General features: G+C 36.7%; 4 protein-coding genes across 8 annotated transcripts; all 4 read left to right on the top strand.

Moving 5' to 3' along the window:
- The first annotated feature begins 4,818 nt into the window (after positions 1-4,818).
- LOC124960000 (olfactory receptor 226) lies at positions 4,819-5,814 on the top strand. The gene has a single exon (XM_047518520.1). The coding sequence runs from the start codon at positions 4,831-4,833 to the stop codon at positions 5,812-5,814; it is 984 nt and encodes a 327-aa protein (XP_047374476.1). The 5' UTR covers positions 4,819-4,830.
- Positions 5,815-14,405: 8,591 nt separating this feature from the next.
- On the top strand, positions 14,406-15,350 carry LOC124959510 (olfactory receptor 6-like). Its single transcript, XM_047517937.1, has one exon. The coding sequence runs from the start codon at positions 14,406-14,408 to the stop codon at positions 15,348-15,350; it is 945 nt and encodes a 314-aa protein (XP_047373893.1).
- A 6,209-nt stretch (positions 15,351-21,559) lies between these two features.
- LOC124960141 (olfactory receptor 6-like) lies at positions 21,560-29,831 on the top strand. 5 transcript variants are annotated; one of them, XR_007104041.1, is made up of 4 exons: positions 21,560-21,682; positions 22,378-22,500; positions 23,749-28,649; positions 28,782-29,831. XR_007104041.1 is itself a non-coding variant. In XM_047518707.1 (4 exons), exon 4 carries the CDS (start codon positions 24,149-24,151, stop codon positions 25,091-25,093), a length of 945 nt encoding a protein of 314 aa, XP_047374663.1. In that variant the 5' UTR covers positions 21,560-21,682; positions 22,378-22,500; positions 23,749-23,886; positions 24,089-24,148; the 3' UTR covers positions 25,094-29,831. The 5 variants fall into 5 exon arrangements, 3 of the variants coding, with proteins under 3 accessions (XP_047374663.1, XP_047374662.1, XP_047374664.1); XR_007104040.1 differs by having other exon boundaries at positions 23,749-26,140; positions 27,529-29,831; XM_047518707.1 differs by having other exon boundaries at positions 23,749-23,886; positions 24,089-29,831.
- A 13,894-nt stretch (positions 29,832-43,725) lies between these two features.
- On the top strand, positions 43,726-44,652 carry LOC124958361 (olfactory receptor 6). Its single transcript, XM_047516345.1, has one exon. The coding sequence runs from the start codon at positions 43,726-43,728 to the stop codon at positions 44,650-44,652; it is 927 nt and encodes a 308-aa protein (XP_047372301.1).
- Positions 44,653-72,089: the final 27,437 nt, after the last annotated feature.

Here is a 72,089-nt window from a genome sequence, read left to right on the forward strand (position 1 = left end):
AAACTGACCATTTGATTAACATATATCTCAGCACTTGCACTCTGTGTATTTATCCCTGAAAAGTGAAAACAAACGTTCACATGAAAACTATATACAAAGTTTATAGTAGCTTTATTTACAATAGCCTCAAATGAAAAACAATCCACATATTGTTCAACTGGTGCATATTTAGACAAACTGATGTATATCCACAGTATGAGATGCTACTCAATAGTTAAGAGAAGTCAAATATTGATACAATCATTTTTAATTTTCTTTGTGATTCTACAGAAAATTCTGGTGGAAGCAAAAACCAAAATACTGAAAAAATGTCAATTCCAAAAGATTATATAAAGTATGATTCCATTTGTAGCATCCCTGAAATGGCAAAATGCAAAAGTAGAGATCAGATTAGTGGTTACCAGAGGTAAAGGAAAGGAAAAGGGTAGGAGAGAAATGGAGAGCCCCCATCATAGTCCACGCACTCTATGTTACAGCATTTACTCCTCAGTGACTCTCTGAGGCACGTTAATCTCACATAGATTAGGAGTCTAAGGCTCAAAGAAGTTAAGTAAATTGTCCCAAATTATTTTATTGAGTCAGGATATAAACCCAGATTGTCCTGACCCAAAGTTTCTGGGCTCCTTTCAGAAAAGGGGAATGAAGTATGACATGACAGAAGGAAATGAGGCCTGCCAAGGAACTAGAACGCAAAGGGGGACGTTGTGAGGTGGTAGGGAATTTTGTAATGCCACGTAACTCTCCTAATAAACTCCTATTTTCTGAGTTTCCCAAACGTTTCACTTGTATATCTTTTTGATTTCTTGGACTCCTGCCTTGGAGCCATTCCAAAGCATCAGAAGGAGGGGGAGAAAACGAGAGCCAAAGGAAGGAGGTGCAAGATAAAGGAATCCTCCTTCATTTGGCAGAGCTCTCTGACATAGAAGGAACAGAAGGTGGAGTCTCTGTATCTTTTTTTGTCCTGATTCTTCAACCGTCTTTTACATACACCCCCTAAGTCCTCTCCTAATCAGTCTAGCCATCTCATCTAAAAGAGTGAGTAGGTTCTATTATCTGCTGATTTCTCTTCAAGTGGTCGATTATCCCATGTTTTCTTTATTTTGCTCAATACTCCCATTTCCTATTCCTTCCTACACCTAACAAAAGTATGAACTCCTATTAAGATTGTCCACCTCTTGTCCATTCTGTTGGTACTCAGACCAATATCACTTTCTTCATCTTTTTCCTCATATTCTTTATTCATATTCTGCCTGTCCTCCCTATGTCCTTTATGATCTTCCATTCCTAGTCCATTCTTTCCATATTTCCATATCTTCAGCTAATATTCTCATTGAATCTACAGTCTATACTGCAAGTTCATCTCACCCTAAAATCATAACTTTATCTAGACAGTCCAATCTTTCTGCACTTAATCTAACTTCATCCTGATTTTTCTGGTACCTGAAGATTTACCATCAATGTGACTTTCCAAACTGTCAAACTTTTTGGTAATCTATTGAAATCCTCCACTTGTGATCATTTCCACTCAAATCATTTTTGCATTCTGCCTTCATTATAGTTCATTCCTATTACCTGCAGCTCATCTCTTCTGCCCATATTATACCTTTGTCCACTTTTCCATTCATCTGTGCCTCCATATAGCCATTATAGTGTCATTGCTTATTAAAGAAGACCTTCTAACAGGAAAGTACTGTCAGAAGAAGAGACAGATACACCAGTGAATGAGCTATGTCTGCAGAATATGGATAGTTTGGGAGGGGTGATTATGAAGGAACTAAAACAAGAAAGATAAATATGAATTCCTGGGAGCAGGGTGGGTTTTGTTGACAGGGAGAGGTATATGTGCCAAGTCACAGAGTGAGAAAACGTTATGGCATATTTGAAAAAGGAAAGTGGGCAATGACTGCTGTGGAACAGTTGAAGGAAACACATTTTGATGCCTTTTTGGAGGATTTCATATATGTTTGCCAACACTGGATGCTTTCACAGTCACCCCAGAAACAAGTGGAGGATAGAAAGAGGAGAGCTTTGATCTGGAATAAAAAAGACAACATTAGAAAACTGCTGAAATCATTAAGTTAAGAAATAGCAAGGACCTGGCATAAGGGACTAGAGAGAAGGCAGTAGAAATAGGACAGGAAAGGGGCAGACATGAGGGATAGTTAAAGAGACAGTTTAGATTTAGATTACTGTGGGTAGAATGTGGGGTGGGAGGAGGATGGGTATGAAAGATCTAGGAAACTTCCAGATCTCTGGCAGAGGTGACTACATGGAAACAAATGCCATTCATTGTGATAGAGGAATAATAGGTTTGGGAAGGACTTCTCTAGAATTCATTTTATTTGAGAAACTCTAGTGACTTCTGGGAAATTATGTCCACTCCTTGCTATACCAGTAACAACCTATGGGGCCACTTTAACCACATAGCTCCTCTTTTATGTCTTTCTGAGCAATGGCAGCAGTGATACAGCAAGTGAAATGGTACGCAAGCTTTCACAGTATTTAATGGGAGCAGTAATGAGAAGAATGTGAAGGCGAAAAGAAAAGAAGAGTGACTGATAAGGGGATGCCACGTGAGCCAAGACTTGAAGGCCAGCAGGAGTCGGCCATGCTCATGAAACCTCAACATGAGCAGAGTTAGGTGGTGATAATGTATGTTTAGAGCTTCAAGGTTTACAAGACAATGTAGACTGCGGCAAGAAGCAAAATTTTGGTGAAAGCAAGGGCAGATCATGAACAAGACCTACCCGTAGGTCTTGTTAAACAGTTCAAACATTATTGTGTAGGTAATGGGGCACTGTGGATGGGTTTTAAGCAGAGAAGTAGAGGAGCTGTGTAGGGTGAGATCACAGGCAGAGATACCAATTAGGAGTTCACATGTAAAAGGCTTATTATTTTCAAGTTTGCAGAGCATCAAATATTAAGATAGTTTTCCATTATTCTTTTCTATTTAAGGATAAGCATGCAGGTCTGAGGCCAAGAGAGTCAAAAGCAGAACGATTGGCATACGAGTTAGTTACTGAGGAGAAAGGACTAAGACTAAGGTCAAAAAGGACAAATGCAAGTTGAAGTTTCCCACTTAAAAAGCTAGTGCATGATGGAGAGATAGGCATGGCAGTATAAAGTTTGATGTGTTAGAATATGAAAATACATTCCTACTACTAGATTATGAACTTCTTAAAGACTATTAACACTTTATGTACTACAAACTCTTAGCTTATGCATTATTTAGAACATAGTTGCTCCATTTAAATTTTGAAACAAACAAAATTATGGGCAAAGATGGTAAGAATGGAGGTGATGGGTAATGCAAGTCAGAGATATAGGCATTTTATAGTTGCATTAGAGTGCCCTAGTACTGAGAGATATGTCAAGGGCTCAAGTAATGACGGCAGAGTATAAAGAGAAGAGAATTTCAGGTATAAAATTATTAGCAGGTTAAAGTTTGCTTTGTGAGCACATTTTGCCTCTGGTACCTTTATAGGAGCTAAGTATAGAGGTCCTCATAGGTCTAAGAGTAAAAAGAAAGACAATTTCTGGGAAGAAATAGCCCAGAGACATTCAGCTGACTCTAGCCCATTCTCCTTTCTAATCTGTGTACTCCTCTCAATTTATGCCTGTACAGGATGTGGGGTGAAAATAGTCCTTTATTCAAATCAACTATCATGTGGAATTGCTAGCTTCTATTCACATCAGGCCCAGGAGAAAACTTGAGGTTTCAAAAGGAAAAACTTTTATCTTTGATATCAAGGTAAACAGAGAGTGCTCCACCAAATGTAAACTGGTTGATGCTAAAAGAAGGTACTCTACTCTCACTCCAAGCGAGTTATCACGACTTTTACAACTGATGGGATTGTCAGTTCTTCTGTCATCTGGCATCCATTTCCTAGTTTGATTTTCCAGTGGGTCCCATATCCTCCCCTTAAGTACTGAGCTTTGTGAGACTTTCATCCTACAGTTGTAATCTTTGGTGTTCTGTGTTGGTCTCTTTTATTTGCAGATGGAAACTGCTTCTCTAGCTGAACCCCAACAATTCTCTCCTCTATATGTGACTCTAGGAAATATCTTAATGATATATATCTAGGAACTATCATCCTTCATATCACCTGAATATTTCAGAAGCTCCAAGGTCCCGACTTCCTGGTTCCACTTCTTACCGTTTATGTGATCCAGAGCAAATCTCTTAATCTCTCTGTATTTCAGTTTCTTTAGGTGGTAAGTGAGGCAATTACTCAGAGTAACTGACAGATTTTTCTGAAGATCAAGTGAACTAACGCTGCAGACATTTTGGAACAGTGCCTGCAATAACGATGCATAGCAAATGCTCAATTGTGTTATATGGTATTGTTCCTCCATTGTGTAATTTATTTCCTCAAAATAGAGTCACAATCCAACTCATGAGAATCCAGTTCTCACTTTGGGTAACTGAGACTCAACATTTTTGGTTTTATTTTATTTTATTTTGCTTGTGAAAATTCATTACTACTGTATTTTCATTATCAAAATTGGTGATCTTGATCTTTCCTTCTTGCTTTTGTATAGGGCCAAAGAGAGACCTTGGGATCAACTAGTGTCATTTTGCTTGGTGTTTCTCCATACAGGCTTCCTGAAGTGCCAGAACCAACTCCTATTCGGTCTCCAATACAAAACCTATTTAGTTTTGTCCATGTTTGCATTATCTTATTTCTCAGTTCAATGATTAATTATATGCACTATATACACTGCATCCTGTCAACATAAACCCACCAAGAGAAAAGTTAGATTCTTGAGGCTGCCTCCTGAAGACACTCTATTTTCATCTCCTGACGAGCACTGGACAAAACTGACGAAATGGAGTGGAGAAACCACAGTGGGAGAGTAAGTGAGTTTGTGTTGCTGGGCTTCCCGGCTCCTGTGCCTCTGCGGGTACTGTTGTTCTCCCTTTCTCTGCTGGCCTATGTGTTAGTGCTATCTGAAAACACCCTCATCATTGTGGCAATTAGGAACCATTCCACCCTTCACAAACCCATGTATTTTTTTCTGGCTAATATGTCCTTCCTAGAGATCTGGTATGTCACGGTCACTATTCCGAAGATGCTTGCTGGCTTCATTGGGTTCAAGCAGAATCATGGACAGATAATCTCCTTTGAGGGTTGCATGACCCAGCTTTACTTTTTCCTAGGCTTGGGCTGCACTGAGTGTGTCCTTCTTGCTGTTATGGCTTATGATCGCTATGTGGCCATCTGTCATCCTCTCCACTACCCTGTCATTGTGAGTGGCCGACTGTGTGTGCAGCTAGCTGCTGGCTCCTGGGCTGGAGGTTTTGGCATCTCCATGGTTAAAGTGTTTCTCATTTCTCGACTTTCTTACTGTGGCCCCAACATCATCAACCACTTCTTCTGTGATGTTTCCCCATTGCTCAACCTTTCATGCACTGACATGTCTACAGCAGAACTTACGGACTTTGTTCTGGCCATTTTTATCCTGCTGGGGCCACTCTCTGTCACTGGAGCTTCCTACATGGCCATTACTGGTGCTGTGATGCGCATCCCCTCAGCGGCTGGACGCCATAAAGCCTTTTCCACCTGTGCCTCTCACCTCACTGTTGTGGTCATCTTCTATGCAGCCAGTATCTTCATCTATGCCCGGCCTAAGGCTCTCTCAGCTTTTGACACCAACAAGCTGGTCTCTGTACTCTATGCTGTCATTGTACCGTTGCTCAATCCCATCATTTACTGCTTGCGTAACCAAGAGGTCAAGAGAGCCCTACGTCGAACTCTTCACCTGTACCAGGGACAGGATGCCAATCTGAGGAAATCTGGCAGAGATGGTTAGAGCAGAAGTGTGGAGTCTGGTGAAACTGGGGTTGATGTCTTCTGTGAAGTCCTATGGAGTTCCTGGGGCCAAAATCAGGAGCTAGCATTTCAAAGGCATCTCCCAGGAATCTCTGCAGGGAATATGTCCTGTGATTAGTCCAGGAGGAGGAAGAGGAATGGGTTACAACTGGAAGCTAGTAAATTTCTAGAGGAGCCAACAGGTTAGAGGTTGCCCTGGTTTTGTGTCCACTTTTGTAATCTACATAGACCCAATTCTATCCAAGAAGTACAGGCTTCATTATGGAAAAACAACAGACTTCATGATGAGCTCTTGTCTAGCCAGAACCCACTGACTGTAACCTGTGAGGTAACAGAGGTACTGGAGGTGACTAATCAAAGCAATGAGATAAGAAACAGACTTCTTAGGTTGACAACATATCATTGCCTGGACCACAGGGGTCTCTAGTTTCATTTCTAATTTACCAAGGTCAGTATCTACATTAATCTAGTGACTGAAAGCAATTGTTTCTTTAATCTTCTGTCTCCCTAATTAAGCTACAAGCATCATAGAGACAGGACCACATTTGCTTACATGCCATTTTAGTATGTTGGTCCCCAACAGTACCTAATATATAATGGCTATGAATAAATATAATAAATAAACACAGCTTGGAGTCCTGGAGGAAAGAAACACTAAACTACAGATGAGGTTGTTTGGCAGGTGTAAGAACTAAACCCATCACACTTTACTAGGATATGGGAAGCTACAAATTGATTCATTCTTGCTGGAAGGAAATTTGAATATGTATTACAAACTAAAAATATTGAAACTATTATGATTCAAAAAGATTTGTGTAGAATATTCTTATTTATAATGACAATAACATGGAAATATACTTAACTTTCACAAACAGGGCATTATTTAAGTGAATTATAGTCCATACATTAAATGGAATATTATGAAGAAATGAAAATAACACAATCTAAATAGAATTAATGACAGAAAGAATATTCTAATATTCTTCATATGTGAAAAGGTTAGGCTACACAACAGTATCAAAAGAATCAGCCTTGGAGTGGTGGCTCAGTGGTAAAGCACTTGCCTAGTATGTGTGAGGCACTGGGTTCAATTCTTAGCACCACATATAAATAAATAAAATAAAGTCCATTGACAGCTTAAAAAAAGGAAAATATTAAAAAAAGAATCAGCCTTATTTATTTGTTTAAACCTGAATAGAAAGAATTTTAACAAAATATTAGCTACAGCTATGCAATGGACTTCTTACTCATAAATTGCATCCTGTGGCAAAGCATTGTTCTCAACATATTTATTTAAATAAACATTTCTTAGTCAATAAGATCTATAATTTTATTTATATGTACAGAGAGATAGTTGGAAGATATATCAGTATCATTTTCAGAAATTTGGCTCCCTACCGTTTTGTCCAAGATCCAGAACACTGAAGACAATGAAGTTTCTTGTATCTTCAACTGTGGCATCTGATTATTGCTACTGTGTCTTTTTTTAGTAGTCTGCTACTTAATAAAGTTTGTGAAAGGCTACAAGCAAGGATATTGGGCATTGTTTGCTAGTCTATACTTAACTACAAATTTTAATATAATAAATATATCCATGCTAAATCTTTGCATAACTTTGTCTTATTTTTAAAAATTTTTAAATTTGTTCTAATTAGTTATACATAACAGAATGTACTTTGATACATCATATATAAATGGAGTATCATTTCTCATTCTTCTTGTTGTATATGATGTGGAATCCCACCAGTGGTACAGTTATATATATACATAGGGTAATAATATCTGATTCATTCTATTATCCTTCCTACCCTCATCCCCCTTCCCTTCACTCCCTTCTACCTAAGTGTCTTATTACAGTAAGTGTAAAGATGACTGGATATAAAGTTTATCAAAAGTCTACTCCAAAATTTTCAACCCCTGAGCAAGTTTCTGAAGGGGACAGTGATCTGGGAGGGGGTGTGTCCTTCTCTGGGTATTACTATTATAGGTTAACTGTAGTTAATAGGAAGTACAAAGGAGATATTGAATTTCTTCCTTGTACTTTACTTTCTAAGCCTTTTTAAATAAAATGCATTACTCTTTCAAGTTAAAAGTACCTCTGTACAATGGAATAATACTTGGTTTTAAAGAAGAATGACATTATGGCATTTGTGGGTAAATGAATGTAGTTGGAGAATATCATGCTAAGTGAGATAAGCCAAACCCAAAAAAACAAAGGCCGAATGTTTTCTCTGATATGCGGATGGTGGGGAGCTAGGGAAGAATAGAGTTACCTTATGTTAGGTAGAGGGGAGTGAAGGGAGGGGAAGGGGTATGGGAGAAGGAATGATAGTAGAGTAAAACAGATATTATTACCTCATGTACTATATGACTGCATGACTGATGTGATCTTACAATATGTACAATCAGAAAAAGGAGGAATTACACTCCATTTATGTATGGTCTATCAAAATGTATAAATGCATTCTACTGTCATGTACAACTAATTAGAAAAAATTTTAAAAATAATATAAAAATTAAAAAAAGCCCTCTATTTTTTACTTCAAGTCCAAACACTCAGTTATAGAAACAATACTTATCACTGTGTCCTGAACACAACCATCTTATGATAAAAAATGAATGAGTGGAGGTTTGTTTCTGTGTGAACTATGACTAGATTGAGCCTTCTACTGACTTGGACTGAATTTCAATAGTTGTATGACCTTCACAGATTGCACTGATTTTAAGGTCATAAAACCTGAGGTTTTTCAAAATGAAGCATTAATATCTGATAAAGTTTTCTCCATTCTCCATTGATTTAACTCATTTCTCCCTTTAATGTAGATGTGAGAATTTGTTTTATCCCTGTTCCATTAGTCTCAGACTATCTTTATAATCTGCCAATCTTTCATACTGTTGCATAGATGATGTGACTTTGGGGGAAGTCACTATTCTCTTGCATCAGTACAGGAGGTAGAAGTACTGGATCTAGCTGAGTCATTCAGACAGGAGTGCTATTCATCGTGACCCAAGGCAGCTAACATCTACAAGGAAAGTGAGGATCAATACAGATGATTTTTGTGCTCAAAATGTCGAGGGGAGCTGAGAATGTGGCTCAGTGGTAGTACACTTGCCTAACAAGCACAAGGCCCCAGGTTCAATCCCTAGTAACTCCTGCCCTGCTCCCTGCAAAAAAGTCAGATGGTTGCCACCAATGTTGAATAAAAGTCTGCCTTTCAAATTTCTTCACAGCATGTTCTGATTTTCCTTTTGGTCTTTATTTTAAACCCTTGTTCACTGCAAACTTTGTACACATGGATTTTTTATTTCTATTAACAGTATTTATTTTATATTAACAATCTAATATCTTAATATTTGCCAACATTTAATATTGTTAGACAATATCCTCAAAACCGTTCTGGATGAGGAATATTTTAAATATAACAATCATCCTACAGTTCTAAAAACCCTATTTCCTCTATTAAAAACCCATGCAGTTATGAAATAGAAGTAAAAATGGTAACTGAAGGGACACTCGCAAAGTGTGCACCATGTGCTCAGAACAGGGGAAGCAGCAGCCCCCCTGTCTGTAGAACTGACCACAGCCTAGGAGCTGTCAGGGTCTCTCCTACAAATTGTGCCTCAAGTAACCATAAACTCTAGAATTGATTGCAAGAAATTTTGCAAGAACAAAGACTCAACTGATGAATTTTGCGTCTTGGTCTGTAGTCAAAGGCAGTTGAATAGAGCTGAAGCAAAAGCCTGAGAAAATGAGGAATTTTAGGGAAGCTTTGTCCAACTCTTGAGGATCTGACCACCGACTAATGACTAGTTGTAACTTGGTAGGGAGAGTGAATCTAGCCCTTCCCTCCTCCTCCTTCTCCTCCTATCATACTCTTGGTCTAACACCACAAGGTGAGTTGACACTGATTATAAGAAGGCTGGGTTTGCTGGTCATCATGAAATGAGACTATGAAACATGAAGGTCAGGGAAGGCAATCTTGCCCTAAGTAATGATTCTAAGAGAAAATAAAGACACCTGTCTTTTGGGCTCTCATCATCCATATCTCCTGTAATTGACCTAACGCTTGTCCGCACCTAAGAGTGCTTTCTGAAAGAGCTGATATACTTGGCTAGAGGAATAAATGAATAAAGCGGTTATGTTTAGGTTAAAACTCTCTCTCATGAATTAACTAAATTAAAACAATATTGATGAATAAATGTCATAAGAATTAAAATTTCAGGTAAAATTTTTAAAAAATATCTTCACAAAAGAGGAGTGTTGACTGTACATATTACTGTAACCATAAAGAAAAGCACAGCATAACTTCATTTTATGGAAACCCCTAAAAATAATCAAACTTCTATTAAGTTATTAAATCTAAAAAGACTAGTAATGCTTTTTAATATTTATTTTATTTTTGAATAATAGTAGATTTACAGAAAAATTATGAAGGTGATAAAAAGAAGTCTCATATATTCATCAATCTTTCTTTCCTTTAATATAATTCTCTTTCATTCCATGTATAATTGTCAAACCTAAGAAATGAAAACTGACATATCAATATTTAAACTTCACCATTTTATTCATTTTTGAATTTTTCCATTAAAATTCTTTTTATTTTTTTATTCATTTTTCTTTTTTAAATTCTTTAATTTTATTTGTTCTAATTAGTTGTACATGACAGTAGAATGCATTTATACATTTTGATAAATTATAAATAAATGTAGCACCACCTCCCACCTTCCCAATAAAATTCCTTTTATGTTTCAGGATCCAATGCAATATACTATATTCCACATAGAAATCTTGCCAATTTAGTCTTCTCTGCTCTGATATTTGACCATTTTTACTTCTATTTGACGGCAGTCGCTGACACCATGGTTTAAATAAACCTAACAGTCTGGACGGAGAAACTGAGGAAATGGTAAAGACTCGTCATGGATTATAGACCTTTGCAGTTACTGAGGCTTAGCTATGAGCTGAGGGAATGCTTTGCTCCAGAGGCATCACAGTAAACTGTGATGTGAGTTGCCTGTGCTGCCTTGCCTCATGCTGTGTGCTGGAGCTTGCCCTTCCCCCAGTCCTTTGTCTCAGACTTGTTGTCAGACAGAATCACTTGGGGATACTTGGTTTGTTTACATTAGCACAATGTATAGCTTACCTATAGGTTGGTTCTGTTATGTTTTAACAAGCATCTTAACCTGATTAGATAATGTGCCTATATATGTCTTGTACAATCATAAGTAAAATTAGATCTGTGCCTTCCAAGCCTGGTCTCCTATGTCTGTGTTTACTGGGAAACATCGTGGTCATCACCCTCAGTGGGGCCTCCGTTTCAAATAACAACAACAACCTTTCTCCAATCCTCCTTCCCCAGCCTCTGATAATCACTGTTCTACGCTTGCTTAGCTTCTATGAGGTTAACTTTTTCTAGTTTCCACATATGAGTAAGATCATAGTATGTATATTTGAGTAAAAATAGAAGAAAGGATTTTGAATGTTTATTACAAGGAAATGATAAATATTTGAGGATTATATATAAGTATATATATTTTCTCTTTTTTGGACATTATGTGATACATATGTGTATAAAAACATCACATGGTACCCCATAATATGTACACTTATTATGTGTCAATTAAAGATATAAAAATAATAGAAAAACAAATCATTGGTATTATCTTAAAAGATGGACACATGAATGTATCTGTTATCTTATTAATCCAATTAGGTTATTATACTGATTTTTAAATAATTTGGTATTAAATCATCTTGTAGAAGAGAAAATGATCACACTATACCCACAGATAGAGGTAAACATGGTCCAGGTATAAACAGGAATTTATAGGTAGATGGAGATTCAGTTCTCCTGTCCAAGTCCCCTGGACATAGACTTAGTAGTACATGCAGAATTTCTCTAGAGCCAGAAAAGACCAAGTGTAAGTGAGTCTCCTGGGAGAAGACATGGGCAAAAGGTAGGTGAGTGCTAATATATTCTCCTGTCTCTGCTTCTGTCTTCCTGTGTTAGTACTGTGGTGCCAACTATGCAGTCTAAGTAAAGACTTCAGAAAAGATAAAAGTGTGCAGAAGAGTCAATTTTTCCATGATAACTGCAAATATTTGAAGAATTTTCCACTCAAAAAGAGAGGAAAGATGGACTATGGTGAATGGTTAAAGTACTAGGTGAGACTGGGTAATCTCTAAAGAAAGCTCCACAGAAAATGAAGACAAACTTGAGAAATGTCAGCAGGCACTGTTCTTGGGCAGAAGGATATTGGGGTAAATTAATAGGAAAATGAAAATTCAGTGCACAGTGCATGTTTACCCAAGTTTGGGGAAATTTGGGCAGGTGAAGGATTATTATGTGCTAGACAGGGCACAAAGGATACTTTCTTATTTTGGGAGAAACCTATTAGTTGCATTGTCTCTTGAGAACAAACACAAGATTGGAAAAAAATAGTTTTATAGCACAATGAAATGATTGTTTTCCTCAGATAGCATATAGATCTCAAGGCTCAGTGCTTTTGGTTTTGAAAATAAGAGAATAAGGAAAATAAAGAGAATTTTGTAGCTCCACATTCTTCAAAATAAAGCCTGCTAAAAGGCACATTTGTGGCAAAGAGAATAGAGGAGATCATGAAGCAACAGGCATTTGCTTAAGTATATTAAAGCAGTATATTAGAACGAAGATAAGGAAGAAGGTATAAGGGATCTGCAACTCAGAGTTCTTCAAAGATGTTATAATGTTGTTCTCCAGGAAATTGGAATTGCCTTAATCTCTAGAGTAAAACAGAAAAAGTAAGTAAAAGTAAATGAATGGCTGTGTGTTTATATGAGCACATGTGATTGAAAACATAAGTGCATATGATTGAATGAGCATGCATGAGTGTAGTAATAAAAATAAAATAATAGCTAACACAGAGAACCAGGTCCTATGTTATTTCCATGCATCATCACATTTAATTCTCACAACAAATCATCTAGGCAGGTAGTACTACTAGTGTTACCTCTCTACAGAAGAGAACATTCAAGTACACATTTATTAAATCCTCTATTCAGGATAATATTATCAGTTGCTTTGCTGTAGACTGAAGTCAGTTCTTTTAAATTTTATGAAAGGTGGATGTGTGGGAGAGCGTGTGACTGATGATAAAATGTAGAATGTTGTATATGTCCTGAAGAGGAGGGGTCTCCACAGTAGTGCTGCTTCCTATGGGTTTAGAATATGGGAAAACTCCCTACTCTGTTCTCAGAGCTAGTTTCTTTTTCCTAGACATATGCCTTCTGCCAGGGGAGACCTGGAGATCCCTCTCCTCTGTCCCTGACTCATTTCCTGTGGATTCCAAAATTATAATGGATTCATTGATTCACTTGTTAATCCACTTTCAGTCATTATCCATGTGTTTTCCATTTATTGTCCTAGACATTTTGGTCACAGTCATGAAGGGCAGCATCTTGAGTTTTGAAAGATTGTAGTGTAGTAGACAAAAATTTCAGTGCAGGAGGGGAGAGTGCATTGAGAAGCAAATGCTGATGAGTCACTTGACCCAGTTTTTGTACATGACTTCTAAATATAATTGTGGACCTTGAATCACCAGGTAAAGATTAGAAAAGGATGTAATAGGAAGAGGGAATAATATGTGCAAAGCCACAGGAGCAAGAGAGTTCATAATATACCTGGAGAGCAAAAGAAGTTCAAGTATGTGTGGAGCATGGAATATTATTTAGAGGGTCACAAGAAATGAGACTGGAGAAGTAGGTAGGGATCAAACGATGAGGTACTTCCTATGTGTGGTAATTAAAATGTCATATTTCATTCACTGATGTGAAGGAAATATTAAAGGTAAGGAATTATTTAAAACTTTTATTTATTTTCATTAACTTTTTTGATAAAAATTTCTTTTTAAAAAATTCTTTTCATATTTGTATATATATAGGGTAATAATGTCTGTCTCACAATCTACTGTCCTTCCCCTCCCCATGTACCCCACCCCTCTCCTCACTCCCCTCTGTACAATCCAAAATTTGAGTTAAGGAATTTTTGAATATCTATTATTATTTTAAAATTTCCATGTACTATACTCTGAACAAATTAGGCTGGCTCAAAATATGTCAGTTAACAAGTCACTCAAATACTAAACTTCTAAAACTTTATCTGACCCTATTTTGTCTTCTGACTCCTTTTAGAAGGAATATGTTTTGTGCACTGAGTTTCTAATTGATTGAAGTCCTTGAACCAATGAGAGACAGACAGACAGATGGACACTGGATCCATGATCATTGAAAAGGAGTTATGAATGAGATAGATGGTGATATTCAACTCATTATCTTCAGGTGAGTGAGAGTTGTAGTGGAAGACAATTTTTAATCCAGGAAGAGTTTCATAAGAAAAAGAAAGGGGAAAAGTTGATGGAAATTTGTGTTTCATATCTGAAGAAGAGTCCCTATTAACAGAAATTATTTTGTGAGTCTCATTCATAGGAAGACAGAACTGCTAACTTATTTTTGTCTTTCATCTGATGCCATAGACATCTTCATTTTCATGGTGTTACTATAGAAGACTCCAGTATCTCCAAGTGCTGCCAGTCATGCAGCAGATGAACATCACTCTGGTCAGTGAGTTCATCCTGGTGGGCTTCCCCACTGCCCCATGGATACAGCTCCTGCTTTTCTTCCTCTTCCTCCTGGTCTACTTGTTGGTGGTAGCAGAGAATCTTGTTATCATGCTCACTGTTTGGGTTACAGTCTCCCTTCATAAGCCCATGTACTATTTCCTGAGTAGCTTATCTTTCCTGGAGGTCTGGTATGTCTCCGTCACAGTCCCCAAGATGCTGGATGGATTCCTCCTGCAGAGACGGCGCATCTCCTTCACAGGTTGCATGACTCAGCTCTACTTCTTTATCTCTCTAGCCTGCACAGAGTGTGTGCTTCTAGCAGCCATGGCCTATGACCGCTATGTGGCCATCTGCCACCCTCTGCGATATCCGGTCATCATGACCACAGGTTATTGTGTGCAGCTGGTGGTCTTCTCCTATATGACTGGCTTCATGATCACCGTGATCAAAGTCTATTTCATTTCACATGTCACCTTCTGTGGCTCCAATGTCATGAACCACTTTTTCTGTGATATCTCACCAATCCTCAAACTGGCATGCAAAGACATGTCCACAGCTGAGTTAGTGGACTTTGCTTTGGCAATTGTCATTTTAATTTTCCCTCTCACCATCACGGTCCTTTCTTATGTCTACATTGTGTCCACCATCTTGCATATGTCCTCTACGCAGGGAAGGATGAAGGCCTTCTCCACCTGTGCATCCCACCTCACTGTAGTCATAATTTATTACACGGCCATGATTTTCATGTATGCCAGGCCAAGAGCTATTGCATCATTTAATTCCAACAAACTAATCTCAGCTGTGTATGCAGTCCTCACACCCATGCTAAATCCTTTCATCTACTGTCTAAGGAACCAGGAAGTCAAGAATGCTATAAAGAAGACCTTGTGGGGAGGCCAATGCCTCCTACTCAGCTGATCTCTGCTGCCCTGAGGAGGAGACAGTGTTTCATGCAGGATGTTGTTTCCATGACATTTGTCATGGTCCTGTTTATTACTAGCACTCTTCCACAACCTGGATTCTTAAAAAATTTATAGCATGGAAAAATTTTAAAGGAGGGACACTTACTATGTATTGTTTTAACCATTAATCATGCTTTTACCATCTTATACCATAGATAACTTAGGTACTTTAAAACAATATGATAATATAACATATTCAATTTTAATACATATTCTTACATACATAATAATATACTTAATGTAGGTTTGAAATATGCATGGTGTTAAAATATAGCTCCTGTTCTCAAAAATATTTACTCCTTCTCACTAACTGAATAAACAGTTCTCCTATTAGATTTTTCAGTTTCTTCACAGCACAGTTTTAATTATCTTTTTGTCTTTAACTTCATATCTTGCTCATGATAAACCTGTACAGATAAATATTAGGTCATGGTTATAATCGCTTTTTTAAAGTTTGACCAAGGACCTAAAGGACAGGTGTCTTGTTTTCACTTAGAATCAATTCTCAAGGCAAGGTTGCTCTCCCTGATTGTCATGTTCCATAGTTTCCTTTTATGAAGACCAGCAGTCCCAGTCTCCCCAGAATCTGTTCAACTCACCACACAATTGTAGACAAAGCGTATGAGAGGAGGAAGGGGAGGAGGGAAGCTTTCTGGGATTCCTCATTTTCTCAGGCTTTTCTTCAGCTCCTTTCAACCACATTTGGTTATTGCCTGAGACACAAGTGCAGTTCTTGGGTCTTAATTCTTGCAACACTTCTAGCAACTAATGCTACAGTTTACGGTTACTTGAGGCACAATTTGTAGCAGAGACTCTGGGGGCTCCCTAGGCTGTGGTCAACTCTACAGTCAGAGGGACCGCTGCTTCCCTGTTCTGAGCCCACAGTGCACATTTTGGGAGTGTCCCTTCAGAGGCAGCATGCTTCCTGGAGTCCAAGGCAGTGGCTGTGACCTAGTCACTGCAGAGGCCTCCTTTTTCTGTCCTCTCACCTTTGCTCTCATTACTCCACATGCTTTCCTGTGCTCGTCTTTACACTGAGAGTCTTCTCATCTCACTCCTATTGATCACATCCTAGTCATGGTTTGTACTCTAGCACAGGTAATATTCCATATTGGTGTAGTTAGTGAAAAACAGTTTTAGAATTCTTTGTTGTTGTTGATGCTTGTCTTTAAGAATTTTTCATGTCTCTTCATAAGCGTAACCTCGCCACAGTTTTCTTTTTATTGCCCAGCTTTACTGAGACATGGTTGACAAAATTCATATTTATTTAACTTAATAAGTACCAAATTTTCAATTCTGTTACTATTTCAATGGTATTGACCCAGATGCATTAAAATAGGTTGAAAATCATAATCTAGAGCTTGTACATCCTTTATATGTATTTTTCCTTTTATGTATCCAAAGCTCTAATCATTCATGTATTACTTCTCAAAAGATCTAAAAACACAACATTTAATTCAAAGTTACCATAAGTGGTATGTTTGTTGCACAATTTAAATCTTTATATTTGTTCCACATTTGGAACTTGGGGACAAAATGGGTTTAGTTATACAAGATGATGGTTTCACAAATGTATACATTGTGAAATGATTACCACAATCAGGCTAGTTAACTTACCCATCCCTTTGTAGAGTTACCCTTCTGTGTATGCACGTTGAGAACACTTGGTACTGACTCAGATGGCAAATGACAAGTACACTATGCATTACTATTAACTGTAGTAACCATGCTGTACAGAAGATCCTCAGAAATTATTTGTGTTGAAACTGAAAATTTGTACCATTTGACCAATATCTCTAGCTCTTCCCAGCTATCCCCAGCCTCTGTCATCCACTATTCTTCTTTCTGTTACTATGAGTGCAACTTTTTAAACTTTTGCAGGTAAGTGACATCAGATCATATTTTTATTTGCTTCTGCCTTATTTCGGTTAGCATAATGTTCTCTTGTTGACCCAGGTCATCACAAATGGCAGGAGTTCCTCCTTTGTAAAGAGCAAACACGATTTTGTGATGCAGATAAACCTCATTTTCTTTATCCATTAATCTGCTGACAGGTGCTTATTTCATTGATTTTTTTTTCCCCGTTGGTTTTCTAGTTTCTATTTTCTTTATGTCTGTCTGATCTGTTTTTAGTTCCTTGCTTCTACTTTAGGTTTAGTTACTTTGCTTTTCTTTCTAGTTCCTTGAGAGATAGAGACAGGTAACTTCTTTGTGTTCTTTCTCTTTTTTCATGATATAGGCATTTATTGCTATAAATGTCTCTCTTGGAACTGCCTTTGCTGCATCTTTTAACTTTTGGTATGCTATATTTCCATTTTTGCTTGTCTGAAGATATCTTTTATTTTCTTCAGAATATCTTTATTTACCCATGGGGTGTTCAATATCATGCTAAGTGAAATAAGCCAATCCCCAAAAACCAAAGGCTGAACGTTTTCCCTGATAAGTGGAGAATGATACACAATGGGGGTGGGGGTGTGGGGAGTGAGAGAAGAATGGGGGAACTTTAGATTATGTAGAAGGAAATGAGAGGGATAAGGGGGTATGAAAAATGGTGGAATGAGACAGACACCATTATCCTATGTGCATGTATGATTACACAAATGGTATGAATCTACATTGTGGACAAGCATAGAAGTGAAATGATGTACCCCATTTGTGTACAATGAATCAAAATGCAGTCTATAAAAAATAAATACATAATTAAAAAAAACCCACAGTGTTTAAATCCATTAATTGTGAGTTTTCTACTTTCTTCCTGGGATGATTTCTAGTTTCCTGGTCAAAAAAGAGGTTCAATATGAGTTGTATCTCAAGTTTGTTAAGACTTGTTTTGTGTTTTTCAGGGGGAAATAAAAAAAGTCTTTATCTCTCTCCCATCTCTGAAAGATAACTTTGTTGTGTGAAGTATTCTTGGTTGTCCATTTTTCTTTCAGCACTTTGGACATATCATCCCGTCTCTCCAGGTTTGTAAGGCCAGTCTCTGCTGAGAAGTCCATCAATCGCCTGATGGGAGTTTCCTTCACATGACAAGCCTCTTTTCTCTTGCTGCTTTCAAATTTCTTTCTTCACCTTTGATTTGTGAGCGCTTGTTTATGCCTTTTCTGTTAAGGTTGCTCTTACTTAATACTATAAATTGGATAAACAAATAACAGAAAATAACTTTTCATATTTCTGAAAAGGATCCAAGTCTGCAGATTCAGTGTCTGGTGAGGGCCTTCTTTCTGGTGAACTCATGGTTCTTCTTGCTGTATCCTTACATGGCACAAGGGATGAAGCAGCTCTCTGTGGCCTCTTTTCTGTGTGTGTGTTTGTGTGTGTGTGGGTGTGGTACTGGGGATTGAACCCAGGGACGCTTTACCGCTGAGCTACATGCCCAGGCCTTTTTTCTTTTTTATCTTGAGATAGTCTTGCTACGTTGCTTAGGACCTCACTAAGTTGCTGAGGCTGGTCTCGAATTTTTGATCTTCCTGCCTCAGCATCTGCAGCCAGTGGGATTATAGATGTACACCATCATGCCTGGATTCTGTGGTGCCTTTGATAAGAACATTAATACCATTAATGCAAGAAGGCTGCATCTTAATGATTAAATTACCCTCCAAAGGCCCCACATCCTAATAAGTTTACACTGGTGATTAGTTTTCAACATCAATTTGAAAGAGGGAACATAAACATTCAGAGTATGGAAGATCGTTATATGTCTCATTGAAGTATCTTTGGGAAGATCCTATTTAGGGGCCTTTGAGCTTCCTGTACTTGGATGTTCATATCTCTCCCAGATTTGGATGTTCATATCTCCCCCCAGATTTAGGAACTTTTTTTTTTTTTTTAACAATGATTTCTTTAAATAAAATTTCTGTCCATTCCTTTCTCTCTTCTTAAACTATCACAATGTTTTTCCCTCTGCATAGTGTTCCATAAATCCTATAGACATTCTTCATCCTTTTTTGTTCTTTTCTTTCCCCCGCTGACTGAATAATTTTAAGTGACCTGTATTCAAATTTGCTGATTTCTTCTACATGATCAAGACTGCTATTAGAATCCTGTATTCCATTTTTCATTTCAGACATTATATTATTCATCTCCAAAATTTCTGTTTGGTTCTTTTTTATATTTCTATCTGTTTCTTGAACCTCTCATTTTTTCTTATTATTTTCCTGATTTTATTAAACTACTTATCTGTATTCTCTTTTAGCTTACTGAACATCTTTAGAACAATTATTGTGAATTTTTTGTCAGGCAGTTTATGAGTCTCCTTTTTTGGGGTGGTTACTGAACATTTGTTGAATTCCTCTGATGGTTTAATATTTCCCTAATTTTAGTGATCCGCAAAGATTTTCAAAGTTGTTTGCACATTTGAAGAGTAGCTACCTCTTCCTGACTTTGTGGACTGGCTATGGTTAGGAAATACTTTACCTACTGGAGGAAGTACAATGATACATGCTATGGGTCTGTGTCTAGTGGCACAAGGCACCCATGTTAGTATGCATGTATGTAATAGCTCTGGGTTCAATGGAATGCAGTTTCTTGTTGGCATAGGAAGCTGATATCTGCAACATCAACAATTGCATGGTCCCTGCAAGGGCCCACAGTGACTGTGAAGGCTGCTGGGATACTTAGAGTATGTCTTTGTCCAGCATCAAGGACTGGGACTGTGGGAAGGACCAGGACTGACCAGAGGCACATGCATGGAGTGCATACATACATCCAGTTATAGGGGCTGGGGATAATAGTGTGCCTGTATATGGCTGTAGAGGCCAGCTTCAGGTGCCTCTGTGGTGGTTGGGACTGGCACAGGGGCAAGAACTATAGATAAGAATTATTTACCATAACATTCCATGCAGGTATAATTTTATCAAAATGGACTCTACTATCATGTATAACTAAAAAGAATCTCCTGCCCAAATTCACTTACCACGATACTGCCTCCAAATATTTCCTTTCCACAAGTCTGGAATGATATCTTTTTAATGAAACATTTTCTAGGTTCCTTAGTCAAAAAGGATTTTTCTCTCCTTGGAGTTCTCAGAGCACTTTGTTTAATATGTCTTATGATACATGTCACCTAATTGTATGATTTACTTTTTATTTATTTATTTTTTATTTTAGGGCAGAGCTCAGGACCTATATATTTTTATTCCAGGAATCATATAGCACAGTACTCTGTACACAGGGAGAGAACAGTAAAAGCAGGGAGTATATTGTATATAAAGCATGAAAAAATAAGTACATTTCTATTATCTTGAATCCACTTAGATTTATTATTCTGGTTTCTGAGTAATTTGATATTATATCAGCTTGCATATACTGATAAGTGAAAGGACCACACCACATTCAGAGGCATAAATAAACGGTATTCATTATTAAAGAGAAATTGATAGGTAGCCAGAGATTCAGCTTCCCAGGTGCCCTGGACATAGTCTTGGCAATACACATCAGGTTTCCCTAGAGCCAAGACAAGCTGAGTATGAACTGGCTCTGGGGAGAACACATGGGGAAAAAAGGCAGGTTAGGCAGGTGCTGAATATATTATCCTGCCCGGTTCCTGTCTTCTTGCTTTGCAGCTGCAATATCTACCATGCAGTCTAAGCAAGGATGCTGCATGGTTCTCTAGGGAGTATGATAATCTGCAGACCAGTTTTCTTTCCCATGATCAGTATAAATGTCTGAAGAATCTTCCATTCTCAGAATATTAGGACAGAGAGAATTTGGTCAATGGATGGAGATACCAAGAAAGATTGACTGATTCCTGAAGAAAACCCCCAAAATGATGAGGAAGGACTTGGGGAAATGGATGCAGGTACCATTCTTGAGCATCAGAAAGGGTATTTAGGGGAATAACATGGGAAATGAAGATTCAGTACATCCATACTCAAAATTGGGAGATTTGGGAAGATCTGAATCTTTTGGGTGTTAGGGGCATGAGGGACATTGTTATGGTTTGGATGTGAGGTGTCCCCCAAAAGCTCATGTGTGAGACAATGCAAGAAGGTTCAGAGGAGAAATGATTGGGTTGTAAGAGTCTTAACCCAATCGGTGCTTTAATCTCCTAATAGGGATTAACTGAGTGATAACGGAAATGGTAGGGTGTGACTGGAGGAGGTTGGATTGGGTGTGGCTTTGGGGTATATATTTTGTATCTTGAGAGTGGATACTCTGTCTTTATCTCTCTGCCTCTTGATCACCATGTGAGCTTCTTCCTTCTGCCGCACTCTCCTGACATGATGTTCAGCCTCACCTTGACTCCTGAGGAATGGAGCCAGCCTTCTATGGACTAAGACCTCTGAAACTGTGAGCCCTCAAATAAACTTTTTATCCTCTATAATTGTGCTGGTCAGATTCTTTTAGTTGCAGCAGCAAAATAACTGATTAAAACAGATATGTTTCTTGTTATAGAAGACATCAGTCAATGTTTATTAAAGGGTTAGGACGAATGCATTAAGGACTGCAAAAAAAGAAGTCCTAGATCATAATGAAAAATTTCTTTTCTGGGATGCCACAGAGATCTCTGAGCTTAATGCTTTTGCTTCTTCAACAAGGACAGTAGAAAGAGTTGATTTTGCTTTTCTACATGCTTTAAACTAAAGAATATTAAAGATACTTTTTTTTGAAGGAAATGGGTGTGCTTGAATAATAAAAATATTTCATTCAAGAGTTAATTAGGAAGAAGGCATAAGAGATCTGCAACTTGGAAATTTTTACAGATGCTGTAATCCTATTCTCTAACAAATTTGGGTCACTTTGTCCCCCAGAATATAACAGGAAAAGTGCAAAAAGGGAATGAATGACTGTGTTTATGAGTACACAAGAGTGAAAACATACAGTCAAGTAAACATGAATAAATATAGTTTAACATAATAACAGCTAAAGCTTATAGAGAATAACTATGAATTAAGTCCTATGTTAAATGATCTCCATGCACCATCACATTGAATTCTTACAAGACAGTGCAGTAAGACATTATTGTAATTGTTCCCATTTTATAGGAGAGGAATGGAAATACATCTTTTTAAGTAATCTGCTCAGTATGATATAGCAACTACGTGATGTAAATAATACTGAAGCCTTGTTCTGACTCTGAAGTCAGTGCTCTAAACTTCTGTGCAGAGGTGGGTATAAGGTCAATTGTGGCTGAGGAGGGAGTTGTGCATTATTAACACACAATCTAATGAGTAATAATCTCTGTATTGGTGATGACTTCTAATGGGGTTAGGTAATGGGAAAAACTAATCACTCTCTGATACCAGGCAAGTTTCTTTTTTCCATCAAATGCTTTTGGCTAGAGATTAAAAAACTAGGCCAGGGCTCCTTATTATCAATTTCCTCAGTAGTGTATTAGTCACTTTCCTCAGAAAGTGTAGATTGGAGGTTGAGATTAAAGGGCAATCTTCTCCTACCCAGCAAAAAGTGCTGAGCCATGCTAATGCACGCAACTATGGAAAGGAGATAGTGGTGCCAATAATATGTATTTCACCACTTCATCCTTCAGCCTCTTGCCAAGAGATATGGCCAGAAGATCTCTAGCTAGGGGTCACAACAGAGTGAACTCTGAATGGTCTACTGCCTTCTCTGTGCAAAGAGAACAATGCACGATGGACAGGAGTTTGGCAAAACTAGTGAGCAATGTTTTAAAGGCAGGATTTGATTAAAGGCTTTAAGGATAAGTGAGGTCTGTAATAAAATTAATTGATAAGATATTTGAGCTAGCTCACAAAAAATGCTGATCTTCCAGCTTTATGAGATCCACTTGTCCTTGTGCTGCGCTCATGTGCTCTCCTACCCCTCTTCATCTCTTTGGATCTCAGCCAGAGATAACACTGGGTATTTAGAAAGAGTGACCTATCAAGTTAGTGGAGATCAGGGCTCAGACCTAACTTTCATCAAAGTATTCTGGAAATGCAAGCTCCAGTTGTGTCAAGGATGCCTGATAGATATTTGCCTTGCCAGTAGAGAGCCAGGTGATCTCTCTCCTCTGACTTCGACTGATTCCCTATGGATATCAAAGTTGCAAGGGATTCATTAATTTACTTGATAATACATATTCAATTAATATACATGTATTTGCCAATCACTGTTCTAGCAATTGGGTCATGAAAGACTGTGTAGAAAATTGAGTGTAGTAGGGAGAAATTTCCATGCTGGAGGGGAGTGTACTTGGAAAGCAGATGTTGCTGGGTCACTTGACCTGGTTTTTGTAGATGTGGAATTTTCCAATAGTTATTGTAATTTAAAAATTTCTTCAGACTCCAATTTGAAGAAATTGGGCTGGATCAAAACACTAAAATGGAGGGATCCCAGAAATACTAAACTTTTGGAACATTTTCTTTTCCAAAGCTTACCTCCATGTTTTATTTCAGGTAGAAATAAATATTTGTTTGTTAAGTTCCTAGTAAATAAAGAAATGGAATTAACATGGAAGAAACAAATGGGTCTATCTTCATTAAAAAAGGAACAAAGAATGATGTGAATGTTGACATTCCAGTCATTGTCAATAGGTAAGTTATAATCACTGTTATAATCACTGATTGGAAATGTATTTTAATTCAGAGAAACTTCTATTAAAACAAAATAACTTTGATGGAAACATTTACTTCTCCTTTTTGCAAAAGAGTCTCTGTAACAGAAATTATTTAATGAGTCTGATTAACAAGAAGACAGAACTGCTAACTTATTTTTGTCTTTCATCTGATGCCATAGACATCTTCATTTTCATGGTGTTACTATAGAAGACTCCAGAATCTCCAAGTGCTGCCAGTCATGCAGCAGATGAACATCACTCTGGTCAGTGAGTTCATCCTGGTGGGCTTCCCCACTGCCCCAGGGATGCAACTCCTGCTCTTCTTCCTCTTCCTCCTGGTCTACTTGTTGGTGGTAGCAGAGAATCTTGTTATCATGCTCACTGTTTGGGTCACAGTCTCTCTTCATAAGCCCATGTACTATTTCCTGAGTAGCTTATCTTTCCTGGAGGTCTGGTATGTCTCTGTAACTGTCCCCAAGATGCTGGATGGATTCCTCCTGCAGAGACGGCGCATCTCCTTCACAGGTTGCATGACCCAGCTCTACTTCTTTATCTCTCTAGCCTGCACAGAGTGTGTGCTTCTAGCAGCCATGGCCTATGACCGCTATGTGGCCATCTGCCACCCTCTGCGATATCCGGTCATCATGACCACAGGTTATTGTGTGCAATTGATGGCCCTCTCCTATATAAGTGGTTTTACAGTCTCTGTTATCAAAGTTTATTTTATTTCACATGTTGCCTTCTGTGGCTCCAATGTCATGAACCACTTTTTCTGTGATATCTCACCAATCCTCAAACTGGCATGCAAAGACATGTCCACAGCTGAGCTAGTGGACTTTGCTTTGGCAATTGTCATTCTTGTTTTTCCTCTCATCACCACTGTCCTCTCCTATATCTACATTGTGTCCACCATTTTGTGTATACCCTCCACCCAGGGAAGGAAGAAGGCCTTCTCCACCTGTGCATCCCACCTCACTGTAGTCATAATTTATTATACAGCCATGATATTCATGTATGTCCGACCCAGAGCTATTGCATCATTTAATTCCAACAAACTAATCTCAGCTGTGTATGCAGTCCTCACACCCATGCTAAATCCCTTCATCTACTGTCTAAGGAACCAGGAAGTCAAGAATGCTATAAAGAAGACCTTGTGGGGAGGCCAATGCCTTCTGCTCAGCTGATCTCTGCTGCCCTGAGGAGGAGACAGTGTTTCGTGCAGGATATTGTTTCCATGACATTTGTCATGGTCCTGTTTATTACTAGCACTCTTCCACAACCTGGATTCCTAAAGAAATTTCTGCATGAGAAAAGTAAAAAGGAAAAATTCTAGAAGAAACAGGAGAAAATGTGGGAAATAGTTCATAATATTTGTCACTCTAACCATGGATTATTATTTATAAACAATGAGATATTTATAAGTGCCTTGAAATTACATAAGTATAATACATATTTAGTGTTCGCAAGCCATTGTTCTTAGCACTTTAATCATAATAAACCATTTTATTCTCGTAATATTTTATGAGTTAATTATTGTCATTACAAATTAGGAAAATGAAGAACATAGATGGTAAATAATTTGTTCAGGATTGCAACCTAATTACTATCTATGTCATTATTTGAGCCCAGGAAGTCTGACTCTAGAATCCACTGTTTTAGTTTCTTTCTTCCTCTCCCTCTCTCTGTTTCTCCTTCCCTCCCTTTCAAGATTCTATGACAGTGACTCTGGAGGGAAGTTAGCTAACAAACGTTGATTTGTTGAAGGACAAAGCAGTCTAGTGGTTAAGATATGATGTGGTGATAACTGATAATGGTATGGTGATAGTGCTGGTTGTGATTACTTCAATATCATTAATAATGATATTTATCATTTTATGACTCTTTTCCAATGTTAACTTCCTTCTAGCGTTATTACAAGTCATTCCTCATTACAGAGGTGAGAGTAATAGTTTCACAAGAGATGAAATAATTGATATTCCTGTCATTTTTGCAGTTGATTATATATCTCTTAAGACTCCTTTTGTTGAGTTCTTGAATTCTTTTGGCTTTCCAGGGTGTATCATGCCACCACCAACAAACTAATGGGATGTTGTTACTTTAATATAGGTTTGAGCTGAAACTCTTAATACACCATTGTAATATAGATGCTACATACAAATTAATGAAAAACAAATACAAAATTTCCTAAGACCAAATGAGTGTTAGATATCATTGAGACATCTGCTAACTAGGTAAGGAACTGTACTATACCAGACAGAATTCTATAAATTTCATTAAATTGAGACTAAGTATAGAAGAAATAATCAGGAAGAGCTATTCTAACTATATATCCCTACCATTTCATGTGTGATGCCACTATTATTTGTCCATTTTTATCTAAGTTACCCTCAAAGTTATTCAACACACCTTGGCTAATTTCTTATATATTGTGCTTATTATGTTATTCTATATTTAAGAATGCTTGATATGATTTAAATACAAAATACTCTTTGGTTATTATTATAATAGCTGTTTTGGAATAATTCTATTATCCATGAACTTCAATAATATCTTATTTTTCCCCACCTCCACCAAGTAAACCTTGTATTTTACTTATCCTGAACATGAGACATTCATTAGTCACCTAAAAGTATTCAATAGCGACAATGAACCAATTATTGCCGTGCTTATTCATTCATTTATTGAATATTTCTTATGTCTCTTGTCCATGCCATGTTGTGGTAATAGTGTTTGAGGTTGCATTGGGTTATCAATGATGAAACAGCATTGATATGGATAATAATATTGGTGATTTTATAATCCTTTTCCAATTTTACCTTCATTCTAAGACCATTACCATGATACTCTGTGGGGCTAAAATGGTGAACAAAGCAAAACACGTAGACATAAATTATTCCCTTGAATAGTTCAGAGTTGAATAACGACAAGAGCACAAGTATACTGTATGCTGTAAGTGTGATGATGCAAATATAGGTACTGTGGCAGCAAATGGTAGGTGGATGGCCAAGTGATCAGAGGGAATGTTCCAGCATAAGTAGCATTTAGGCTAATGTGTTAGTTGGGTGAGAAATGCTGGATAGCAGTGAGAATTGGAGTTGTGGGGAGAGGAAAGGTCAAGAGTCAAGAGAGATGCTAACAAATGCAAACAATTAAAAGATGATTAGCACATTTTGAACTTAAACTGAAACAAGGAAGAAAGGGATCATACGAAGAAGAAAATTCATCCTTACCAACTGAAATATTGCAGTATTAAAATTTTCTCATAAAACGTATGGATGTATAATAAGTTCTATAATGGTAGTTTTAGTTTCTGCAAATACGAGATCTTCAGCTTGTAGTGCTCCTACCAGATGAACAGGAGTCACTGACAAAGTGGAGCAGAACAAGGTGAGTTGATTAAATATTGAGCTGTAGTACCTTTTCACTCTGAATGACAATTATCAGTTTATGTGTTTGATTTTACCACTATATTGTGAGCTTCTGTAGAGTAGGAGCTAAACTTATTCATCTTTGTATCTACAATATCTGCCACAGTGCATGATATTACAGGCTTTGTACTAGTTATTACTACTTTGCACTCCTGACTCTGTTTTTACTCCCTGCATACCCCATCTCCAAGGAGGTGAGAGGAACTGATCATGGGACCTCTGGCTTCCAATTTGGTTGGGCCAGGTGGAAGCACCAGCAGGAAATTAGAGGATGCGAACAGAGAATGCAAGACATTTCTTTCCTGGCTGGCTTGTGTGACTCCAGTAATGGCTGCAACTCCCACAACATAGGTGCTCCTATCCCAGGCTGCAGCTGTCGCTGGGTTTCTGCTCTGCTGGTCTTTATGTGGCTCAATATCCCTGACTGGTTGTCTTCGTTTTGTCCAACTTCTGCGGATGGTTATAACATTTAATTCTACTCAAAAATTTCATCAGAGATTGTTTTCTGTTTCTTTCTGGGATCCTGACTGATAAGGAATCCAACAATTATTAGTCAAATTGAAATAAACCATTGTGGGGATACTCAGAATGAACATGCAGCTTTAAAAACTCATGTTTACATTTTGAAATCAATAACATGGCATAAACTACCCTCATTTTCTCTTTAAGTATAATATAGGTCAGAACTTGAAATACCATTTCGTTCTACATTTAATTTTCCCATGATTTCTACTTTTCTTCCACCCACATGATACCACTGTCGAATTGAAATTTTGAGATGTCTAAGCTAACACAATCAGAAAATTTAAACTCAGGTGTTAAATATATTGTGCCCGCCTATTTTGCCATTTATTGTAGACCTCCAGTAGGAAGCATTTTGTTTCTCCAGAATGAGTTTAAGTTTACTGAGAACAGGAGGAGTTCTCTGTGCTCTTCTTCTCTTGCCAGAGTAAATCAGGCTGTATTTTAAGAACTGTGGAAGAATTTCTTCCACGCCCCTTCCCAAGTGCTGCTGAGTCACTCAAGGACGTTCACATTCTTCTAACAACCGATATTGATTTTTAAAACTACCCCGTTGGGGACTGAGTAAGGGGAAAATATCAGGAAAGTAGATGAGTTTGTAGACAAATGTTTAGCTTAAAACTCTGGTGTGAACACTTGTTAGCTCTGCGTCTTTCATGGATTATTAGAGTTTCAGTTTCCTTATCTGTAAAATATGTGCCATAATATCTACATTCAGAAGTTGATATGGAAATTAAAAGAGAATGGATATATGTGAAAACATCTGGCACACTGCTTGACACATACTCTTGTAAGTAATTTGACTAAGTACAAGATGAGTAGGATTGTTCATAATACTTTAAAAATCAAGTCCAAGCTCCTCCATGATACTCTCTTGGTTTTTTGTTTGTTTGTTTGTATTTCGCTTTCCCTCGGTTTCCAGATTGTGTTGATTTTATCCTGAAATCTATCAAGAAGCAAGAATTTCTGACTGTGCTTAACTCCTGTTCAAAGTGACAAAGTCTGGGTTATAATACTCTTCCAAACTCTTCCTTGTACTGATAAGGATTCAAATGCACACATTATTTCTTATTCTACATTATAAATTTCTTTTGTTATCTGTTTATGACTCAGTTTCTAAAAATGACCTCCACTTATTATATATTCAGTGATCAATAAATATTTTTAAATGATTTCTTGTCTTAATATATATAATGCTTTTAGTCTATAGTCACAGTAATGACACCTTCAAAACCTCCTGGCATATCCAGGAGCTGTTCTTTCCAGTTCTTTCAATTTTTAGTTCTGTGGCTAAGACAAATGTCCTATTAGCTTTTAATATCCATTTCAATACTTTTTCACTTGTCAAGGCCAGAAAGCTTAAAACTATAAGGGCTGAGGCTTTCATTTATGTTTAAGTTCCTGTCTGATGCCTTTAACTGAGATTCTTTGGATTTTTATGTTTTAAATTTTATTTTTAATTGATAAATGGTAATTGTGTATATTTATGGAGTACAGTGTGATATTTTCATATATATTTAAAATGTGGAATGATTAGAGCAGGCTAATTAACAACTCAAACGCCTTACCTACTTATCATTTTTGTGTGGTTGAATACATTTCAAATCTACTCTTTTAGCGACTTTGAAATATATAATGTATCTTTTTTCTTATAGTCACCATGTAGATTACTAAAACATATATCTGCCTGTATAGTCATTGGAAAGGGGGAATGTCAGGGACCAAGAAGTTCTCATTCTGAGAACATTCTGACCTTTACAATAAGCAGCAGCGCCCCTCCCCCCTCCTGGCTGATAATTCTGACAGTATGGCGCCTATGGTGCCGTCCCTGCTTCTCTTCCGGGACTTCACCTTTCCGCCGTTGGGAACCTCACCTTCCCTCCGGCGCCAACTTGCAGCCTATCAGGAGCCCAATAGAAGAACACAGCCAACCAGGCTGCACCTCGTCATACCCCTCATTCCCTGAGCATATAAATACCCCTGTGTGAACAATAAAAATAAAAATTTGCAGCTTGATCAGAATTCCTGTCTTGCTGTCTCTCCCTGTGTCTCTTGTCCCTTCATTCCTTCTCTCTTAGGTTTGCCGCCCGCGTTGATGTCCCGCGGGTCGGGACAGGGGAAATTCTGTCATTTGTGACAACACAGATGAAAGTGGGGGACATTATGCTCCCTGAAATAAGTCAGGTGCAGGAAGACAAAAGCCACATATCTCACTCGTGTTTGGACTCTATGTGAGTAAGACTTTGAGTCCCTCACAAGTCGTAGGCAGAGAAAGGCAGGGTGTGGGCATCCATTTAGCGGACGTGGATGATGGCAGAAGTCTTGAAACCAGTAGCTTCTGATTCATCAGCTTTCCAGCAGCAACAGGAACTTTTCCTATTGTGGCAGAGACAGGTGATTCTGATGCTGACTGTTGTCTCTGGGGCTCAGCCTCAAGCATTTCTTCCAGTCCTCTCAAAAAATTTATAAGAACCAAATCCCTTTCTGCTTAAAGCTAACTAGAGTGGATTTCACTATATAATACATAAGAAAATTGTTAGTTGTTCTGAATCCTTATTTTCTTGTTTGTAAACTTGGAAATTATAATAACATTCTGCAGAGTTGTTGAAAGGGTTAAATTAGATAACTCGAGTGGAGCCTTTACAATGGGGCAGGCACACAGCTTACTGTTGTAGTCTGTTTTCTGTAAATAGCTTCTCTTATGTAGCCATAGATATCATTATGGCCTTACCCATGACAGTCTCAAATCTTTCAAACACTTACGGAAAAATTTAAGGTAAACAAATTACATGTTATAATAATTCAAAGGTTTCCATCTTGAGAGATTGAATGGGTAGTTCTACTAGTCTCTGAAGCATCTGGAATATCCTAGAGTTGCAATGTTTCAGTTATTAACCAAGATAACCAAGTTAATAAACTTTATGAATATTAAGAAGCACACTTGGAACAATATTTTATAAATCCCTACATTAGACAAATGATGAAAATAGCTATAGTAATAACTATGTTTTCGAGTTGCATTTTATGGTTATTTTACCTACTTTGAGTAAAGGCTATTAATTTAATGAATAAATTGGAATACTATTTATAGTTGTTTTTATAAAAACATTCATAAATCAAGAATATTATTGTTCTCACTCAAGAATTTTAGTGAAGAAAATATTTTTACATGAAAGCTGTGAAGATGGCATCAAAATTCTCTTCATAAACTTATTTGTGTTTGTTGCTCTTTAATAGAATAACATTTAACAAAGAACTGAAAAAATCTCCAAATAGTGCACAATAACCTTCAGCTGCTGCTACCTCACTTCTTGTTTACAAGGAGAGTTATATGCAGGGGAAATGTGGGCACAGACATTTTGTCTCACTTTAGACCTGTGTCCTCCCTATCCTGATTGGTGACCAGGCCTGGCCCAGCTCTCAGATGCAAGATCATTTCTTGTTCCACTGACCTAATTCCCAGGCCTTGCAAAGCCCAAGTAGTCTCCCCATCCTTTTCCTCTGACCCACAGTCTAATCATGACCTGCAAAATCTTACCATTCTGTCAGTAAAGGAACATGGAAAAATTAAGTTGGGGAAATAGAAGATTGCCATTTAGTTTAGAACAGAAATACTATCAGTTGCTTTGTGTGTGTGTGTGTGTGTGTTGTCTTCTTCTCTGCTTTAGATTATGTCTTGTTTTCTTTTTAGATCTCTAAGAATGAATGGTTCTTTTAAATCTCTTCCTCAGGTTAATGATGATTCATATAATATAAAACAATCCAAAAGGAAGAGACAAGAAAAGTGTCCTTAAAAGATAAAAGATACAAAATTAAACTAGGTACAAACAAAATGGAATTTTAAAATTTGCTTTACCCACTAATGCTTGATTTCTACCCTATGTACAATTGTATAAGTTTTTTACTTAGGTAGAGGGAGTAGAGAGAAAGCTCTGCTCTTGTGAGCTTTGTATGCTCTGTCAACACTGTAAAATCACTTTTCTGTGTTTTAATCCTCTCCCCAGCATCCCTCCATATAACATCATATCTTAAAGAAGCAGACCAGTCATAATAAATTTTTCCCCAGAAAGAGAGGAAATAAAAAACATTAAGAATTAGGATCAGACACCAGGCTGATTTGCCATGATTCTGTTGCTGCTGTTCTTTCTCTCTTTACCTGAAAACCATCTTGCATTTTTCTTTGTTGACCTATGGAGATCATTAGGGAAATTTCCCTAACTTCTTTGTCATTGTTGCTCTTGAATATCCATAGCACTTGTGAATCAGATCCCCAAGGATGTGCCTTTAAAAAAACAGTCATCTCTGTTGAGCACCTAGATCCATCCAGTTCCAGGGTCTGTCTGAGTGAGACCATGGGAAAGGTCAACATAGAGAGTTAGCCCTTTGCAGAGGAAAGACCAAGAATGAGAACAAGAGCCAACAAGATCGAGAGTGAGAGGACCGGAAAGAGACACACAGTGAATGGATCAAAGAGAGAAATCACTTGTAAACAGAAAGCTCTCTCCCATCTTTATCTTTTATCCGACAGGGACACCCAACAGGCCCAGAAGTAAACTTTGAATTTTGGAATTATAATTCTTGACACATACAAATTGAGATGATGTTACATTTTCTTTGAATTGATAACAGAATATATTTTATTCCCATACAATCTTTGTGGACCCTAGAGTCTTTCCTGGGTGAGAAGAATTAAAGCTGTGGCACTCTTGAGCTTGATAGAGAAGCATTTTCCCAGGATTTATGGTAGGCTATTGCAAAGCCTCTATTTATTTTCTCCATTTCCTATGTCACCTTTCTGTAACTCCTTTCGGGTGGAGAGGCAAAGACTCATGGTGTGATGTAGGGCATGTTCTCCAGGACGCCTGTCCACAGATCTGACCCCTGTACAACTGAACCAAGATCTCCAAGCCAGATGCAACAAGATGACCTACTCCAGCAGGTTCCTAAAGAGAAGTAAACAGAATACAGTTTGGTGAGACATTCGATCTTAATTAAGCACCACAAATTATTTGCTCATCAGTGCCAAACATATATCAGAAACTGTATTAGATACTAGAAACAAAAGCAAATCACGAGCAGGATAAAAATGTATTTTCATGGTGTCCACAGATCTAATAGTAGTGACAGGTAAGCAAAATGATATGTGTGATGTATGATGTTATCAGGTCCAAACTGTTATAAAACTAGAGATGGTACCAAAAAAGAGTTGGGGTAATAGGCAGGAGTGGGTGATAGGGCTTGGTATTTAGGGCTGGTTTGTTAGGATGAAACGTGAATAGGCACTTGCCAGGTGGCAAGATTAGAAAGAATTTCAGGTAAAAGATGAAGTGTGTGCAACTATAGCCTCAAAGTGGACTGCTGCCCAGAAGAACTGCAACTTCTTTAGTGTGACTCATGCTTGGGTTGTGTATCTGACAAAGGAAGAAGGTTGGATATAGACAAATGTGGGCATCAGATCATGAGAGACTCACTCTACAATGTAAGGAACTGGCTTGCAGTAAGCAGCCACTGATGGCTTCAGATCTGAGGGTCATATGTTCATAGTTGTGTTTTAGTCCACCTGGCTAAAAACAATCCTCCCTTTATTTGTGAAGTCCCCTTATTCTTATCTGGTTTCTCTTTTTGGACTTTATGAAGAATTTTTTTATTGGATAATTTTTAGTAAACTCATCACATACCTCTTTCATGTAAGATTATATTCCATGTTTATTTTGATCATCATTTTATCCCTACAGGTCTGGTCCCTGAAAGACATTCATTAAATATTCATAGATTGAGTAAGTCCTTCCACTTACTCTGTGCCTTGGAGCCAGCTATTTAATTAATCTGAGCTTCACTTTGCTTATCTGTGGAATATGTAGAACAAAGTCTCCCTCACAGGACAATGTAAGAAGCAAATGAGGTGACATACATTTAACTCTGGAGCAGTTTCTGGCCCAGAGTAAACAATCAGTCAGAGGAGGCAATGTGAGTCATGGAGTTGTCTCAGACACCGCAGTGTGACTTGCCTGCCCAGCAGCTGCCATCTCCATAATGTCCCTCAGCTCTCTGAGGGCAGACCACTGTGCTGCAGAGGCACAAGGGGCAAATATGAGAGGAAGGGGTTAATCTGACCAGAGAATCCTAAGGAGACTTACCAGGCAGCAGTGCCAATGACAAGCCTGTACTGTGAAGAGAAGGCCAGCTTACTTTCTCTTTTTCTCAAGAAAATCTGCTTTTCATTGATAGCATCTTCTGAGTAGCTCAAATCAGTTCTATTTCTTGGACTCAGCAGATGAGCGTGCTTCTCTGACTGAGCTTACACTCTACTCCTAATAATGACTTTCAGAGTTAGGTAATGGTTAGAGCACTTGTAGTCGGTGACTGGACCAGAGATCAAAGTACAGAGCAGTGGGTTATGTACATTCAGACTTCAGGCACACATGAGGTTTCAACCAGGGGTGAATGAAGATCACCACAAATATTAGGAGGCCTTGAACATATAGACTTGGAGGCAAGTTGCTCATGAAAAACAACTAGATTTTAGGAACTTCAGACTGCTCATAAAAACTCAAAAAATTCAGAGGTGAGAAGTTTGGACAAAAAAGAAAGTTTGAAGAAAAAGTTGCTTTCATTATAAGGATCAAAATGAAAAATCAGGAGGATGAACAAAATGGGAAAGAACTGATGATGGATATATAATTCTATTTGAGATACAAATTGGGAGTGTGGCTGAGGGCAGAGAGAGAGAGATGAGAAGTAATATTTAAAGAAGGAGGATTATTGCACAGTAGAAAAGGTATAGAATTTGGAGACAAATAGTCTTATAATTCATCTCTGCCACTTTTTGTTTGTGTGAATTTAGCCAAATTATTTATTCAATTATCTGTAACATGGGACCAATAATAACTCCCTTATTAGATTGTTGTGAGAGTTAAGTAACCTAGTCTCTGGAAAGGGCCTAGTTCACATTCTGCCATATGAGAGATACCCAGTAAAAGATGAATATGATTGGTATTATTGGAGACTGTGCAAGTTGAGGGACAGCAAAGGTAAAGAGGGAGAGTGGAGCTGTAGGTGAGTGTTCAGCAAGGAGAGAGCATGGGGCAGGTTCTGATGGCCCTCCTCATGTACCCAGAACAGTGGGCTACAGGCAGAGATCAAGGTAATGGGTAAAGCAACACTGTCCTAGTAGCCTTCTCGAGTTTTCAAGAATAAACTCTATGTACATGTATGATTACATGAATGGCATGAATCTACACCGTGTACAACCATAGAAACAAAATGATGAACCCCATTTGTGTACAATGAATCAAAATGCAGTCTGTAAAAAATTAAAAAATGAATTAAAAAAATTAAAAAAAAATTAAATTAATGAAAAAAAGTAAAAGGAGCTCAGGGTAAAAGTAAAGAAAATGTAAATGGGACTTGTCTCATTTTCCACATGTAGCTACGGTGACAAGAGATAATCTGTCAGATGCTGTAGGACTCAGTGTGTTGGAAAGGGGGAGAATTAGTAGCAGGAAAAAGTGAAAAGTAGGAGAGCTAGTCACACATCACCTCACCTTCTAGCCTGATCTCTGTCCATTTATGCTCTCTCTTCCAAATCTCTGTCATGCTTTATTCAGTCCAAATGGTTTGGAGAAGGCTTTCTGGGTTCACTAGACAGAAATGATTAGTCTCTATCCTGGATTCTCACCATATTCAATAGTCTATTGTAATGTCTATTACAGTATATTATATTCTTAATTTTAATTTTTTTTTTTTTTTTCGGTGCTGGGGATCGAACCCAGGGCCTTGTGTTTGCAAGGCAAGCACTCTACCAACTGAGCTATCTCTCCAGCCCTATTATATTCTTTATTGCCTGTCTGTCTCCCTTGAAAGGCAGCTCTAGACTAGTCATTCGTTCTGGTATTTTAAATGACTAGAACTACCTGGCCATAGTAGGGTTAAAAGTGTGGAGGGAATAGGCCAGAAAGTGGGAAATTGACATATTTTAAATGGGAAAAGTCTGGGATATTTTGAAAGGCAGCAACAGTAGAAAGTAAGCAGAAGAAAAAGGAAGAGAGGCTTAGCAGATGGTACAGTGTCCTGAAACAGACACGAAGATATGATCAGTGGGGAATAATATGATTACTTTTAGGAACAGATGATTGATTGCCCAATCTTTGGGAATGATTCAGATAAGAGTAACCTGTCATCAGTAAGTTATTTTAGGAATTCTTAAATAGCTCAACTGCTGAAAACCTTCCAAAGTCACCCCAATCCTCTCAAAGAAATCAACATGATTACTGCAGCTCAGAAGGACAATGATTGACCCATCCTCTTCTTCCTGGCCTCTTGCTTCTGGACCTCATTTCTCTCCTCCACTACTTCTGCTCCAGTTGTTCTCAGTTCCTTGTTGTTTCTCACATTGTGCCTCACCTGAAATACATATTTCTTTTGTCTGGAAAGTTCTTCCTTCAGAGAATTCCATGGATAGTGCCTTCTCCTTTTTCATGCCGCTGCTCAGTGATGCCTGTCCTCGCTCTTCTATTTAGAATATCAACCTGCTGCCAGCACCTGCAACAATCTTCCTTACCTTGGTCTATTAATTTCCTCCACAGAGCTTAACAATGCCTAATTTATATCTATTTTATTTCCTGTTTATGGCTTGTATCTCTTTTCTAGGATGTAACTACTTAGGATTAGGGTTTGTTTGTTTTGCCATGTTTGTCTATTTTATTAACTGAGTTATCCCAGGCATCCAGAACAGTGCTTTTGTCACATAGGGGTGCTCATTGAATAATTGTAAAAATAATGAATTTAATATACAGAAAGAAATGGGATATCTGATAAATCAGTTTCCTGAGAAATGAGACTAGAGCGGAAATGATAAGAAGATAAGAAGATAAGAAGATAAGAAGAACAGAATAAGCAAAGACATGAGAGGGTAGTGGGATGTTGAATAAATTACTACCTGGTAGCCTTGTTCATTTTTGTAAAATAGGAGGTGAAACTGTCTGCTGTGAGTTGGAGTAGGAAGTGGAACTTCACGTTGGAGATCAGAGGCAAGGATCTGTGGAAGAAGTGGAGAGTAAGGTAACTGAAAACCATTATAGGACAGCTAGCCACTGTCTGTGGTCCAGCTAAGCCCTGTGTGACACACCAATCTGCTCCCAAGAACCACTTGGACCTCCTACATGGTTCTTTGATTGAAATATTTATATGAAATACATTTTATCATAGTCGTAACAAATTGTGGTTATATCATTTGTCTTCTTGTGTGATGTTTTTTCCCCAGCAGGGCTCAGCTGTCCAGGTGCAGATAAGAAGAAAGCCCCATTGCTTGTTTTTGGAGTCCACTGGTGTAGGAATTACTACATCCTTCCTTCAGCGGGCTACCTAGGCATGTATCCATCTTGTGGCTATAGGACATTGGACTATAGTGGCTTGCTTAAATGTATATCTCCATCCCATGATTTTGAACAGAGGAATATATTTAATCTTTATACGTTTCAATATCCAGACTAGAATTTAGATCTTCAATTATTGTTCCAGTGTCATGTACTTCCTTTAATGCTTAAGTACACTCTTTAATATTGGGATTTCCTTTTTCCATGTTTCTTGTTATGCTGCTTTTATGTCTCTATGATTCTTTAAAGATCAGACATGAGTAAATGTGCACTCAGGTATAAAATTCCTTTACAACCTTATTCTGTAATTGTTTGGACTTGATCTATGTGCTGCTTCCTTACTGCTTTACACCTCTTGGGCAAAATTTGTTTCCCTGAGAGAGTTGTTAAAATTAATTAAAGGATAATTCTTCTTAGTGGAGAAACAAATCAAACTTGAATTCGTTTCACTGTGTTCAACTTTCCAATTCATTAAACCAACTACCTTATTGGTGATCTGAGGTTTTTTTAGGTCAGAAAGTACGTATAAATCAGAAATAATTTTTGAACACTTGAGAAATTCCACTTTTTATTCTTCTTTCCGGTTCTCTGTATTCTGCATTTTCTTTTCCACATCATCTCTGTTGGTCTTCTTGAAATAGAAATTTATAATTTCTATTTATAATTATAAATTGAAATTTATAATTTCAAGCCAACATATATTTCTACTTAAATTTCAATTTCTCCTTTGCTCCCATTGAGCCATGGAAGCTCAGCACCCTTCTGTATACTTGGACATCTTAAGTCCTCTCATTGCTAAGGCAACTCCTTAAATGGAACTTTTCTTCCAGCAGTGTATATAATAGGAAGTTTCAGAGTCAAGGGCAGAAAGAATTCATCAAGTAAGACTTTTTAAATATAAAATTTGAGCATTTTTAAAATGCATTTAGCTTTAATTTTCCTGTATTATTCTTGGCTTTTTGTACTGCACATGTATTGGTAACCTTAGACCAACATTGATTGGATGGTCATTAGAGTTTCTTTTTTTTTTTTTATTAAAATCTTTTTTATTTTTACAGACTGCGTTTTGATTCATTATACACAAATGGGGTACAACTTTTCATTTCCATGGTTGTGCACAATGTTGATTCACACCATTCATGTAATCATTCATATACATAGGGTAATACTGTCTGTTTCATTCTACTATCTTTCTATCCCCCACCCCCTCCCGCCCCATTTTCCTCTACACCATCCAAAGTTCCTTTGTTCTTCTCTTCCCCCGCCACCCCCCCCTCATTATATATTGTCATGCACTTATCAGAGAAAACATTAGGCCTTTGGTTTTTTGGGCTTGGCCTATTTCACTTAGCATGATGTTTTCCAACTTCATCCATTTACCAGCAAATGCCATAATTTTATTCTTCTTTAAGGCTGGGTAATATTCCATTGTGTATATATACCACAGTTTCTTTGTCTGTTCATCAATTGAAGGGCATCTAGGTTGGTTCTAGCTATTAGGAATTGAGCTGCTGTGAACATTGATGTGACTACATCACTGAAGTATGCTGATTTTGGCTATTCTGGGTCTTTTGTTCTTCCAGATGAATTTCATGATTGCTTTTTCTGTTTCTATGAGACATGTCATAGGGATTTTAATTGGAATTGCGTTATATCTGTATAGCACCTTTGGAAGTATGGTCATTTTGATAATATTCTTTCTGCCTATTGAAGAACATGGGAGATCTTTCCATCTTCTAAGGTCTTCTTCAATTCCTTTCTTTAATGTTCTGTAGTTTTCATTTTAGAGATCTTTCATCTCTTTGGTTAGATTGATTCCCAAGTATTTTATTTTTTTTTAAATTTTTTTTTAGTCTATTGTGAACAAAGTTGTTTTCCTCATTTCCCTTTTAGGTGTTTCATCAATTATATATAAAAATGCTTTAGATTTTATGTGTGTTGATTTTATATCCTGCTATTTTGCTGAATTCATTTATTAGGTCTATAAGTTTTCTGGTAGAGTTTTTTGGATCCTCTAAATATAGAATCACATCATCAGCAAAGAGTGACAGCTTGAGTTCCTCTTTTCCTATTCATATCCCTTTAATTTCTTTAGTCTGTCTAATTGCTCTGGCTAGTATTTCAAGGACAATGTTGAATAAAAGTGGTGAAAGAGGGCATCCCTGTCTTGTTCCAGTTTTTAAAGGGAATTCTTTCACTTCTTCTCCATTAATAATAATGCTGGCTGTGGGCTTAGCATAATTAGCCTTTACAATGTTGAGGTATGTTCCTATTATCCCTATTTTTTGGAGCATGAAGGGGTGTTGTAGTTTGTCAAATGCTTTCTCTGTGTCAATTGAAATAACCATATGATTCTTAACCTTCATTGATGTGATGAATTACATTTATTGATTTCTGGATGTTGAACCAACCTTGCATTCTGAGGATGAACCCCACTTGATTGTGGTGCACTACCTTCTTAATATGTTTTTGGATACCGTTTGCCAGGATTTTGTTAAGGGTTTTTTTTTTTTTTTTTTTTTTTTTTTTTTTTTGTGGTGCTGGGGATCAAACCCAGGATCAAACTGAGCTATCTCCCCAGTCCTTGTTAAGGGTTTTTGCATCTATATTTATCAAAGATATTGGTCTAAAATTTCTTTCCTTGGTGTGCCTTTGTCTGGTTTAGGTATGAGGGTGATATTAACTTCATAGAATGAGTTCAGTAGGGATCCCTTCTTTTCTATTTCCTGGAATACTTTGAGAAGTATTGGAATGAGTTCTTCTTTGAAGGTCTCGTAGAACTCAGCTGAGAATCCATCTGGTCCTGGGTTTTCCTTGGTTGGTAGGCTTTTGATGGCTTCTTCTATTTCATAGCTTGATATTGATCTGTTTGTGTATGTCCTCCTGGTTCAGTTTGGGAGGAGCTTATGTCTCTAGAAATTTGTCAATGTCTTTGGTAGTTTCTAGTTTGTTGGAATACAGATTCTCAAAGTAGCTTCTCATTATGTTCTGTATCTCAGTGGTGTCTGTCGTGATATTTCCTTTTGCATCACAAATTTTAGTAATTTGGGTCTTCTCTCTCCTTCTCTTTGTTAGTGTGGCTAAGGGTTTGTCTATTTTGTTTACTTTCTCAAAGAACCAACTTTTTGTTTTGTCAATTTTTTGATTTGTTTTATTTTGTTTCAATTTCATTGATTTCAACTCTGATTTTAATTATTTCTTGTCTTCTACTACTTTTGCTGTTATTCTGTTCTTCTTTTTCTAGAGCTTTGAGTTGTAATGTTAGGTCATTGAGCCAGTTTTGAAAAAAGACGGGTGAATTACACAAATTAGGAAGGAAATATGAACTAAGATGTGTGACTCATGCACTTGTATATAGTAGTCCCCCCTTATATGTGATTTTGCTTTCTGTGCTTTTAGTAACCTATGGTCAACCACAGTTCACTGAAACCCAAAAATATTAATGGAAAATGCCAGAAACAAATAATTCATAAGTTTTAAATTGTATGTGTTTTTCCATATCATGATAAAATCTCATACTGTCATGCTCTGTACTGCTTGGGACATGAACCCCTTCAACATATCCACACTGTACATACTACCCGTCTCCATTAATACTTAATAGCTATCTCTTTATCATATTTATTGTTGTGATGCTAATATTCAAGTAATCCTTATTTTAGATAATTATGACCCCAAAGTAAAAAACTAGTGATACTGGCAATTATGATATGCTAAACAGAAACCATAAAGTACTTCCTTTGACAATATGGAAGTTCTTAATAAGGAAAGAAGAAAACATCTCCAAGGATACTAAGATCTATAATATAGTAAGAAATTTTGAGAGAGAAAGAGACCACATTCAAATAATTTTTTAAAAAACTTTATTTAAAAATTATTTTATTTTTAAAAATTTATTATTTTTTTCATTTTTACAGACTGCCTTTTGATTCATTGTACACAAATGGGGTACAACTTTTCATTTCTATGGTCATGCAAGGTGTAGATTCATACGATTTGTGTAATCATACATGTACATAGGGTAATGATGTCTGTCTCATTCCACCATCTTTCATACCCCTGCCCCCACTTCCCTCTCATTTCCCTTTATGTAATCTAAAGTTCCTCCGTTCTAGGAAGGAAGGACTGTATAGAGGGAAAAGAGGGGTGGTGGGAGGGGTGGGGGGAAAGGAAAAAAAATAACAGAATGAATCAAACAACATTACCCTATGTAAATTTATGATTACACAAATGGTATGCCTTGACTCCATGTACAAACAGAGAAACAACATGTATCCCATTTGTTTACAATAAAAAAATTAATTTATGCAAAACATTTACAGGAGTTTGTGGGAAGTGTTCAATAAGCCTTGTCTATTCTCTTTGTTGTTTCATTCTCATTCTGTAAACTATGTATTGTGCACACGTGTGTGGGCATGCCTCACTATGCATGCCTATGTTTATTTGACAGGTAATTAATATCAGTATTTAATCATGTTATCTGCCCTCCTTCCATAACACTGAAGGTGCTAGAGGACATTTTCTAAAAAAATAAATAAATAAATAAAGTTCCTCTATTCTTCTCTTACCCCCCATCCCCCACCCCCATTATATATCATCATTCACTTATCAGGAAAAACATTCGGCCTTTGGTTTTTTGGGATTGACTTATTTCACTTAGCATGATATTCTCCAATTCCATCCATTTATCTGCAAATGTCATAATATTATTCTTCTTTAAGACTGAATAACATTCCACTGTGTATATATACCACAGTTTCTTTAATCATTCATCTGTTGAAGGGCATCTAGGTTGGTTCCACAATCCAGCTACTGTGAATTGAGCTGCTATAAATATTGACGTGGCTGCTTTACTGTATGTAGTATGCTAACTTTAAGTCCTTTGGGTATAAACCGAGAAGTGGGATAACTGGGTCAAAAGGTGGGTCTATTCCAAGTTTTCTGAGAAATCTCCACAGTGCTTTCCAGAGTGGCTGCACCAATTTGCAACTCCACCAGCAATGTATGAGTATGCCTTTTTCCCCACATCCATGCCAACATTAATATTGCTTGTGTTCTTGATAATAGTCATTCTAATTGGAGTTAGATGAAATCTTAGAGTTGTTTTAATTTGCATTTCTCTAATTACTAGAGATGTTGAACACTTTTTCATATATTTATGAATCAACTATATATCTTCTTCTGTAAATTTTCTAATAATTTAAATGTTTTTTATTTTTACAGGCTGAATTTTGATTCATTGTGCACAAATGGGGTACAACTTTTTGTTTCTATGGTTGTGTACTATGTAGATTCACACCATTCATATAATCATACACGTACATAGGATAATGACGTCTGTCTCAATAACCATCTTTCATACTCCTGCCCCCTCACCCTGTAATTTCCCTCTTTTTATTCACCATATTGTTATAATATTTGTTTTATTGTTATCTATCATTATTGATCTCTTACTGTATATTAATTTAGTAATTATAAATTAAACTTTATCATGGATATACACAAATAGAAAAAATAGAATATAAAGAGGTTGGTATTATATATGGTTTCAGGCATCTACTGTGAATTTGGAATGTATCCCCTTTGGATAAGTAGGGGGACTACTGGAATTATTATATATGCAGATACGCATATATTAAATGTTTACAGCAGTAATATATGTTCATATACAAGTGTGTGTGTACATATAATAGTTATATATATAACATTTTGTATTGCTAGGGGTCTTACAATGTCAAAATGTGTTTTTTATATAAGACATTAATATTTTAACTTATTATTATACATAATTGCATGTGCTATCCTGTTAGATGATTGCCAACATAGCAGGTTTGTTGATGCCAGAACCTCCTCAAACAAGCAAATAGTACATAGTGTTTAATCACTCTAAAAGACCTTTATTCATTCCATTTTTTTAAAACCATGGCCCTAAATATATGCAGAGATTCACTGACAGAGTATTCATAAGACACACCTGAGGAATAGGCCAGATTCAAGTATTCTTGTGACCAGCCCTTTTTTTTTTTTTTTTTTTTTTTGACTTTTTCTAGTTGATGTGTTGCTTTTATTTTCTCCAGGTTTTAAACTTCCCAGCTTCTCTGTCCAGCCATCTGGACCATCTTTGGCATTGATTTCAACTACTATAATCTCCTACCTTCAAGCTGCCTCTGAAATCTGGGAATACAAGGACTAAGTAAGAATTTTCTCCTAGTACTACCCAAAGTCCTCTTTCTGACCGAGATCCTAAGGTCTAAATCCTGAGTCTGACTTGTTAATTCTGCTTTGACATTCTTTGTTTTCAGGTATTTGACTTTGATTTTCTGGAGAATTTGTGACTATTCTGTTTCCTAAATCCTACCCTAGGGCTAGATGATGTCTCTAAAGTTTAAAAATAAAGTATCTGTAGTCTGAGGGCCCCTTGCTGCCAATGCAGATCCTACTCTTTGGTTTGGTGTTATTATCAATTAATCTTTGTCTTTGGATGATCTAGCTATGTGGAAGGGAAACATCACTGATATTAGTGAATTCATCCTGGTGGGATTCCCTACTGCCCCTTGGCTGCAGATTTTGCTCTTCTTCCTTTTCCTCCTCACTTACCTCTTTGTACTGTTGGAGAATTTGATCATCATTCTCACTGTATGGGTCACTGGGTCTCTGCACAAGCCCATGTACTATTTTCTGGGCACCATGTCCTTTCTGGAGGCCTGGTATATATCTGTCACAGTCCCCAAGATGCTGGTTGGATTCCTACTTCACCCCAATACCATCTCCTTCTTGGGATGTATGACTCAGCTCTATTTCTTCATCTCACTTGCCTGCACTGAATGTGTGCTTTTGGCTGCCATGGCCTATGACCGTTACGTGGCCATTTGTTGGCCTCTTCGCTATCCAGTCATGATGACCACAGAGTTTTGTGTTCAACTGACCATTAGTTCCTGGGTGAGTGGCTTCACCATCTCCATGGCAAAGGTGTACTTTATCTCCCGAGTTGCATTCTGTGGCAATAATATCTTGAACCACTTTTTCTGTGATGTGTCGCCTATCCTCAAACTAGCCTGCATGGACTTATCTATGGCTGAGAGGGTAGACTTTGTGCTAGCCATCATCATCCTTGTGTTTCCTCTCTCCGCTACTGTCCTTTCTTATGCCTTCATTGTCTCTTCTGTCCTGCACATACCCTCGGCCACGGGGCAGCGGAAGGCCTTCTCCACCTGTGCATCTCACCTTACAGTGGTGGTCATCTTCTACACCGCAGTGATCTTCATGTATGTCCGACCTCGGGCCATTGCTTCATTCAACTCTAACAAATTGATCTCAGCTATATACGCAGTCTTCACCCCCATGTTTAACCCTATCATCTACTGCCTGAGGAACAAGGAGGTCAAGGATGCCATCAGAAAAACCATCACAAGTGGCTGAGCCTTTGAGAGATTCTCTTTGCTGAAGAGAACATCATTCATCATTTGCTTTAACCACAAAAAGCACCTTCATTAGAGGAGAGTCTATGATTTTAAACACACTGTCTCAGAATAATGATTTAAACAGAGATCAAAGAAAATTCCTTTCTGTTAGGCCTTTGTTAAATGCTTCCTTTTATAAGGCAGTAGATGAAGTAGTTAAAACTCTGAGATATTTATTAGTAAAAGAGTTGTGATTTTATTGTTTATGAAGAACATGTTAAGAAGTAATAGATTATTATCTGTTTTCAGAATTTCATTGTTGAGGTTATTCCATTTTTAATTATTTATTTAAAAAATTCTCTTGCTCTTGGGAGAAGTGAAAAAAGAGTGCTTTAGTTGTATAAAATGTGATGGGTATGGTCTGTTCATTTCTTTGAAGAGGGCTGGGATCTGGCTACTTTTATAGTTAATAATATGTCATTTTATTTGTTTTTAAAATTTAATCAAATGAATGGCAAGCTTTCTTTAGGTTCTATTTGAAATAGTATAAAGTAGGATATGCATTAATTGTCATGGCATAGAGAAACAAATATATATATATATATATATATATACATATATTTATCATGTGATATGTATAAAATTTTATGCTTTAAATGCCTTTCTACTGTTGGAAGTTCTACATATAATATTTTGGATGGAATCAGGGCCAAACTTCAGGAAAACTAGTGACTGTTCATTAAATTCCATTCCTTTTCAAGTAAAGGAAGCAATGGTATGGACAAGAGACCAAATGCTTTTGCTTAGATGGTACTTGGCCTAGATATGAAGACTTTTTCCAAGTTTCCCACAATATCTACCTTTCTTTCAATTTTGAGAAGGTAGATGTGAGATCCTCAAAGTAGCATTGTTAGGTAGTAGCTAGCAATGAACAGTGAAATGTATGGGCAAGGTCTCAGGTTTATGTTAAGTTACTCTTAAGATTTTTTTAAAGTTACTACCAAGGCAGATGAGTACATACTTGGTAGCAGATTACCTGTGGAAAAGCATTGGCACACAAACCTTAAGGATAAACAAAAATAAAAGAAATAATGGGGTTGGTGAGATAGGTGGAGGGTGGCGTGGAGGGGGGATACCTCAAGAAAGAAGGATTTATAGGACTGATTCTTGACAGGAAGCCTAAAGGTCAAGATAAAACTAGAAGTTATGGTGCCAAGTATCTCCTACTAGCTGAGTAGGGGCTGTTCTTTAGTGGCACAGGCACACTAAGGTAACTTTTGAATGGCTACTGAACCCAATGCCCACATTAACATGGGATTGACTTGTAGATGAAACTCCGCTAAATAGGATGGCCACCATGACCATTCTGGAGAGGACCAAAAGAAGGCCAAAAACTCCACTGCTCAACATGAAGGAGGATTTGAATATCTACTTGGCAAAGAATACAGAAGGTGGTCTCCAGTTCTCCTGGCAAACGTCGAAAAGTAATAAATTTGGAGACAGCATTGTCTCCTGTGTCATTCTCTTTTTGGGGATGACCCTCTCTCTTGTGAGAGTGTTCTCTGCTTGAGCCTTACTTTGCTTTTGCTTTATGTTCACCTCACTTCCATTGTACTGTCACTTATAATAAAGTTCTCTTGCATGGATTTTGGTGTCTGACTTTAAATTTTCTTTTGTCAGAACACAAGAACCAAGGTTTGGAATTTCAGCTCCCTGCTTTCCTGTGACAGTATATACTTTCATTTAGTCATTATAAAATGGTAGAAGAGAGATGTATTTTGTCTGCGTCAGTAGGAAAACTGAATAAATCAATTAATGAAATATGATCTACTAAAGTTTTAAGAATGATAAACTTACTATTTTACTCCACCACTTTGGAAAACATGTCTGATGTTTTAATTAGTTTAAATGTTTAAAAGTTTAATTGACTTACACACCGTCTATGTTTAATTTTTACTTTATTTACCTTGTTGTTACATGTCCTTCCCATTTTGTATTTGTTTTCATACAATGTCAGATAAGATTGTTTTATTTTACATTTATATAGATTATGATGCTTTGCAAACCATGGTAATTTCCAACTTATTTATATTTTTTAGCTTCTTCCGACCTTCACTGTTTCAAACTACACTTAAGATCTAGTAATATTTGCTTTCTATATACAGTTGCTCCAAAGTTGGGTGTATTCATATTTTAGTTGTTTTCTTTTTTCATTTGTTTTAGATATGCATGACAGTAGAGCACATTTTGACATATACATACATGGAGTACAACCCATTCCAATTAGGATCCCATTCTTGTGGTTGTACATAAAAAGAAGTTACACAGGTATGCTTTCTTATTGAATGGACACCTTTAACATCATATAATAACTCTGTGTGCCATTTTACATTTTTGTTTAAAGGGTTATTTTGTTAAATAGTGAAGTAGTTGATAGTTAAATGGTTAATTAGTTACCCCTGCTATATTTTGGTTTCAATTTTCATGGAATATGTTTTTCTATTCCTTCACTTTCAATCAATGTGTGTCCTTAAAATCGAAGTGAGTTAGTTATAGTCAGGTTAAATGGTAAGGTCTTGTTTTGTTTTGATCATTTAGTACTCTGTGTCTTTTCATTGAGGAATTTAATCTATTTACACTGAAAATGATTCTTAATAGATGAGGACTTTCTTGTGTCATTTGTACATTTTTCTGGTTGTTCTACAGATCCTTATTTTTCTGCTGACTTCCATTGTCATTTGACAATAATAATATTTTCAATAAGTTATTTTCACAATAACTTATGTTTGTTTCATTGATATCTTATGGTGTTCTTTAGTCTCTATTTATTTTGGTTCTGATCTTTATCATTTCTTTTTTCTACTTGATTTTGGGTTTGTCTTGTTTTTGTTTTCTAAGAACCTGAGATGGATCATTAATTTATTAATTTGAGATCTATATTTTTCTGACATAGAAACTCACAGGTATAAATTTCCCTCTTATAACTACTTTTGCTACATCCCAAAGATTCTGGTAGGTTGTATTTCTTTTTTCGTTTGATTCTAGGTGTTTCTAAATTTATCCCTTTGTTTCTTCAATACCTACTTATTTTTCAAAAGTATATTTTTCCATGTCCAGGTGTTTGTATAATTTCTGCAGTTTCTCTTTCTGTATATTTCTAGTTTCATTTTGTTATGGTTTGATAAATTATAAGAAATTATTTCAGGTTCTTTTGGCATTTGTTAATATTCACCTTTTGGTCTTAAATGTGATATATTTTTGAGAACGTTCTGGATGCTGATGAAAAGAATGTGTATTCTGAAACTGTTACAATATTACACAGAAGTCTATTAAATCCATTTGATTAAAAAATGTAATTTAACAAATGTAATTTGTTTCTTTGTTGATTTAAAAATTTTTTTTTTTGGTCTGATGATCTATCTATTGGTGAGAGTTGGGTAATGCACTCACTCACTATTATTATATTGGTGTCTATCTCTCCCTTTATGTCCTGTGGTGGTTGTTTTATAAAATTGGGCACTCTGACATTTGAGGAGTTAGATGTGATGGTGCACACATATAATCTCAGCTACTTGGGAGACTGAGTCCAGAGGACTGCAGGTTCAAGTCCAACCTGGAAAACTTAGTAAGACCCTGTTTCAAATTTAAAAAACAAAACAAAACCAAAACAAAAAACACAAAGAATTGGCTGGGGGGAGGTGTATCTCAGAGAGGGGTAGGAGATGAAAGAGAGGGAGGAAAGAAATCCAATTAAAGGATTTAAGAATACCAAAATTAGATGAAATTAAAAAAAAAAAAGATAGTAAGAGAAATAGAAAAAAAATGAAAATAATGAGACATTTCTCATTGCTAAAGTGTTAGAGACACTTCTTTCCAGGACTTCTAATTTCAAAATCCACCAGGTATTGGTGTGGTGGATAGACTGCCTAACAGCTCCAATCAGGTGTATTTGCTCTTGGCCCCACTCAAACCTGTTAGGGCAGTTTGCAGGCTGAGTCCTGCCCATTTACTCACCAGGGCTGGTTAAGGCAATGTGTTCACAGCAGGGAAATGTTCACTCCAGAAGCCTCTGAATACACACCCAAGGATGTGGGGACAGTCTGAGCTGCTCATAAGCCCCCTCACTGGTCCCTCTCACCAGCTGAATATATGCACCATCCCAGTGGGCTCCTACTCACTCCAGAGAGCTTTAGTCTGTGTGCCCAAGTGTGTGGCAAATGGCAAATGTTGAAGCCACAGCTGCATTTCCTCTGAATGCCTTGAGAATGAAGGAAGCAAGTAAACCAAGGGGATCTGTGCTAGGGGAAGGAGACTCTTGGAACCCAGCAATCTGCCAACCTTCCTTAGGGTTCTCTCAAACTTAGCCCTTATGGGAATAAACACAGGGATGGTCTTGCCCTTCATAACAGATGGCAGGAACACAGGCCCCTCGGCCCTCCACAACTCATGCTCCCTTCTGCTTAAGTCTCTCAAAAAATCTGTGACTGACCTTCCTACTCTCCACAAATGTCATATGGTCACTGTTGAGAGCAAGGTGGTATCTGTGCTGCTAACTGTCTCAAGGACAAACAGGACTGCTGGGCCCCTGTGCTTACCAAGGTTGTTAAGAGATATTTGTCCGAGGAATGTGCAGTTGCCTGGAGACCTTATCCGTCAAGGACGAGAGCAGGGCCTAGCCCCGACTCAGCTCCTGAATAGTTCACCCCTTCCCTCCTCCCTTCTTCCTCTAGGACCGTCCAGTTCTGGCCGGACCCAATGAAAATCAAATAGATTGACCGGACCCAACCAGGGGAGGTTTAGCTGTTCGAATGTTAGCCAATTAGAAGAACACTGTAAAACTGCTTGCTTTTCCTTATAAAAACCCTGCTGACGAGGGCTCGGGACCTCTCTCCTAGCGTCGTTGATTAAGGACGCAGAGGACCGGGTTCGAACTCGCTAATAAATGACTCTTTGCTGCTTGCATTGATCGTGGTCTCTGGTGGTCCTTGTGGGGTCTCAAGCCTTTGGGCACAACAGTCACCTCCCACCACTCACTGCAAAATGAATCCGAGTCCCCAAACTATGGTTGCTCCATATTTCCTGAACCTCAGAATTGCCTATTAATAAGATCTTTCTCAAGATGGCCCACGGCACTGTAACTGTTTGCCAAATGATGCATTGGATTGCTTATCTAGAGCTAACTTGTCATGTAAGCTTTCAGGGGCTGCTTTCAGACCTAATCCCCATGCTGGATTTGAAATGTGTGAGAACCATGGGTTTCTTCTGCATTAGGGCTACCAGCTGGCACTCTCCTTCACCTTCTGTTTGTGCTGTCCTGTTTCCCCTTCCCTACCAGGGAGCCTGGGTTGCATTTTTGCATTGCCTGCACTTTTCTCTGTTTCCTTTCTGCTTCTAGGTACTGGTTAGCTTTCCTACCACTTATATCTCTAAGATAAATGCCAAGAATAAAGAAGATTTTCCCACATATATCAACAGATATATGTTCCCTGATCTCTTCTCAGGCGTAGACGCCTCAGCTAGGAAAGAAGGGAACACATTTTATTGTGTACCCCCAGAATAGACAATATATTCACTTGCCATGAGTTTTTATGTCATTTATTTTTATTTATTGGTACTGGGATTGAACCCAGGGGTGCTTAAACACTGAGTCACATCCTCGATCCGTTTTTTTTTTTTTTAAATTTGTTTACTTTTTATTTTGACACAGGATCTTGCTACATTGCTTAGGGTTTTGCTAAATTGCTGAGGCTGGATTGAACTTGCAATCCTCCTGCCTCAGCTTCCCAAATCACAAGGATTACAGGCATGCACCCCTGTGCCCAGCTTTTATTTTAATTTTGTATAATTTATTTGTGTGCATTATTTTATTCATAATACTCATCATATTTTGGATAAGAAGAACAAGTTGAGCATTCCTAACCTGAAAACCTAAAATTTATCAAAATCTGAAACTTTTTGAGGGCTGACACAATAGTTCAAGTGGAAAATAGCACACCTGACCTCCTCTGATGGATTGTACTAAAAATGAAGGTAAATGTAAAATATTACACAAAGTTATCATCAGTCTATGTATTTAAGGTATCTGTGAAATATAAATGAACTTTGGATTCAAATTGGGTCCTATAGGGGTTTTTTCCTGGTGTTTTGGTACTAAGGGAATACAGCATACTGAAAGTAATAGGGTTATTCACAGTTGAAATTATATATATACATATGTAGATATATATATTCCAAAGTCCAAAAAAAAGTTCCAAATCTGTAAAATTTCTGGTTCCAAGCATTTCAGATAAAGGTAGTCAACCTGTACAACAAATGCAACATGATGGTAAAAATATAAGTAGGAACAGGAAAACACTGATATCAGGAAATAATTCTAAGAGGAGTTCAGAGGACTTTTTGAAAGTAAGAACAATTGCCTATTCTCCCACCGTCATTTTTATTCCCATATATGCCTTATTTCCCTTACCAATTCCTCTCTGTTCCTTTTTATCACTTTATTCTTTTTTCTTTTCTTAGAGGTAAGTTCAGCCTTGTGGAATAAAAGAAATTGGTTTGACTGTATTAAATGTTCCAGAGGTTGAGATCAGATTCCCATCAACTATCTATGAATGAAATTACCTTGGAATGAGGTCTCTAGACTTATTCTAACTTTTTAATAAAAATTCATGTGAATGCATTAAAATGAGATTTTAAGCATACTTCTGACCAATATGAGCATAATAAAAGTTCATTTTTCAAATACCCAGGGATTTGAATTTACTTTGTGTAAAACCAAATGCCAGCTGAGGCTCTCAGTAGGTCATGACTGACAAAGCCATAACATTAGCAGTTTGGCATATAGAACAAGATAAATGATACTCTGATATTTCTTTAGATTATCCCAGAACTATCTCAGGTAGTTGGATAGTAGTGGCTATAACCCTTGGGTGAATTTCCAAGTCAATTCTTATGGGGAAGATGGAGACATATATTTTTTTTCATGGTTTGGTGGGTACCAAGGGAATATACCATACTGAAAGTAATAGGGCTATTTACACCTAGATTAATAAACCACAGAGACTGGAAAGGTTTGTCAGATCATGGTCAGTGCTTCAGGGACATTAGGCCCTTGGGCAATAGAGGAACTTGATCATGTCAAGTGTTATGGAAAGACAAACGCTGGAGCTCTGCTACTCAGAATAAACTCAGACCGTGAAAGTTTGTGTGGTGCTTGGGTTTACTAATCCTTCCAACACAAGAACTATTTAAGCACTGGGAGGCTAATTGAACTTGTTTAATAATGTCTTGATAATATTTAAAAATCATAAATATGAAGCCTAATTAACAACTAAAACTCAAATACCACTGTCTAGTGAAAGAAATTCTTGTTTGCAAACAATTTGGGCATGATTTTGATCCCTAAATAAATAAGGTGGCAGGAGAAACAGGAAAAATATGAGAACAAAATCCTAGAATTAGCATTTTGTGCTGGGTAGAACGGAGAAAAGAAATTTCAGTTTGCAAAATTTATGACAGGAAGAATGAGAAAAATAATAGTTGGCATTTGTAGGGCAACATCCTTATCTACAACAAAGCTTTATCACTGAGGAGGTGAGATAAAGTGTATGAATGAGTTAGGCACATTTTATTTGCAAGGGAGTGGTGGCATCTTTCTGAAGTTGAAGACTCATTTTTCTCATTCCCATGATTTGATCTATGAAACACACTTATTTTAGTTTTCTGTGGACAGAAATTTTATGAGTTACTCAATCTCTGATTCTGAAAACTAATGAATGAAACTCTGACTAATAGACCTGAGACAGAAGCCAAATGATGTGACTCTGGAGGGCAACTTACCCAACATATTGTACAGATGTACTTAGATTATACACCAGGGTGTTGGTTAAATATGAAAATTTCCCCACCACATCTGAAATCCTGATTCTAGTTATGTCTAGAGTGTGTCAAACTAAAAAATATCTTAGGAAGAAACTTTAGTATAAACAATAAGTATTAAAACAGGGAAATGCTCTACGAATAAGTTTAACAGACTTGTCAAAGAAAGAGGTATGTTCAATCCAGTTGTTAGCTATGCTCCCCATGTAGGGTTTAGAGATAAGGAAGCCAAAGTGTCTAGAGTTTGAAAATATCGAACATGATCCTCTCACTTCTTCAGTATCTGAGCAAGATTCTGGAATAAAGTCTACTGGACAAGTTCTCCCTCTACATAAATATCCTTTCTTCCTCTGTTTTTGGTGTATTTTACAAGAATTCACTGAGCAAACTTAGGCCTTATGGATCAAGACCCATGAAATTAAAAAGACAAAAGATATGGGCATCAGATCAAATCCATAGACTCAACAAAAGCAGACCCCTTTAAATGCATGTAAATACATTAAAAACAAGCTTTTCAAGCATACTTCTGTAGATTACAGGCATACTAAAAGTTCACTTACCAAAGGCCTGGGACTTAGTAGGTCACAATGGAGACAAAGATGTGACATTGGTTTTCTTGTATAAAGAATAAGTGTATAGATAGAACAGTCTCATCCAACATTGAAAGCAGAGTCACAAATAGTACCTAGACAATATCTATAATGGCCGAAGTATTTCCTTCATCACGTTTTCCTTCTAAATGACATTGTGTCGCCTCTCAGAACCACCTGAGGTACTTGTTCAAAAGGCAGATTTCTCCAGTCTATTCTTTAGGATTCTGATCCTGATTCTGCCGTAGGGTATAGTCGCCTGTTTATAGTATAAATAGTAAACAGACTTTCAGAGATGGTTAATCCTCAGAATAAACAAGATTTGAGTTATTAAGTCCCAGAAAGATGAGGAATTTATTTTCTGTTAAACAGTGAATAAAGTCACTTCCAATAATAATAAGATGTAAAAATACCTTGAAAATGCCAATAGAGTCCCTATACAGATAAGGAAGGTGGAACTTGATTACAGTGTTGCCAGTCATGAGGTTAATGGGAACTATAATAATGGAGTTCTCTATAACCAATAATGAATAAGAGAACAATTACTGACATTCCATGTCAGGGAACTGGGTACAGATACTTGCTATTAATAAGTAAGATTTCCAAAGAACCAAAAACATAGGGTTCCAAACCCATTATTTATGGACCATTAGAATCCAAATGTAGCTTAACGAATGGTAAAAAAAGATGACACTTGAGTTCTTTTACTCCTAAAATCTTAAAAACTACCAGCCAAGTACTGACTGACTTACCAACCCACAGGCTTGAGGCAAATAAATGGGGAGATTGTTGAATTAAATGAATGAATATTGGAGTGTTTTTTTTTTGTTGTTGTTGTTGTTTTTGTTTTTCTGTATTTGGGATTGGACCCAGGGATGCTTAACCACTGAACCACAACCCCAGACCTTTTATATTTTTTATTTTGAGACAGTCTCACTAAGTTGCTGAGGCTGACTTTGAACTTGTGATCCTCCTACCTCAGCTTCCCAAGTCTGAGATTACAGGTATGAGCCACTGAACCCAGTTTGGAGTGGTCTATTAACTAGTAATAAGTAATAAAGAAATCATTTTTTTTAAGAGAAATCTCAAGCTTTGTATATGATGAAGGTTAGTGTACAATCTGAAAACAAAAGTCACAAATGTAATAAACAGCCTTTCTGCAAACTGTATTCTTCTCAGTAAACTCAGATTTTTGTTGCTGTTATTGATGTCATTATGTGATTATTTTTCCTGAAAATGGAAGTTAGGTTTGGAATTCCAACCTTATATAAAAATTGTAGTTAATTTTGATAGACCAAAGATAAAGTGATGTAACAGGAAAATTGTGGGGCAGAAAGCATAAAATTCTTGGAAAATAGAACACAATTACGCACTTCCTATTGACATATTTCTTAGTTCTCCATAGCTATACTGAGCCTTAATGTTGTCTTTCTCTTTTTATCTTCTTTTTCTTACAACTCTTACTTTCTAGAACTTTATTATCCAATATGGAAGTCACTATTCATGTGTGACTATCAAATACTTGAAATATGCCTGGTCTGAATTGAGATGTGCTGTATGCATACAATATATTCCATATTTCAAAGACTTTGTATAAAAACGTATGTAGAATATTTCATGGATCTCTTTGTATTTTTATACATGGAAATATTTATATTTAGGGAAAAATAGTATAATTTTAATTGATTTTTAATTTTTTCTAATTAGTTATACATGACAGTACAGGAGAATGCATTTGCGCATTTTGATAAATCACACATGAATGGAGCACAATTTCTCATTTTTTTGATTGTACATATTGTAGGATCACACTGGTCATGCAGTCACATATGTACATGAAGTGATAATGTATGTTTCACTCACTATTTCTCCTACCCTGTGGAAAGTCATCCTTATTTAACAGAGTCAGACTAGGTTGAGCCGTGGGTTGCAGATGTCTGGCTTCTAGGAACTGCCTGAAAGTATGTGGCACTGCGTGGGAGTGGTTCCCTGTCTCTTTCTGGAATAGTACCCCTAAGAGAATGGCTCCCCTAACTCTACCCTTTCCTGTCCATCACAGAAGAGGCTTCTTCTGGTCTTGGTCCCCTTTACCTGTGTGTCTATAGATAAAAGAGAGTTGGGCTACTCCATGTTGTTAGAGAACAGAGTTGGTAAGGCCAGACCCGTCACACTTCCTCTCATTTAAAAAGAGTATTGGCTCTTGTGTGTATATTGAGTAGATAAGTTTATGGGTATTGATTGATAAACAGCCAACATCATCCTCAGGAGTTAACTCTTTTCTCATTCACATAGGACATGCCTGAGAGATCCCCACACTATCCCCATACCCCTTTCACTTCCTTCACTTCCCTCCACCTAATCTAATGTAACTCTGTTCTTCCCTAGTGTTCCCCACTTATTGTGAATTAGCATCTGCATATCAGAGAAGACATTCGACCTTTGGTTTTTTGGTTTGGCTTATTTGGCTTAACATGATATTCTCCAACTCCAAGGACTTAAAATCAGCATACTACAGTGATGCAGCCACATCAATATTTATAGCAGCTCAATTCACAATAGCTAAACTATGGAACCAACCTAGGTGTCCTTCAACACATGAATGGATAAAGAAAATTTGATATATATATATATATAATATATATATATATACACATACATACACACTCACACACACGATGGAATATTACTCAGCTTTAAAGAAGAATGAAATAATATGTTTTATTTAGCTTAATTTCACCTATTTAATTTTTAAAGTGGCTACTAGAAAACTTTAATTTACATATATGAATTATGTTATATTTCTATTAGTGCTGCTCTATAATGTTTTCGTTGAGGCGAAGGACAGAAAGGTATGACTCCCTTGGGAATGTTGAACATTGAGAATTGTTATTAACTATGATTTAGCTATGGTTTATCCTCCAAAGATTGATTTGTTGAAAGCTTGGTGCCAAGTGTGGTCATCTGAAATGTGGAGACCTCATACATTGAGGTGGCAAACCTTGAGAGATGGGGTCTAAAGGGAGGTAGTTAGTTCATTGGGGATGCTGCCCTTTAGAAGTGGTTATGGTTGTTCTCATGGGTCCCTGATGAGTTTCCATGACAGCGAGTCACTTTTAAAAGAGCACTACTGGTTTCTTTGCAGTATCTGGCTTCGCATCTCACCAGGTAGTCTCATCTGCATGTATTCCTGCCACTAATACCATCCACCATGAGGTCCTCACCTGGGCTGAGTGGATGCTCACACCACGCCCTTGCACTTCCTAAACTCTAAGTTAAATAAATATATTTTCTTGATAAAGTACAAGCTTCAAGTAATTTATTATGGAAACAGAAAATAGGCTAATACCAGATTACCCTAAAAGGACTGACTTCAGTATACCAAGTTTAAATAAAGAAAATACAGCATAATTAAAAATTGAGTTAACAATCATTAGTGTATATACAACATTAAACTTTGTGTCTTAGGGTAAAGTGCATAGACTCAGAAGATCCAGATATATACTAATTATTTTCTTCATTTTCTCAGACACATTTTCTTGGCTCAGTCATTGCAAAGACTGGAACATCCTAGGCATTGGGAATATCCCAGAAAGACTGGTTATTTAATAGAATGACAAATTTTGAGATTCATGAAAACAGAATGGCTAAGCCTATTCCATAGTGAAACACAAATAAATAGAGCAAAAAAAAAAAAAATCCTTGTTACTTAATGTAAAACAGGATAAAATGCCCTAGAAAGATCACCAAAAGAAGTAATAAGGTAGGTTCCAGTATTGAGATTAATTGTCTAAGAGGTAGAAGGAAGAGAGAAAAGCTAAAGAGTTAGAAAATGTATATAACACCAACTAATTGTAAAAAAAAGTCCATAATTGTTCATCAGCATAACATATTGGGTGATCTATGCCATTGTGGGCATAGATCAAAACTATGTTTTTGTATGTTGAGTTCACAGAAGATTCTTTTCAGAGACTGTTCATAATAGTTTTTGATATAAGGATACCATGCCAAAAAGTTAATGCTAATATGGTCTCCTGTAAAGATGCATTGGAATCTATACACGCTGGGGCACAGCATGAGTGTCCTTGATGCTCTAAGGTCAGGCATGCTGCACCCATGACAATCTTTTCTGACTTATACTATGTGCTTCTGTGTAAGTTTTTCATAGAAGAGAGATTAAATTTATGGTCTGATTTCATAACAATATTTTTGTCTTGTTTTTTGTTTGTTTGTTTTTTTTTTTTGTACTGGGGATTACATCCCCAACCCCTTTTATTTTTAATTTCAAGACAGGGTCTCACTAGGTTGCTTACAGTCTTGCTAAATTGCTGAGACTGGTTTAAAACCTGCAATCTTTCTGTCTCAGCCTCCTAAGCTGCTGCGATAATAGACATGTGCCACCATGCCTAGCTACTTTTGTCCTTTTATATTATTTTTTTTGTTTACATACTTCTGTATTTATATAATATTTACCTTTCTTTATAGTGGATTCAAATCATCTCAAAGTAGTTTAAAGCACAAAAGGAGGGTACTTATAAAATCCTGACCACAAAAACGGGGGATAAGTCTACATCCCAGAGGCAACTGTGGCAATGTGAGAAATAGGCCTTTCACTCCAGGCTGACACTACTGCTCACTTTAACATATAATGTACCTGAATCACCCATGTGCTTCAGGAGTCCATCTAGTTGAATGGTACTATGCCGTAGTGGAAGAAGAGATCTCTGTTGTGTTTTGGAACCATAGGGGTGTTTATTTAAAATGATATTTTTCTGCAACAGCTTTTGAGAGTTCGATTCCAGGATGTTTAATATGTGTTGCTGACAGATACGTTTTTAAACAAGTTTCCATGTCTTCCAGAAGCTAATGGTCATTAGAACTGACTGTGACAATCTCAGAGTTAGGAGTTGTTTGTATATTTATGAAGGTTTGTTTACCATACAAAGAGGGGTATTTCCCACCCTTCTTATTCAAATGTAGAGTGGACAAGTTCCCTGATAACAACCATATTCAATGTTGTCCAAAACACTGGAGTGAGCCAGAGCATTCATAACTGGAAGGCAAAACTTGATGGTAATATGTCCTTCTGTAGTCAGGGCCAATATTTTAATGTTGAAGTTATTTCACAATGACTAGTATGTCTACATCCTCATATGACAGATCACTTGGGAAATTTTTTTGCCTATCACTGGTTGCCAAGTAGTAAGAGAAAGGTCTTTCCCTTTCAGAAACCCACAAACTATAAAGCAAGGACAGCAATTTAATTAGTTTCTTAACACATTTCAGGAGTGCATTCCCATAATTTCTCAATGGAAACTAGATAAGACTTACTAACTCAATCCATATATCTGAATAGAAACATAGTCATCCTATCAGAAGAAGTCTTTAGAAGCACCTCTGGAAACATGAAGTCTATGTTTTCTGAAGGAACTTTGTCTTTTGGGGAATACTTTGTCTATACCTTACTGTCATCTGGTTATCTGTTGGATGTGAAGAATCCTGTATTAATATTTTCTAACCTCTTTCTCATCCTTTCTTCCTTGGAGGACTTTGATCCCTGAGTATGATAAATAGGAGTACAGTTCCATAAAAATATCTGTGTTTTTGCATGTTAAGTTGAAAGGTGACCCTAGACCAACTATCTTCTTTTCTTTTCCCCTGTCATTCTCTTTGAGTCATAGAGAAAAATGACAAGATAAAAATACAATGCATTTTGTCTGAATGTATCTCTATTTTCAGCAAAATTTAAATCTAGGCATTAATTCCATGTGACTGGAGGGAATGAATCTAGGACAGAAGATCACAAGAAATTTTGCTCTTCTCAATTTTGTCTGTTATTTCATTATATTAGACATAGTATAGTCACTCTATGTGCACAAGAAGGCTTGCAGAAAGTTTGACCATTTGAGACAAAGAAAATCTGGATTTCAGAAGGTGATGTCATCAAATCTAAGCCTGGTCCAGGGTAAGTGTCATAGTGAACGTCTAAGATATCCTCTAGGATTCCATCCCTCTGGTGTTCATGCTCCCATGATATAGCAGGCTGGATCTCTGTGATCAATACAATGTCTCAAAATTGATATTGTGTCATTTCCAAAGTTAGGTTATCAAAGACACTGGTTTTAAATTAGAATGGCGATTATCAAGAATACAAGCAACAACAGGTGTTGGTGAGGATGTGGGGAGAAAGGTACACTCATACATTGCTGGTGGGGCTGCAAATTAGTGCAGCCACTCTGGAAAGCAGTGTGGAGACTCCTTAGAAAACTTGGAATGGAACCACCATTTGACCCAGCTATCCCACTCCTTGGCCTATACCCAAAGGACTTAAAATCAGCATATTACAGAGATACAGCCACATCAATGTTCATAGCTGCTCAGTTCACCATAGCCAGATTGTGGAACCAACCTAGATGTCCTTCAATTGATGAATGGATAAAGAAACTGTGGTATATATATACAATGGAATATTACTCAGCCATAAAGAATGATAAAATTATGGCATTTGCAGGCAAATGGATGAAACTGGAGAATATCATGCTAAGTGAGATAAGTCAATCTCAAAAAACCAAAGGACGAATGATATCGCTAATAAGTGGATGATGACACATAATGGGGGGTGGGAGGGGTTAGTGTTAGGGTTAGAGTTAGGGTTAGGGAGGGGGGCAAGAATGGAGGAAGGAAGGACTGTATAGAGGGAAAAGAGGGGTGGGAGGGGTGGGGGGGAAGGGAAAAAAATAACAGAATGAATCAAACAACATTACCCTATGAAAATTTATGATTACACAAATGGTATGCCTTTATGCCATGTACAAACAGAGAAACAACATGTATCCCATTTGTTTACACTAAAAAAAAAAAAAAAAAAAAACCCAAAAAAAAGACACTGGTTTTAGCTTCTGTCTTGGATATTCATATTGATTCTCTCTTTCTCTCTTTCCATCCCAAGTCCTTACCTTTGAGGGAATCCAGCTGCCATGTTGTAAACACGTGTGTATACATAGGAATCAAGGCCTCTAGCCAATAGTCACATGAACTAGCTTAAAAGCACAGCCTCTAAACAATCAAGCAACTCTGGCTAACATTTTGACAGCTACCTCATAAGAGACCTTGATTCAGATAATCTTCTCAAAAACTGTGAGATAATGAGTTTGTTATTTTTAGCCACAAAGTGTTATATTATTGTGCAGCAATAAATAACTAATACTGTAATATATAAGGGAAGAGGACAAGAAGAAACATTTTTTCCTGCATACATGCAAGGTGTCATGTCCCAGAAAAGATTAGAGATAGACCAGTAAAAAAGGTTAAAGCAGTTACCAAGGTGAGATAAGAACATAAGGAAAGAAGTAGCAGAGAGAGTAGCAGAAAAATGAAAAACCAAGTATATGATAAACCAAGTGTTCTTGGAATGGTCCCCTGCAATGTACATTTGAGGGAGAAAGAGTCATACAAGGGGTTCTCTAGAAAAAAGATAATATGTCCTTGTAAGCTTGTGTTCATGTTAGCTTTGCTGAAGTTTCTCTTCCCATAAAATATTAATTTGAAATGTTACATTGTTAAAAAATATAAATTCTAATAAGTTTTCCTATCATGAAAACTTGAATTCATTACTCCACTGGAGACCACTTAGTGGTCATTGAATCTGATAATAAAAGGCAAATTTTCAGCATCTTACACTATTTGGCTCCATATTTTGTGCTTTTAAGAGAGAATATACTTGTCTGCAGGAAAAGTTTGGTTAGTCAAATTTTCATACCTGTATTAGGTTTCTATAGCTACTGTAAGAAATTACACAAACTTGTTATTTTAAAACATTAAAATTTATTATCATACATTTCTGGAAAATGGAAGTCTTAAATGAGTCCCACTAATCTAAAATCAAAATATTGGTTGGGCTGTTTTTCTTCCAGAGGATCAATGGAAGAATCCATTTCCTTGCCTTTTCTAGCATCTAGAAGCCACCTACATTCCTTAGGAATGGCTCCTTTCATCTATCCTCAAAGTCAGCAACAATTAACAGGATCCTTAGAGAGCCATGATTTTGACTTTCTACCGTCTTTCCCTTCTACTTTTAAGGACCCATATAATTATATCAGAATCACTGGGATAATCCAGGATACTTTACCTACATAAGGTTCACTGATTAACAAATTTAATTAGTCATCTTCTATGGGGTTAGGGTGCAGATATCTTCAGGAAGCTATTATTCTTTATGCTTACTGCAATACCCATAGTGCAGTTAATTTTTATGTGTATGCATTTGCATTTGCAAATATTCCTGTTCTGTAGAATGAAATAATTGGACCTTAAGGGCTCTCAGAAATCACTGAATAATTGCAAAAACATATAAAGAGAAAAAGAAAAAGGTTAAGGGAAATGGTTTCAAGAAGTTATACATGTTAATCAATTCTTCCATTTTCTACTTCTTTTTCCACTCTAGGGTGTCCTTCATGTTACTTTCCCTTATATTCTGCCTCATTTATCGCCCTTATTTCCTAGTTATCACTCTCTGCATTCTATCACTGGTAATAGAATAACAAAGAATACCTGCCATGAAAATATTTGGACATGGGAGTCAAACACCAAGAAGGGTTAAGGGACATTCCTGATTTGGAAGCAGTGTCTGCATTCTGCCAGGGTTAAATACAAAAACATATGTATTAAGTTACTAATGAGTAGACAAGCAAATATAGAGAAATAGTTTACCCACCAATAATGAGAAATAGTTAACTTCAAAGACATTAATTTTCTAAGCACATATGTGAGAGATTATTAAACCAACCTCAGGGCCATGGATTGAAGCCCAAGTCTCACAAAATAGCACCACTCTTTCAAGAAAAGACCTACTATAAATTTTAGAAAGTGGAAAGGAGAAAAACATGTCATTCTATTCAGAGGTTGGGCTGCACCAATCTTTGGGGAAAAAATCACCCAAATGCCTGTTTCATTGTGTTTTTCAGTTTGAAACTAATATTAATAGTGCATTTCTACTAAATGGATTTGGGCCCTATCTCAACAGGTGGCAAGTCTTATTATGCCTTAGAACCAACGGATGTGGTGATAAAATATTGATAAATATAGATGTTTCAACTCTACCCAGCATGCATGTGGATACTGGTGTCTGCCTTTATGACGAAACTTTTGGCCACTCTGAAGCTGATGGACCCCAGATAAACAAGGTAAGTCTCAAAGTTATGAGCACTTTATTAATGAGAAACTGGTCTCCTGTCAAAGAAGAGTGGGCTCACCCTCATTTGTCAAAGTAAAATATGTTCTCATAACCTCAATAAAATAAAAAAGTCTGATTGAATTATAGCATCTGTAGTGGATGCACCATAAAGTTACCTTCAATGAGTCATACCTAACCTAGATAATGAAGAGATGGAAAATCTAAAGTGATTGTCCCTAAGAAAGACTTGAATTCTGCACATTGTAAGACATCATATGAGGATCATTGCCCATTTGGATCACAAGAGTCAACATTCTATCCACAAGACATTTTTTCTTAGTTCTGTGTGCTCTAAAGTTATAATAGGTTTGTCCAATATGAGACCTTATGGTTGATTCATAAGTCCATACTTATATGCTTTGAAATTTTGTATTTAAACACTTGCTTTTACCTTCATATAAAATTTCTCTTATGTAAGAATTGATTAAATTGAGCTTACATAACAAATTATAAAATAAAGTCTAAATTGCCAAACGTCCTCTATCACATTAATCTCTTTAATTCACTCTTGACTATTCTCCCTTTCAGCTTTCCTTTTTTGTTTTCAACTTATTTATTTCTCATTTGTTAGAGGTGAGTTGAGCTTTGAAGAAGACAGTGGAAAGCTTATTTTCCCTGATGATTTTGTTAAATGGAATTGGATTCCCAGGAAGTATTGAAAGACAATATTACCACAGAAGAAGTATCCATAAGCTACTAAATTTACTTTTTTTTTCAGAAAATTTACGTCAATTCAGAAATGAATTAGTATGTACACCTTGGTGAAAGCACCTACCTCAAATGAGAGGTATTTTCCAATGACATTAGAGTTTGAGTGTTCTCTAAGTTTTGGGAAAAAACATACACTTAATGGGGAATATTCATTAGGTTGGTTAGAAACTAACCTGCCTTTTATTGAAAATGAAGAAATCATGATCTTCCTCTGAAAATACCAGTTTGAAGCTCAGGTATACTGATCAATGTTGATTTTCATGATTTGATTAATTTTCCAGGGTTCTGCTTTTCAATCCAGTTAGTGAAAGGACTTCTATTATATGCATAGGCATGAAGAAACAAAAATGCATAACATTTGGCCAACTTTAAAGTTGCTTTCAATTATCAGGCATTTTAGATAGAAACCACAACAAAATTGAACAGCTAAGTTCCTGTTTGGATTCATATCTTTTTGTTTCTGCCTCAGATATATTTATGTAATCTAAGTTTTACTCATTAAATCTTTCATTCAGGAACTAAGGGTAACAAATTGTCTGCTTATAGAAAAATGGAAGAAATGTTCACATCCCAAGCCAAGTTGTGGGATTGAGAAATAATTGGTCTTTCCCTCCATGACAGTGAAACCTCCTGCTCCTGGGAAATACCCAAACTCATAGGTGATTCATTTGCTTCACAGCGTCCTTCTTGCTAAATGGCAGCGTGCCCCATCAGTTAACAGATAAGCCTTAAACCACCTGGGATCTGAGAACTGCAGAAGTGAGTGGGAGAAATGCAGATATCTTCGCTGTACCCTCTGAGGTCCTGGTTCTAAGATTTTGGCATGGGATGCTAAAGCCTGAATTTTCAGTGTCCATATATTCCCTGAGGCTGTTGTTTCATACTCCTTGAACAAGAGACTTTCAGAGCTTTACAGTAGAGGGGCAATAGTCTCCAGTCAAAGGAGTAGGCACAGTTTTCTTAAAGAATCTTCAATGTCTTGATAATCTCAGTCAAGGCAAGGGGCCTAAGGTGCCAATACATCCATTTCTTGAAATGGATTATTGACTGCAGAAAGTTCTTAGCAATTGCAATATCAGGTGTTATGAAAGAGGAGATGTTTCCTCCAGAACAACAGTTTACCAAACAATGATTTTACTTCATGATGCATGAGGGCTCTTGAAGCAGTTATTCATAGGACCACAATTGGGAAAGCACATAATTGTTCATAAATTTTTATGGGATACTGAAACTCCTAAGTCCAAAAAATAGCAGAAGAAAGGAAACCCTTTAAAATCTCTCTCAACCATAAAACTAGGCTGGTGATATAAATAGGTGTGAAATAGTGTCCATTAGCAGTCTCCCAAGTGTGCTCAGAAAATGAGTAAAGATTGAAAAACAAATGTTTCTATCACTAAATATGCACTTGAAAGTTAATACTGGAACCACTTTTAGTATAAGCTACAGTAATTAAAATTGACCAGAGGTCCTTTAAACAGAAAACTTTGAAAACTAAATGAAAATGATTGAAGTCCAGTAAACTATGCTTACTGGGATTTTCTTTGAAACATGTTTGTTTCTTTTTTAAAAACCACTTTACATTGCTGGTGGAGTTGCAATTTGGTGCAGTCACTCTGGAAAGCAGTATGGAAATTCCTCATTCAAACTTGGAATGGACTCACCATTTGACCCAGCTATCCCACTCCTTGGTTTAGACCCAAAGGACTTAAAATTACCATACTACAGTAACAGCCACATCAATGTTTATAGCAGCTCAATTCACAATAGCTAGATTGTGGAACCAACTTAGATACCCTTCAATAGATGAATGGATAAAGAAACTGTGGTGTATATACACAATAGGATATTATTCAACCATAAAGAAAAATAAAATTATGACATTATGGCATTTGCAGGTCAATGGATGAAGATGGAGAACATCATGCTAAGTGAAATAAGCCAGTTCCCAAAAACCAAAGGCCGAATGTTTTCTCTGATAAGTGTATGCTGATACATAATCTGGGGGGGGGGTGCGGGTTAAGAGAAGAATGGAGGAACTTTAGATTATATAGAGGGAAATGATGGGAGGGGAGGGAGTAGGGGAAGGAAAGATAGTGGAATGAGACAGACATCATTACCCTATGTACATTGTGTACAACCATAGAAATGAAAATAGAATAAAAAAATTTTTAAAAAGGTTTATTGAGGTATTCTTGGCTTTAATATTAAGGTATTATTGATGTACATATTGAAAGTATACAACTTCGTGAGTTTGAAGATGTGCCCATGAAATGATCAGCTCAATCAATGCCATAAGAATACCCACAGCCTATAGAAGTTTTCTCTGGCTCACTTTTTAAAATGTGTGGTAAGAACCCTGAACATAAGATCTAGACTCTGGGAATATTTTGAAGAATAGAATACAGTACTGTTAACCATGGGCACTATGGACTTATTCTTTCTGTATAACTGAAATTTTATAACCCTTGACAAGCACCGCTGGTTTCCTCTCTGCCCAGTACCTGGCAACCACCATCTATTCCCTACTTCTATGAGTTTGGATTTAAATTTAGATTCTTCATATAAATGGAATCTCTTAGTATTTGTCTTTCCATGTCTAGATGATGTCACTATTATGGTTTGTTCTGGAATGTTCCCCATGGGTTCATGTGTTGAAGGCTTGGTCCCCAATGCACCAATGTTCACAGATGGATTGTTTTAGGAAGTGATATGATTATGAAGGCTCTAACCTCAACAGTGAATTAATATGTTGATGGGTTCATAATTAAAGACTATTAAGAGGTGACAAAATTGTAGGAGGTGGCCCCTAGTTGAAGGAAGCATGTCATAGGTGGGCCCTTGGGGACTCTACCTTTTACCTGGCCCCTTCTTTCTCTTTCTGCTTCCTGGTTCCCAGAAGGCAGCTTTTCTCTGCTCTGCCCTTCCACCATAATGTTCCTGCCTAGTCATAGGCCCAAAAGCAATGGAGCCAGCAGACCATGGACTAAAGCTTTTGAAACCATCAGCCAAAAATAAGCCTTTCCTTTTTTAAGATATTATTCTCAGGTATTTTGTCACAGCAGTGAAATTCTGACACAGTCATTTAGCATAATATTCTCCAAGTTCATCCATGTTATTTACAAATAGTAGCTTTTCTTCTTTTTATGTTTTATTAGTGTACTAATTATACATAATAGTGGGGTTCATTGTGAAATATTCATATGTGCATACAACATAATTTGCTCCAATTCATTCCCCAGTATTTTCCCTTTCCCATTCTCCTCCTTCCCCTATTCTCCTTCCTGTACTCATAAGTGTGTGTGTGTGTGTGTGTGTGTGTGTGTATTCATTGGTGCTTTGTAATTATGCACAAAGTTGGAAGGCATTGTGATATATTTAAACATGCATATAGCATAATTTGGTCAATGTTATTCCCTAGTTCTTCCCTTTTCCTTCCTTTTTTCCCCTCTCCCTTGATCCTGTAACTTTTACTCTATTGATCCACTATTTATTTTTGAGACATCTCTTTTTCTTAATTTCTTTTTTCTCTCTAGCTACCACATGTGAGAGAAAATATTTAACCCTTGACTTTCTTCCTCTGAATATTCACTTAGAATGGTTTTCTCCAGTTTGATCAATTTACCAGTAAATGACTTAATTTCATTCTTTTTTACAAATAGCGGAGTAGAACTCCATTGTGTATATATACACCAAACTTTCTTTACTCATTTGTCTGTTGATTGGCACCTAGGCTGGTTTCATAATTTGACTGTTAAGAATTGCACTTCTATAAACATTGGAATGCATGTGTTGCTATATTAGGCTGATTTCAGTTCTTTTTGATAAATATCAAGGAGTTGGATAGCTGGGTCATGTGGTGGGTCATGTGGTGGGTCATGTGGAAACTATACTACTTTCCAGATTGGTTGTACTAATTTGCATTCTTACCAACAATGAATAAGTCTTCTTTCCTCTCTATATCCTCATCAGCATTTCTGATTATTTATATTTTTGAGGATTGTCTTCTAACTGGGATGAGATAAAATCTCAGTGTAGTTTTCATTTTCATTTCTCTGCTTGCTAAGGATATGAAATATTTCATACATTTGTTGCCCATTTACATTTCTTCTTTTGATAAATATCTTATTAGCTCATTTGTCTATTGATTGGGTTATTTATTATTTGGATGTTAGGTTTTTGAGTTCTTTATATATTCTGGCTACTAATCCTCTGTCAGAAGAGTAACTGGCAAATATTTTCTCCCATTCTCTAGGCCCTCTGTTCACACTATTGTTTGCTTTGTAGTGTGGAAGCTTTTTAATTTGATGTCATCCCATTTATTGATGCTTGGTTTTATTTCTTGTGCTTTTGGTGTTAGTTCTATCAGGTTTTTGTTGGAGTCCTTAAGGTCTTCTACATATAAGAAAGATCATGTCATATGCCAACAGAGATAATTTTCCTCTATCTTTTATGAGTTAGATGCCTTTTATTTCTTTTCCTTGCCTAATTGCTGTATGACTTCTAGTACTATTTTAAACAGAAGCAACCAAACTTGCAGATCTTAGATGAAAAGTTTCATATTTTCACTGTTAAGTATGAATGTTGGATGAGTTTTTTTTAACATGTTCTTTATTTTGTGCAGTTAAGTTCCTTTTATACCTAATTTATTTAGTTTTTATCATGAAAGGATTTTGAATTTTGTCTTATACCTTTTGCATGCATTGAGATTATCATATGGTTTTTGTCCTTTGTTCTGTTAATGTGGTGTGTTAAACTGATTGATAAGTGTATGTGAGACCATCCTTGTATCATAGGGATATGGTCATAGTGAATGATCCTTTTAATGTGTCATTGAATTCAGTCTGACAATATTTTGCTGAGTACTTTTGTGTCTCTATTTCACCAGGGTCCTGTTTTTATTTTGTGTCTTTGTCTGGTTTTGGTATCAGAATAGTTCTGGTTTCAGAAAATGAGTTTTGAAGTGTCCCCTCTTCTATTTTTGAAAGAACTTAAGAATATTGTACATTGATTCTTCTTTTAATGTTTGGTAGACTTCAACTGAGACACCATTGGATACTGAACTCTTCTGCTTGGGAGGTTTGTGATTACCAGTTCAATTTCCTTACTCTTTTAATTTTTTTTTTCAGGTTTTCTGATTCTTCATGATTCAGTATTAGTAGGTTGTAGATTCTTGTGAATTTTTCCATTTCTTCTGGATTGTTCAATTCATTGATACATTATTGGTCATTATCATTCTTTATAATTTTTTAATGTAATATCAGTTCAATGTCTATTCTTTCATTTTCAATTTTATTTGAGTTCTCTTAGTCTTGCTAAAGTTTTATTGATTTTATCTTTCCAAAAAAAAAAAACCCAATGTTTTAAAAATTTCTATTGTTTTCATTTCCTATTTCTGATCTAATTTTATCATTTCCTTCTTTATGTTAATATTGGCTCATTTTTTTCTGTATTTGTTGTTAGAAATTTCCCTCTTAATTACTGATTTTTTTTGCATCCCATCAATTTTGATAGGTTGTGATTAGATTTATCTTGAGATATTTTCTAATTTCTCTTTGTCACAATGATTATTCAGGAGAGTGTACTACAAATTTCAAGTTTTATATATTTTTCATTTTCCTTTTGTTACTGATTTCTAGTTTATAATCTCATGGTCAGAATGGAAGGACTGAAGGTTATAAGATTTTTGTTACTTTTACAAGTTAAATGTTTAATAAAAGTTGCAATTAATGTACCACCAAGAAAGTTGATGAAAAAATTAGCATTTAATTTTAAAATATTACTAATTCTAATGGTAAAACTAAACATCTCATCATAAATGATATTTATTCTGATATTAATCAATAAAGCATTAAACAATTTAATAAGAATATTCATGATTTAAATCTCCTTAAATTTGTGAAGACTTCAGTTAGACATAGTGTGTGATCCATCCTAGAAAATTTTCCATGTGTATTTGAGAAGAATGTGTTTTCTACTTTTATCAGAAGGGTTCTGTGTAAGTCCATTAGATACATTTGGTCTGCAGTATTTTTAAAATCTACTGTTTTATCATTTACTTTCTGTTTGGATGTTCTATCCATTTGTGAAAGTAGGTTATTGAAGTTTCCTTGTGCTATTACATTGTTCTCTATATTCCCCTTCAGAGCTATCAATGTCGGCTTTATATATTTAGGGGCTCTTATGTTGACTGCATATGTATTTATAGTTTTTATATCTTCAGGTTAAATTTACTCTTTTATTATTATGTTATCACTTTACATGTATTTTTGATGGTTTTTACTTAAACTCTGTTTTGTATGATGCTAGCTCTGTTCTTTTTGGTTAGAATTTTCATGGAATACCTAGTACTATACCTTCACTTTCAATCTATGTGCATTCTTTTTGTTTTGTTTTGTTTTTGAAAATTAGCATTGGATGTTTATTTTTTCCATATTTCATTGGTACATTTTAATTATACACAATGGTGGGATTTTTTTTTATGTCCTTCCTTAATGCTACATGGAGTCTCTTGTAGACAGCATATAGTTGGTTATTTTTAAAAATCCATTCAGCCAGTCTATATATTTTGATTGATGAATTTAACCCATTTACAATTAAATTTTGATAGGCAAGAACTTAAAAATTTACTACTGTCATTTTGGTAAGGGTTTTCTGATGTTTTGTAATTCTTCTTTTATTTCTCTTCTACTTTTGACTTTTATACTGTCATGTTTTTTTTTCTTTTAGTGATATGTTTTCGCTCCTTTCTTTTCATCTTTAGTGTATCAACTACAGATTTATTTCCCTTGCATTTTCCATGAGGTTTATACAAATACATCTTGCAGTTTTAGTAGTCTATTTTAAACTTAAAGCCACTTCACATTGAGCACATACAAAAAACCCTAAATGCTAACATCTCCACTTCCTATGTTTTGTTATTGATGCCACAATTTATGTCTATTACACATTGTGTATCTATTAACAAATTATTGAATATAGATAAAATCTTTTGTCTTATAAATTTTATACTAGAATTAAAGCAATTTATACATTATTATAGTATTAGTGTATTCTGAGTTTGGCTATATTCTTACCTTTACAGTCAGATTTATGCTTTTGTTTTACTGTTGTTTTATCTGTTTGATGAAATTTATTGAGAATAAAGGCATATAGAAATAAAAATTTCATAGTAACATTTTACCTTTAGGCATGCTTAAGTAATATCCTTAGTCAAAAACAATCAGAATCAATATTCAAAGAGCAAGTTTTCACTTAAAGACTGATAAACTTTCTAACCATGCCATACTCTATTATCACCCAGGGCTTTAATAGGATGTCATAGGATTTTAATCATGCCTTCTAAAGTTGCCATCGTTAACTTAAAATGAGTAATAAAATGCCATTTTATTTGACCATAGCTTAGTTATAGTGATTACTGATTTTTCTCTTTCTTTATCCTCTCTTTATTTAATTATCATGTAATACTTGCATGTGTTTATGGGGTGTTACAGTTTGCATATGAAATGCCCCCCATAAACTTGTGGCAGGCAATAGGCAATGTAGCAATGTTTAGAGGTGAAAAGATTTTGATCATGAGAACTCTGAACTCATGGTTTGAAAGGGTTTACTTGATAGTAATGAAAACTATAGGCAGATAGGGCATGACTGAAGGAAGCAGGTCACAAGGGACATAGTCTTGGGGATTATATCTGGTCATGGCCCCTTTCTGCCTCCCACCCTCACCACCCCACTTTCTGGCTTCTATGAATTAGGCAGCTTTCCTCCACCATTGCCATGATGTTCTACCTCACTGCAGGCCTAGAGCAATGGAGTTGTCTGACCTTGGACTGAGACCTTCAAATCTATGAACCCCAAATAAACATTGCCTCCTGTAAGTTATTCATATCAGATGCTTTGGTAACAGTAACAAAAAACTAACACATAAATTGGTACTGAGGAGTGGGGTCATTACTGTGACTACAGCTGACCATGTTGTTCAGAAGCCTTAAGAACTAGTTTGCAGAAGGAATTTGGAAAAGGTTGAAGATGTGTGATAGAAAATCCTTAGAGCATTGTAAGGAGAGCCTAATGAGCAAGTCTGGTGCGAGTTTGGAAGACCAGAATGTTGATAAGAATGTGGATAGTAAGGATTACGCTTATGAGGCATCAGATGGAAGTGAGGACTCTATTTGGAATTGGACTAGAGGCCACATGTATTACATTCTGGCAGAGCACTTATCTACATTTTGCCTATGTCCTGAGTGTGTGAGGTCAAATTAACCCGGCAGAACAAAGGGCAAGGCAGCACAGCTTTCAGGCAAGGGTAAAGCTGGGTAAAGCTAGCCGGGTTTACTGTGAGAACTAGGAGAAAAAGCATAGCAGAAATATTTCAGAATTTTGCAGTTTGCCCAGAAAAATGCATGTAAAATTGGGCCCAGGAAATTGTGGTTGGTGAAGAGATTAGTGTCATTAAAGTGAAACCAAGTGGTTTTCACAGAGAATAATAGGAAAGTTGCCGTGAGGGTATCCCAGGAGTCAGCAAAACCATACTCATCATGAGCTCAAGGGTATAAAAGTGAAAACTTGTTTGAAAGACTTCATTCTAAGAAGAGATGGTGAGGGCATCCTACTCACATAGGAGGTACCTAGTAAGTTGTTTCCCTTGTCTTTGTTTCACTCTGCTCAGTCACCCAGGCATGAAGAAGTCACCAAAGACATGGCCCAAGAAGGCCTGTCTTTTTATCCTTCTGGAAGCAAATCATGCAATCATCCATGTGGTGCTGAATTTGCAAGAATGCAAAATACATTAGTTATGGGGTCATGGAGGCTTCTATCAGGACTTCAGAGGAACTCCTAGGAAGCCAGGCAATCTGTTTCAGGCTCAAAATTTCTGCAGGCATCCCCTGAGAGGGCAATGTGTGAAGTTGAGAGAGGGAAACTGAAGCTGTAATGGAGAACCCAGGAATGAAGAGATACCAGGTGTTAGCCCAGAAAGACTGGGAGGGATGCAAACCTCACGAATCATCTCAGCTGTTTATTCAGGAACAAATTTTCACACTGGAACAGGGGATA

This window comes from Sciurus carolinensis, chromosome 11, assembly GCF_902686445.1.
Source record: "Sciurus carolinensis chromosome 11, mSciCar1.2, whole genome shotgun sequence".
Taxonomy (NCBI): domain Eukaryota; kingdom Metazoa; phylum Chordata; class Mammalia; order Rodentia; family Sciuridae; genus Sciurus; species Sciurus carolinensis.

Excerpts from the sequence above, each read along its gene's own strand:
- LOC124960000 (XM_047518520.1), top strand. The coding sequence starts at position 4,831 with ATGGAGTGGAGAAACCACAGTGGGAGAGTAAGTGAGTTTGTGTTGCTG.
- LOC124959510 (XM_047517937.1), top strand. The coding sequence starts at position 14,406 with ATGCAGCAGATGAACATCACTCTGGTCAGTGAGTTCATCCTGGTGGGC.
- LOC124960141 (XM_047518706.1), top strand. The coding sequence starts at position 24,149 with ATGCAGCAGATGAACATCACTCTGGTCAGTGAGTTCATCCTGGTGGGC.
- LOC124958361 (XM_047516345.1), top strand. The coding sequence starts at position 43,726 with ATGTGGAAGGGAAACATCACTGATATTAGTGAATTCATCCTGGTGGGA.